Raw genomic sequence first — 72089 nt, 5'->3', positions numbered from 1 at the left:
TTTTATGTTATCTTAATGTGATCCATAACCAAATTATACTTCAAATTATTAGTCTAATCCAATTTTAATTGTATTTTTAAAGAAAGTAAAAATCTAATATTCTGAAAATTAGTATAACTTCAAAATCGAAAATATATAAATTTTATTTACTAATAAATTAGTAAACAAAATATCCAAATGTATCGGTCCAACAAATAGATGATTATATAAACAATCAAAAATTTTATACATATAAAAAAATTCAATCATATTTAAATCTTAAATTTGTCAATACAATATGTTTAATAATATAACTCAATCGGGTCTTATCCTAGTACAAACAGTAAGAGCATCTTCAATGTGTAACTTCATTTTTTCCTCTAAAATGGAGTAAAAGTAAAAATAAAATAAAATTGCTCCAACTCTACTTAATTTTCCACTCTATAATGGAGTAATGAACAAACAAAAAATAGATTACTCCATTTATGGAGTAAATTTCATGATGGAGTGAGATATGAAGTTGGGTTGTAGCATTTCTTACTCCATATTCACTTTTACTCCATTTTAGAGAAAAAAATGGAGTAGAGACGGAGATGCCCTAAACAAAGAACATAAGGCTTATTTTGAGAAGAAGAAAAAACATTATTGCAAAAGTTTTGAACAAGGAACTAGTCTCAGTATCTTGGTTTCAAGATAAGACATGAAAGTGCCAAAAAATCGAAGATTTAAGATGGTATCTGCAGGACTCTTTTTGGGAAACAAAACATAAATCAGAGAATGATGATTGTAACTCAATAATTAAGCAGGTTCTATTTGCTTACTCTGACCTATGCGTCTCATAAAAAAGAGAAAGAACCTCCAAGCAAATCTGCAATGTAAGGTTTTACTCCAACCCGTTCCTCTATTAGCCTCTTGCTCAGTTCCATTTTTACTGATTGTGAGCCGTCTCCATTTTGCTTTTCAAATATCAAAACACATCCCTGGAACTTCTCCCTTCCCTCAACATATTGATCCTTAAAGATAGACATGTCAACAATCTTTACTTTACTAGTAGGACAATCATGAACCCTACTGAATATACAAAGACTGGGATCTTTTTCAGTTTTCTGTGGTGAACATTCAAACAGAACATCAATATCAAAAGTGCCAGTATCCGCGAACGAGCGTCTTCGATCTTCAGAAACAGCTTATATGCCATTTCTGTTTTGTTCGAAGCCATGAGTTTATTGCTAAGCGTACCATAAACTAGACGGTTCGGGCTAAACCCTTTGCGCATGTAGAAACGTGCTCGAAATGCTGCAAGATGTGCATAATACGAGTGTGGTGCCGCTTCTGTACTACAATGAATGTCACTGGTGGCTGATAATTCGGTTCAAGCAACGCACAAGCCTTACGAATTGCATCCAACTCGTAGAGTAAAACTTGGTAGAACTGCCCTTCACTTACTCCATCACTGGCACTGCGCGAATAAAAAAAACACCACCAATGAGAAAAAATAATTACAGTTTTACTGAAATGAGAAGAAAGAAACTTACCGGTAAAAAAGATGATCTGAAGTTGCTTTCCTAAATGAGATCAGAAGGTCCCTACAAAGTAAAACTTGTGAAATCACCATACATAAAACTTAAACCTTGGAAATTAAATCATTGGGCCGTTTATTACCTGATCATACCATCACTAACAGAGCCGCGTACTGGATCTTGCCATGTTTTATACAAATCTTGTATAAGTTATTGTCTGTGAGCTTGAGCACAAACCAGACCCGCATATCTTGTGAAGCAACAACCTGAGCATAAAAACAAAACCGAGTCATAAAATTGGATGGAGTTGATAATATAATCTTTGCAGCAGCTATTGAAAGGCTTTGACTCTTCCCCATTCTCTGGGTGAGTCACGTCTGCGCCAAATATAATTGTCGGTATATCGCTTAATTACCAGCGGAACCCTACAGCTTACGGCATCTAACAGAACTGTTTTCCTTCCTCCCATCTGAAAACAACATACAAAGATCATATCTGAGATTCATAATCGTAACATTTTCAATTCAGCTGTTCACTCACCTTGACATTGTTTTTAAGGGATACATTTGCCAGATACTGTTTACTAATCTTGAACACATATTTTGTGAGACAACAATGAGATATCTCAAACTAAGCTCAGTTTCGCAGATTCTCTTAAGATCTCCTGAGATTACAAAAGGCATTTCTTCTTTTTTTTCTTCATTTTGTCAACATATTCAAAAAGACAAAAAGACAAAGTGTTAAGTTTTTCCAACTTGCGTAAAACTTTTCTTAGCTTTTTTTTTTTTTCCGTTTGAGTTGACAATTACAGGCTTATATGCTATTTGAGAATGATGAGGAATACTTGTATTTTTTCAAGAAGCTTATGGATCTGCAATGCATGTACCCTTCACAGGATCCTTGGTAAGCTTTCTGCAGTCTTCTTTTTTATATATTAGAAACATGCAAAACCAATTCCTCTGTTTGAACTATAGTTTCTTCTAGATTATGGAGCTATTGTCTAGTTAGTTTTTTAACAGCCTTCAAGATTTCTGGCCAGGACTTTAGGTAAATCTTAAAAGTGATTGTACGTTTTAAAAGAACTGTCAATATTCTCAGCACAGAAGATGAAACTATACTGTTTTGTATTTTCGCTCTTGAAAGGTTTTAGCTGGTGTTAGTTACCTTACAGGCTTACACGTAACTAAACTCTACATTAACTTCTTGATTTCACATTTAACTTAAACTCAGCATTTCAGTAATCTTGTTCATTTTGCCTCTACAGATAAATCATTAGCACTAAAGGGCACATATTACCATCATACCACAAATATCTAGCTGGAGAACATTGCTAATACATGTTCCGAAAATAAAGATTACGATTTTGCGTTATCAAGAAATACTGTATTAGATTACAATTTTGCTTTGGTTCTTGATGTTTCTTTAGTTCTTTTAAATTTAGATCATCTTGCATCTAAAAAATACTGCGGTATTAATTGCATTAAAAGCATGAAGCTTTGAATGTAAAACTAGTAAATTGTTAGAACACCAAGGAAAGTCTCCTCAAGAACTCGAAATTCAAAGTACCTATACCATCTTTTGAAAAAAAAACTCTGATTCCAAGTTTTGATAAATATTATCAGTTCCTTATTCATAAGTTTTAGATTATTTTAAGTGATAGTGGAGACAAAGGAGCACAGTTTAGTAGATTTACTTGTTGAAGGTGTGGGGGACCAAAGTATCAGTAGAAATCAAATTACATACAAAAGATAATATAAACATTTACAAAGTCCCAAAAATTATTCTCACTGCTCGATTAAGATTTCTGATATTTGTTTAATCTCTTTCTGCCTCTCTTTTGTGATTAAATATGTATAAATTAAGTTAAAAAGAAACTAGAATCCAAGGGCACTTGCTTACAAGTTGGCTATTTTTATATAATTTCTTCTATAATTAGCTCTGGTTTATAACTTCCTCTTTGTTGTGCTCATCTGCAAGTTAGGTTATAGCTTGATCCAATCAAAACCCATTAACAAGCTGTGGATTATTCTGATTAGGGCGTAATCCTAATATAAAATATTGGTTTTATGATCAGTGACATTTACTATGTTTGATAATGCATTTTTTCAAAAAGTTATACACAAATCTAGCAAAAAGAAGAGAACCATAACACAAAAATGGTTTCTGTTACATAAAAAAAAAAAGCAAACATAATGTTCAGATTCAGAACTTTCAAATAGCACACAATTATGCTTAACACCGTTTAAGCCTCTCACTGGTACATTTGTTACCATCAGAATCAAGAACACCACAAGAAAGTGAATACATTAACCGACAAGGTAAAGATTCACAGTTATGTTTATATGACATATCTTCCCCCGAAAACCCAAGCAAATTAGAGAAAACAGAAAAAAACTCTGTTTTTGAATCTTCTAGGGTTTTCTTAAACACCACAACCGAGACCTTTAGCTTCTGATCCTTTCATGATCCTTAGCCTCTTACAAGACGAAACAAACATCCTGTAACACAAACAAAAAACACCATTAATACATAAACACACACAAAAAAAAAACAGAAAGAACAATCTAAATGAAGAAAATGTTTACTTACTCCCAAGGAACATCTCCAACAAGCATCCAATCACCATCTTTGTCTTCATAAGTAGGCACAAACTCTGAGCCTTTATATCTTTCTCTCTCACAATATTCTCCCACAGAGAATTTAAACATGTTTTCAAGCGATTTCATCAATTCTGGATATTGCTTATACACCGTTAGATCTATCTTCCTCAGATAGGGAGCACCATCCATACTTACTTTCACATACATTCCTTGACCTTCAGATTCATTCTTCTTCGTCTGAATATTGTTCTTCCTGTAAGATCTTACAGGTGGCCATCCAACAATCTGAGCCCTGAAAATTGTAATAGATTAGATTAGATCAGATCAGATCTACAATCAGCAATACACCTTTTTCAGACAAAGTTTTCTACAACACTTACTTTGGAGGAGAGGCTGTTTCAGTTTTTCCGGTAGATTCAATATCTTTCTCAGTTTCAGGAAAGGCTCTTTTGTTGCTTTTACAGCAAGAAACCTTTTGTCTCTCCTCTTCACCTCCATCTTCTGTTCCTGGTAATCCTAGTCTCAGCTCTGTTGCCTTTAGGTTAACAAACTCATCACAAACTCCAACGTTTTCCATTTCTTAACTAGATTGGTCTTGAAAGAAAGAAACTCTGTTCTTGTGTGGTGTCTAGAGAGAGAAAGAGTTATTGTAATATAAGGGTTTGGAAGAAAGAGTGTTTTATAGTAATTGAAAGTCCTTTTGTAAATTTAGAAAAATAAAGATTATTTTTGAAAAAAAAATGAAGGAAAGAACTTAAGTTAAGGACAAAGGCAAAAGCTAAAGCTGTCGGGTAGCAAACAGTAGCATCAACTTTGATGCAAAGTGTGTCCCATCATTTTGGGGACATTCGTGGGACACTTTCATCTATAGCCAAAAGATACTTTCTTTGATCTTAATGGACGGTCTAGATACATTACCTATTTGCCTTGTTAACCCTAATTCGAGGAAGTGGGGTTAAAGTATGGTACACTCATGTGTAGAATACAAAAACCCTTTTTCGTTGGTTGAGCGTTTCGGGTTTGTAGGGTAAGCACTAGATGTTGCCTGCCACATGCATATGTCACCGCTCTCTCTCTTAAAACCAAGAACTTACTCTTTCTTCTATATGTGGTTCTTGATAAATCAAGATTAGATCATCCTAGTCAACAGAATTCAAACCCTAGCTGTCTTAAGTCAAACAAATTTGTAGTTTTTGTTGTTGTGTGTTTATTGACTTGCTTTTTTAACATTAAAGTAACTTTTGAGTTAAAATTCTGGTGATTGTTACAGTGTCTATCTCTTGTTAAAGGAACAACACATAGGTACTTATTAAAGACTCATTGATTTCTTTACAAGTCATTAAACCCCCCCAACTTCGCCTCTCTGTCTCTATGAAACTTATATGATCTTTCATAAATATGAATCTTGAAACAAACTGACAAGAAATCTACTCAAAAGGTTTTGTCTTGTGACAGTTCATCATCTATGTGGCCTTATAGTTTTTGGGTTTTGATTCTCTCTGTTCTTTGTTCATGTTACAGCAAGACAGTTGCTGTACTAGTTTTGGTTTAGTGGACCATACCAAACCAATGTAATTTTGGCAGGACCTGATCAGGACATTTTTGCATGTGCAAATGGTGCACTTAAAAGTTATCTACCTCTTAATAGTTGGAGACCGCGTTGAATATGATTCATGAATTACGATATTTTGGAGATTTTCGGTATATATCAGAAGTTATTTCAGAAAGGGGAAATTTCAACGTAGTGTACACGCTAAACAACAAAATTTTGGGTTTGATGTGAACTGTGCTTTGTGAATCCGTGGGTTTCTTGTGTGGTGTTTAAGCTTTTAAGTTTATCATCACTACCTAGAAATTAAATGCCGGAAATGAGATATATCTAGATTACACCGGTTGATGACATCCCCCCCCCCCCCCCCCCCCCCCCCCCCCCAATTGCGAACACAATGTATATGGAATCTAAATAAAATTTTCAAAGGTTAGCCTATCAATCTATGATTAATGTTTGGTTGATCCACAGTTCGATTTAATTAGTGATACAAAACATATAGACATGATCATCCGTTTATCTCATCATTATATGTTAGGTAGGGTAGGCAGTACGAAAGTTCCATAATGAAACTAATTATATTCGAACTCCATCACATGTACAATGCTCAAATGCTGTAACCGAACCCAACACTGCAACCAATTTCCATTATATATGTATCTTTTTGTGAATGTTTCAGTGATATATCTTTTTGTGAATGAACCTATAATTTATTTTAAATTTCTCAAGAATGATTTGTGCTTTGCCGGAGTGGATATGTTATATATCTTATCTGGTCGACAAATAAGTAACAAAATGATTTTTATGAAACATTAAATTAATTAATCAGATAAAAAGATATGGTTAATTAGCCCCTGTTTTTATGTCAGCGGCTAGCGACCAACTTTATAGCTGTGTTTTGTCCATGCGTGCGAAGAGTGACACCAACCGCGGTAGTTTTGCCGATGAAAAGTAATCGCAGCGATCATCCTAACCGTCGCTACTTAACGATAAGAATTATTTGATAAAAAGTAATCGCAGCGATCATCATATATATAATTCTTATTTATTCTTATATAATTCTTATAATTTTTATTATATTTATTTGATAAAAAATCGAATTATTTCATATTATTCTTTTCAAATAATCGCAGCGATCATCATATATGTAATTCTTAACTTATATATAAGAATTTTTATCAAATAATTCTTATCTTTATCAAATAGCGACCGAACAACACCGGCAAACTTAACGAAAGTAATCGCAGCGACTCCAAATTTATTTTCCACCATATTTCTGTCTGTCTTGATAGTTGGTTTTGTTAGTGCAAAGATGACATCACAATTGAGTAATGCAGAAGATAAATCAAAGAGACACAATGATACAAACAACCAATTATTGCTTTATTAGAAATCGCCTAAACAATCTATTACAAAACTTGCTTATCAGCTTTACACAGCCTGTTAACACCCTAACAGCTGCTACTGAAAGATTCCTAATCTACACAAACTTGTCTCTTTCCCGTCAGTGCTTCAGCATCTGCTTCAGCACGACCCAAGAACACCCCTAAGGGATTTTCACCCTTTTTCTATAATAATAGCCAGTGTCTTATGGAATACACACGACTCCATAGCTCTTTTATAGTGATCTCCACATTCCTGAAACCGTAGCCTCCAAAGAACATGGATATGGACAACTTCCATATCAATAAGTACACTTTTCTTTTCTTAAAATGTACTTATTCTTCAAGGCATAAACTTACTCCCCAAGTTTATCTCTTGCCTTTTCTCCACGGTATAAACTTGCTCCTCAAGTTTAATCCACGCCAGCTCAGTCTGTTGCGTCCACATGGTCTCTACCCCTCCACATGCCTCCTGGTTCACTCTCTGACACACACTGCCTCAGCAACTACTTCAACGACTACGTCAAGACATAAACCCTCAGTTTATCCTTCTCCATCTCAGCATATATTGCATCCACATGGCAACCCACCACTCCGCATGCCTTATGTAGTAACGACTAATGCATCCAGCATCAGTGACTTCGTCGGCTAGTTAGTCACGGAAGACTATTGACATCTACAAGCTCCACTTGCATCTTCAATCTCTTCCTTTTAGCTTTGTGTGCCAATCAAGCATAATACTCTTCTGGTTCAACAGCCACGTTTCCTCACCTGGAAACTTCAACACTCAATATGCCAATATCCCACACGAAAGTTGCACTATCTTCATATTCTACAATAGATATACTTTTCTCCCCCACAAGATAAGCATCATCTACTTCAGGATGTCCATCACCATACTCTTCTCCCCCACGAGATATGCACTCCTTGGACCAGAACGTCACCACTTCTCCCCCTGCTTGATTGCATACTAAGCTAAAACAAAGATGCTTAGATGTCAAGCCTTCCATCACAGACACACCCGTCTGTTCCTTCATGCGTACTGCATCAGACCCTGACGCATCCGCCGAACTACTTCTCGAACTACCTCTCAAACCACTCCTTGTCTTGGCTCTTTAGGCTTGAGCTTCTTCCCCTCTGCTGTAAATATGGTAGGCTCCTCCCACCCAGTCTTCACAGAGATCCACGCAGCATCATTGATTCCTCGAACCAACAGCTTCATGTGCACCTTCCAATGACCATACCGATCATCCTTCAACATGATTGTCTTCTGCACAGAACAACCGTGTACATCTTCACCTTCAGGATCACACCAATAACTTAGGTGACCCGCTCTGATACCACTTGTTAGTGCTAAGATGACACCACAATTGAGTAATACAGAAGATAAATCAAAGAGACAAAAGGATACAAGCAACCAACTATTTCTTTATTAGAAATCGCCTAAACAATCTATTACAAGACTTGCTTATCAGCTTTACACAACCTGTTAACACCCTAACAGCTGCTACTGAAAGATTCCTAATCTACCCAAACTTGTCTCTTTCCCGTCAGTACTTCAGCATCTGCTTCAGCACGACCCAAGAACATCCCTAAGGGATTTTCACCCTTCCTCTATAATAATAGCCAGTGTTTTATGGAATACACACGACTTCATAGCTCTTTTATAGTGATCTCCACGTTCCTGAAACCCTAGCCTCCAAGAAACATGGATATGGACAACTTCCATATCAATAAGTACATTTTCCTTTTCTTGAAATGTACTTATTCCTCAATGCATAAACTTACTCCCCAAGTTTATCTCTTGCCTTTTCTCCACGGTATAAACTTGCTCCTCAATTTTAATCCACGCCAGCTCAACCTCTTGCGTCCACATGGTCTCTACCACTCCGCATGCCTCCTGGTTCACTCTCTGACACACACTGCCTCAGCAACTACTTCAACGACTACGTCAAGACATAAACTATCAGTTTATCCTTCTCCATCTCAGCATATCTTGCATCCACATGGTAACTCACCACTCCGCATGCCTTATGTAGTAACGACTAATGCATCCAGCATCAGTGACTTCGTCGCCTAGTTAGTCACATAAGACTATTGACATCTATAAGCTCCACTTGCATCTTTAGGTTTATATTGTCGCCGGAAGTGATCGCTGTAACATAGTATACCAAATAGGGCCTAAACTAATTGGTGTATAGAGTATACAATAAAAATCCAAAGCTTGAGCAAAATAATCGTATACTAGATATTGATCCGCATTTAAAAGCGCATGATATTTTTACTATGAAAAATTTCATTAACAATTTTCAAATGTTTTGTTAATTTGTCAATTTTTTGTCTATTTAAAATATTTTTGCATCTAAATCATCGATTTTAAATTTGAACCAGACCCGCAGTCGAACTGGTAAAATTTATGATCCGATATATAACTCGGTTTGGATTTTAAAAAATATCAATTATCTAAAAACCCGATAAAACCCACAACAAATCGCTAAAGTCTTAGGCTAGCTGGTTGAACCAATGAGTAACCGATATGAATCCAATATTGTAATAATATGTTCATATGGATTTAATTAAACAAAAATCAAAATAGAATAACCGGTTATGTTTATTTTAAAAAGATTTAAAATTGAAAGGAGGTATAATTAATCTTTTTAATTTGTCTCACATTGATTATTGCTTATTTTAATATATAATAAAAATGATCAGCTATTTTTGTTCAATTTATTTTGTATGTCTCATAGAATAACCTACAAAACATTTAACATTTTAAAACATCAAGCATAATTTGTAATAATATAATCACATATTAAAAATATTAGTTAGCTTTTAGTATTTTTATTTTCGTTAAATATTTTTGTATCCGAATAAAATTATATTAATTTTATTTATTAGTTTTTAAGTAAAGATAAGAATTATTTGATAAAAAATCGCAGCATATCTTTTTATAACTGATACTTGCCATAATAATATTAACTTGAATAGTTTTAGTAATCTTAGATATAATACGAATAGATTTCTTTTCTTTTTTTTTTTTGACAAAAATACGAATACGAATAGATTTCATTGTCATGATATACTCCATAATTAAAGATCACGTTTTGTCATGTAGGTTAGATGAATTTATTGTGCTTTCAGAAAATTTTCACAACAGCAAAAAACTTCTTCGAAAGATGACATGTGCCATTATTACCATATAAATAAAAAATAATTAAAATTAAGTATACATATAAGGAAAATTAATTAATAAGTAAATACACACATATAAAAATAGAAAAACTACATTAAAATTAATCTGAAAATATATGATAAAATAAATAATAAGTAAATATACAATATGAGAAATATAAATATTACATTCAACATCTATCGTAATATTACAATTTTGATATAAAATCAAAACAATTAGAATAAGTAATTATACTACATAAAAATAATAATAATAAATATAAAATATAACAAAACAAGCATACAATATAAGAAATATCAATATTACATTAAACATATATGATAATATTATTATCTCATATAAAAGCATGGAAATATAATAAGTAATATTTTGAGACTCCATAGAGCGTCCACATCAGCGAAAAAAAAAGATGACATGTGACATTATTGCCAAAAAAATAAAAAATAATCAAAAGTAAATATACATATAAGGAAAATAAACAATAAGAAAATATACAATATAAGAAAAAGAAAAACTACATTAAAAATTTATCTGAAAATGTATAATAAAATAAATAATAAGTAAATATAAAATATGAGAAATAGAAATATTACATTAGACATCTATCATAATATTAAAATTTTGATATAAAATCAAAAAATTAGAATAAGTAATTATACTACATAAGAAAAAATAAACAATAAGTAAATATACAATATAAGAAATAGAAAAACTACATTAAACATAAATCTGAAAAATGAACAAGTTTACCTTTTTATTATTTCAAATATTTTTTTATCAAAATATACAGTATAAGGGAAACAAACATACAATATATGAAATAAAAAATATTACATTAAACATATATCATAATATTACTATCTCATTTAAAAGCAAGAAAATATAATAAGTAAATATACAATATAAGAAAAAAAAAGTAAATATAAAATTAAGAAATGAAAAAAAAATTAAACAACTCTCTGAAATATATTTAATAAAATAAATAATAATTAAATATACAATATAAGAAATATATATATTATATTAAACATTTATCGTAATATTAGAATAAATAAATATACAATATAAGAAAAGCTAAACATTAAGTAAATTTATAATATAAGAAATATAAATATTACACAAAACATCTGATATAATATTATTATTTGATATAAAAGCAAAAAAAATAGAATAAATAAATCTACAACATAAGAAAAAATAATCAATAAGTAAATATACAATATCAGAAATGGAAAAACTGAATTAGACATCTATTTGAAATTTATACTAAAACAAGTAATAAGTAAATATAGAATATAAAAAATAAACATTAAACATATATCATAATATATTAGAATAAAAATAAATAATAAGTAAATATAAAATATAAGAAATAGAAAATCTCCATTAAACATCTGTCTGAAAAATGTAAAGTAAAATAAATAATAAGTAAATATACAATATAAATAAATATACATATATATATATATATATATATATATATATATTACAGATAGGAAAATATAAATCATAAGGAAATATACAATATAAGAAATAGAAATATTACATTAAACATCTATCGTAATATTAGAATAAATAAATATACAATATAAAAAATTAACATTAATTAAATATATAACATAGGAAATATAAATATTACACTAAACATCTAATGTAATATTATCATTTGATATAAAGACAAAAAAATAGAATGTGTAAATATACAACATAAGAAAAAATAATTAATAAGTAAATATACAATATCAGAAATGGAAAAACTAAATTAGACAATAAGTAAATATACAATATAAAAAATGGAAAAACCAAATTAAACATCTATCTGAAAAATTAATAGTAAAATAAATAATAAGTAAATATACATTATAAGAAATATAAATGTTACATTAAAAATCTATCATAATATTAGATAAATAAATATAATATATATATATATATATATATATATATACAATATAAGAAATAGAAAAACTACATTAAATAATATTTAGAAATATATAGTAAAATAAATGATAAGTAAATATACAATATACAGGTTAGTAAAAATATCATTTTCACATTAAATATAATATTATTTAATAAATCCTGGTAAAATATACAGATTTTCAAAATTTAAAATATACAGGTTTTCAAAAAAATTCGGATTAGTATTTACAAATCCGTAGATTTTTCATCGGATTTGAGTCTTTTTAGTTTTAACAAAAAATTTTATACAAATCCATTCATATCCATTATGAAATCAAATCTATTAATAAATCCGTATGATTGAATAACACTTGATTTGAATTAGTATTTATATAACATAAAACCTATAACACTTGATTTCAATACGAATTTTAAAATCATAGAACCAATAACACTAGATTTTATTTAGATTTTAAAATCAATTAAAATACAAGAACCAATAACCTCCGGTAAAGGAATTCAGTATAATTTTTTAAATATGAAGACACAAGTAAAAAGCACAAACTTATAAGTTAAAATTCAAATACTTGTAGAAATATGAGATCAACATCATCCACTGGAACTAAAACACGATAGGCACCCTGGGTTGGATGAAAGAATCTTATCCATCTTCCTCCTCATTTTATCCTCATCTAGTCCTTCTCCACGGACGATAAGTATGCAATTTTCTAATGATACATCCCTAACTCCTAAAAAGGAGAAATTCGTTAGTATATATTTGTTTGGCTCAAACATACTACTAAATTGTGGTAGTGTACCTTTACACTTGTAGATATAAGCTAAAGCTTTCTTCTTGGCTTCTCCACCAGTAACTCCATATTGGAATCTCAATTCTTCCTGCAAATAATGAAATATATTAAAGTTTAGAAGAATTATATATAGAATCAATACATGTTTATGAAGGTGTACAACTTTTTCTTTTGTCAAACGAATGTGTAAAATTATATGCATATGCTTTTTACACGTGCTTCCTCACAAATTAACTAACCATTTTTGAAAACTTTGAGAGTTGGGGATCTGAATAGAGGTGATAAAGTCTAAGATATGAGTTTATACGTGTCTGTTTAATGAAGAGACTATATGATATTTATATGGATAGGAGTTAATTGTTACCCAAAAATAATATTAATCAAAAAAGAAAATTTACTTGCTTATCCCACCATGAATCAGAAATAGTCCATAAATATTATGAGAAATATTCCATATTATTTAAATGGAATCTGTATATTTATACCAAATAATATAGGAAATATTCTAAGATTATTTAGATACAACTTTAAGTTTTATTTTCGTTTCATAAGTTTTAAAGTAAACTCAAATACCCATTGTTTATTCCAGTTCATACTTGTTCATAATTTTAATCAGCTCCTTGGATTTATAAAAATATTTTTTTTAACTCTGATTTAGTTTTTACTCAATTCATTAAACTTAAAACAAATTATCTCATAAAGAACAATGTATTGTAATTTAGTAGTCGTCTTATAACATCTGTTTATATATCATTATTAAGCTAACAAATTTTGATATCAAATGCTTAATATATTTGAAATTACAAAATAAAACTTATATCTTGTTCACAAATAATTTATTATCTGAGGGTGTGACTGGTAACCATCGAAAAAATATTAAAAATGAATAGGAAAAAAATGAATAAGAATAAAAAAAATTGAATGATAAGGAACGAGGGTTCCTTATCAAAATTAATAAGGAACTAATCTGCATTATAATTCTAGAAAAAATATTTCTCATGAATGGTAATGTTTTTAAGGAACGTTAAGGAATGTAGTGTTCCTCTTCATTGCCTTGATTACCATTCAAACTCTTAATTTTTAATAACTAAATAATAAATTTTTGAATGGCTCCGATGATAAACTACTTCTTTTTAAATGGAAACACAATACTTTTAAGTTTTATCATTGAGTCATATGAAAAGTTCCACGTAGCGAACTTATTCTATAACCTAGGTTTTCCTTAGTGCAAATGCTAGCAGAAGAGTTCATTACTTCATTACACACATATATACTATCATTTATAACTACCGAATCCAGATACAAACAGCGTTTAGGTAACTGAACTATGTGTTTTCATCGTAAATAAATACTAGGATATGTCCTGCGCATTGTGAATTTATATGAAAATTATTTAAAAAATATCATATAAAAAAATAAAATTTATATTCTTGATCGAATTAATATTTTTGGTCCTTACACAATTTATTAAAAACTTTTATGTGTTTACTGATGAGTTAATCCTATTTTTAAAAATATTTTTAAGTAAAAACATTATTTATTGCATAAGAACCTAACGTTTAGGCTGAAGAATCCCAAGCATACTATATTTGGTTACAATAAAACTATGCCAACTCGGTTTTATATCATGATTTAGCAATTTCAAAATTAATTATGGTTATGAGAATTTTACGTTCACATGTCAATCCTATCTATCTTCAATATTTTATGGCAAATGTAGCAGAAGGTTGGGCACTGGTTCATGGGAAGAAGCAGGGTAAGGATTTGGTAGCAGATGAAGAACTGGTGGTTTCACCATCTCGGTTTAGTCCCTTACAGGACATTGATGAGGAAGAAGAGGAGGATAATAAAGATGAGTATGGAAAGGAGACTGAAGAGGGTGAGATTCTAGAAAGTAAAGAAGAGGGGAAGAACAGGCAACAGACGCAGGCGTCTCACAGAGGCAAGAAAATTGCAGCTGGTACAGCTCATAAACCTTCCCGTAGTAAAGTGATTCGTACTAAGGATTTGTTGTACGTGGGTAAACAAGGCACATCCAAAAAATCTTCCGTTAGGAAGATATGACGTCCTTCTACGCATGGAATATGCGTGGCTTCAACATGCCATGCAAGCATAGAGCTCTTCGATCCTGGGTTCAAGCTGAGAAGCCTTTGTTCGGGTGTTTACTGGAAACGAGGGTGCAGGAAGGTAATCATCAAAGATGTATGCTAGCGGCATTACCGCAGTGGAGTTCTCTCACGAATTATGCTTACCATCCTTTGGGGAGGATTTGGGTTTGTTGGAGTGATCAGGTTGTAGTAACGAAGCTGCATATGAGTGCTCAAGTCATCACATGTGCAATACAGATACCAAGCACAGGGGACCAGTTTATCTGCTCTGCTATATATGCTTTTAATACTGCCGCTGAGAGGGTGCAGCTGTGGGAGGAGTTGCGGGGTACACGGGCTGCATATGGTCATCTGGCACTCCCATGGATTTTACTTGGAGATTTTAATGTCACACTAGCTTCTAGTGAACATTCCCGTGCTCTGGATTATCGTACTGATCAAGTAGGTATGCGACATTTTCAGGAAGCTACAACTGATTGTTCAGTGATGGATTTGCCGTACACAGGGGCCATGTTTACTTGGTGGAATAAAAGAGAAGGGGACCCAATTGGCAAAAAACTGGATAAATGAATGGTTCATAATGGACATACTATATAATATAATATTCCCCAGCAATTTAATTTTGGACTAACAAAATTCTCAATTGATTTTCGAGTCACCACATAAGCAAAATTAGGATTCAATTACGTGACAACTCAGCAGGACACTTTTTTTAATTAGTACAAACTACATGTTATAACTTTTTAAATGTTACTCTATTAATATATAGGGGATTTTAGCAATATGTAATACAAAATAGTATATAACTAATATCATACTAGGTGTTTGGCCATAAATGTGGGGATAATGATTTTACAGATTTTTATTATTACATTCCTTATAAAGTTTAAAAAACTGACATTAAAATTATACAATATGTTCTTATTCCTTTTCATTTTCTCTAACTTTTTTTATCGTCTTATATTCTTTTTTTTTAAACACCAGTTGAGTCTACAATACTATAAGAATGTAATCACATATCAACATATCATATAATAAAATAAAATAAAATGAAATGAAAAGGTAAATCTTTGTCTGTTTTTAATCTTCTTTACCTCTTTAAACCAACATGTATGAATTAGAAAAATAATTTTGAAAACACAAAACTAAAATAACAGAAGCAGTTGCTGCCTTCTCGGATCGTCCGTTCAAGAAATTTCTTGGGCTTGTTGCAGTAAAGCCCATTCATTGATATTTAAAAAGCTAATTTATGTTTTAACTTGAGCCGTGTTACTTTGGTCTCAGAGGCTTGTAAAGCTTGGGCTATGCGAAATAGAGGTAGAAGAGTTGTTGAGGCAGCTTACGTAAAGATTGAGGACAGGACAGGACGTCTAGCTATGGAAACACAACGACTATAAGGACTTTTTCTTTTCCCAAAGAACCTGGGATCAGATTAGAACAAGAGGACCTGAAGTTAGGTGGCACTCGCTTGTCTGGTTTACTCAAGGTGTTCCACGTCAGTCATTCATAGTCTGGCTTGCTTTTAGAGATAGACTTTCAACTAGAATTCGTAAGCAGAGTTGGGGAATCACTCAAGGTTGTATGCTTTGTGGGGAGAGAGAAAAGCAGGGATCACATCTTCTTTGCATGCCCTTTCACTTTCACTATCTGGACAACACTTACTGTCAATTTATTGCGATCTTCAGCATCACCAGATTGGGTGATAACGGTAAGATCTCTGTTGAGGCAGAGACGCAATAAGCTGGATAGTATTCTTTTGAGGATGATTTTTCAAACTTCTATTTATCTTATCTGGAAGGAGCGTAACTCAAGAAGGCATCAAGGGGTTTGGTTGAGCACTGATACGATGATTAGGCGCATAGACAAATCCATTCGGAATAGGATCTCGTCTCTGAAGTACACTGGGAGTCACAAATCTGCAGGACTGTTAAGAAGATGGCTAGAAGCTTTTACAAGACAATAGTTTTTTTATTTTAACAGAAAAGAGATCCGCTGTTTTGATGATACAATAGTCCTTTAGCTACTCTAGTTCTTTCTGTAAATGTCCTCTATTCTTTGACTTGGATTAATCAATATAGAATTTAATCAAAAAAATTATGTTTTAAAATTTGGAAAATGATAACTAGCTACGTGAGTTCACGGCCACTACATGTTAGATATTTAGACTAAACTAATATATACCTAGCTACCTAGCTACATAAAGTATATGTTATATATGACAATATCTTTCAAATTAGATGTTATGTAATTAATATCATAAGCTTAATTACATTAACTAGAGATTTTTTCCACGCTTCGCACGGATTGTGTCTTATAAATTTATTTTATTTATAATATTATTTGTCAGTTTTTTCTTTTACATTAACTTCTTGTTTTTCCAATGTTAGTTTTTCTTAATTTAAATTTATATGTTTATAATTTTTCATTTTTCTTGTTGTTGATGGATAATTATATTTTTTATTGATGGTCTTTTGTATGTGACATAAACTTTTTGAAATTTTAAAATAATGTTATATATAGTACGATTAACACATTAAAGAAGAGAAACATATTCAGACACATTTTACATATGTTTTATTTGCATAATTTTAAACATTATATATGTATATATTATAAGTTTGAAACATGTACATGCTTTCTAAAGCTAAATATATGTTCTGAGTTTACATAACTTATCGAAAGTTTTATCTCTTTTTAAATTCAAATCACATAAAAAAAATATCAAAAAGTCAGTATAGATGGAGTTTTTGGGCTTTTAAATCAACACTGAAAAATTACATAAATCAGATAACAACAGTTTTATAAACAACTGGATAAAATTTGACCGAGCCAAAGATTTTCACACAATATGTTCTTTCTTCTTCAAATTGCGAAGTGCCTATAGGCACAAGAAAAAAAATCATAATTTTTGTTTTCATTTATATAACATTTCTTCTCCTTTACGCACGAAGTTTATTACACTGCTATAAGCAATGGAGAACTCTATTCATATAAGATTCACATCTATGCATTTTGATAAAAAAGAATTTTAGCCATCTTTAATTTCGGAATGGACCAACTTCAGTCATATACACTATATTTTCTGTATGATTCAAATCTTACAATTTTAATATATGTACAGATTTCCATGTGAATAAGCACGCACGCCATCTATCATTCAACCTATTACTTTTTCCAAAGTAAACACTATAATCCTCGTTTGGTTAGCTCCACAAACTAATCTCTTTGGATCAGTTTACTAATGTCAGAAAAGAATATAAACACTATCAACAATAAATATTGGCACAAGACTATTTGGTTCAAGGAACATATTCCACGTAATGCGTTTATATCATAGCTGGCTTTGCGGAGAAGACTGCCAACCAAGGATCGCTTGAGGCGTTGGGGGTTAAATGTCTCAGGAACATGCGTCTTTTGTAATCTGGAAATATAGACTCACCATCATCTCTTCTTTGAGTGCTCTTTTTCTCGCTTGATATGGGAGCCTTTTGCTGCTGAAGTTTGGATTTCTCCTCTGGCTGATCTATACTCTGTTGCAGCCTGGATCAATCAACCTCGCGTCAACGCAGATGCGCATGCTACTCTAGTCATCAAGCTCTACTTTCAGTCAGCCATCTACCTGCTGTGGAAAGAGCGTAATGCTCGTGTGTTCACAGCTGTCTCCTCACCTTCATCAGTCATCCTTGCATCTCTCGACCGTATGATGTGTGACTGTCTCTTCTCTTACTCGACAAGTTCTTCTTTCTCCTCTTCTCTACTTCTTTTTTATCTTTTTTGTATAAGATCTCCTTAAGGCTTTTTTTACCTTGAGTTGTTGTTGGTTGTTTTTGTTTCCTTGCTGTAATAAGTTGTTTAAAAACAACAGTGTAACCTTTCAGAAAATGATAATCTTAACATCTTACCCAAAAAAACAACAAATATAGACTTATTTATGTGAATATATATTTTATTTTAAATCATTTTAGTGGACGAAGAAAGCACCATAATTTGTACAACAAATTTTCTTAGATTCACCTCATCATACTCACCATTTTACCATTTTAATTACATAATTTTACATGAGCTTCTTCACCCTCCCGGTTATTTTCTCTTTATTTATAACTACAATATTAAATTATAAACTATATATATTATAAATTAATAATTTATTTACCCTTGAAGTCTAACGATTATAAATAGAACATAATTCAATATAGATATATGATTCTATTAATAAATTAGCAGCTACAAATTTAAAATTTCAAGAAATATCAAAAATCGTATGTTAGTTAATTATCTTCTAAATGATGTCTATTTCTAATTTTTTTTGGATGAGAATATTTTGGATAAGGTGGATAGTCCCAAAAGCCTTGAATTTAGTCCTTTTTATATAGTAGGATTGGAAATGACTTCGTTTGACTGGCCGTCTAGTCAATTAAAATCTGACCCACCCAACCCATTCAAAATCTAATTGACCCAATTTCTTCAACTCCATATTCTCTTTGTCTAGGTATCTTCGTGAAAAGCAGACACCAAAATCAAGCTAAATCAAAGTTGAGGTACGCCTTTGCACAACACGAAAAGGTAACAATCGTTGAGACCAGTTCACAATGTTAGACATAAAAAAGACATTAATAATTCAAAAAGAATGTGAAATACCTGAGACTTGAAACATTTTAAGACATCCAAAGATACAAAAGGCATGTTATTGAAACATAATACATGATCACTTTTGCTTCTCGATTTTGGTTAATAACACGCAATTTCGTTAACTTCCTTTCTTTCTCACAATTTTGAATCCAAACCCTAATTTCTATGTTTTCCCCTTTTCTCACGACAAAAGAGATGATCTACACTAAGGTCTGGGGTTCGAATCCCAGACTATGCAATTTCTTGCAAATTTCAGGAAATCTTGGAGAGAGCGATTTATTAATAAAGACTACAAACAAAAAGGCTTACAAGAAATCTTCAACATGGTGCAAGTAAATCTGGTCAGAAGTGGATCTTCATAGGACGGCTCAAGATGATACAGTTAGACGTAAATCTTTACAAGAAAAGTAGTATTGTCGGTTGTTGAATCATCTATGTAATATTTTTCATAAATCTAATATCATAACAAATCATCGTTAAAAAAAAGAGACGACCTCTCCACTTCTTTCTAAGTTTCTTCTTGGGCCAACATTGAAAATTTCAGGCCCATACTTTTTCTGTATATTGGAGTGGGTTGGGTCAGTTAATACTTTTATTTTGGTCGAGTGGATATGATTTTAATCGATCAAACGGTCAAAGTGAAGGAGTTAAATTCTCCGATGTCCATGTCATTGTCTTTGATTTTAAAAATTAAACTATAACATCATTAAATTGAAGGATGTTACCATACATAACATGCATTTTGTATAGTCACGATACAATAGTTTAATCTGCATGGCTAAAAATGTCTTGGCCAATACTTTAACTAGCCATCAATCATTTTCCTTATAAAGTTAACACTTCATAATTATTAAAAAAGATAGAGATCAAAATAGTGATTTAACACTATAATCCAATCAAACAACAACTATTAATATTTTAATCCAATCAAACACATAACTTAGCACAGATTTTCTTTTGTCAAAAACAAAATCTGGTTTATACAATGAAGGAATCAATCTGAATTTATAACCAGGTTTAAAATTAGATTGGTAAAAATAAACCAAAAGTAATCCAGTATATTATGTAATTTAGGTTGAAGTATATACAAGTTTCCAATAATTTCTCGGGCTTAGATATTCAAAGCAGCTTCATTAAGGAGAGATGTCAGCGATTCAAAAGCAGACTATCTTGCTTCCCTTAGCAGAATGTGAGTTTAACTTTTCATTTATTTTTGAAGAAATCATTAAGTGGGTTAATGTCACACAAGGTTATTGGTCTCATAGGTCAACATCATTAGGACTGCTCTAGGGGTGTTTGTAACCACATGCACTCAGGTTATGGTTTTCGCATCAGGACCTACAACAGGAGGCCCCATGATTGTTGTGTACTTGGACCAAAGCAACTCGATCAGAACCCACATATATTATCACTTGTTAATACTGTCTTACTACGACAAATCATGCGGATTTTACAAGAAGTTAGAAAAGAGGTTATGTGATTGGTGTACTGCTCTCGAACATGTCCTATTTACCAAATTTGAGCAGCGGAACTGAGGTATGCGGTGGAAATATTTGGTGGATTTCTCTTAGAGATACATTTGAATCCGAGCAATTTAAAAATCTTTCATATAAGAACGTGACTATGTTCTTTGCGTTTTTTTAGAAGTTGTCACCACTGAAGATATTAGAATATCTTAGAGATACATTTGAATCTGAGTAATTTAAAAAATGTTGCATATATGAGCGTGACTATGTTCTTTGCGTTTCTTTAGAAGTTGTGACCACTAAAGATATTAGAATTGTGGGGTTTTGTTCCATTGTATCGCTTAGAAGGAAGAACGATATAGAAGTGAGAATAGATTGGTGAAGGCGGAACTTATATATGGCTGTCACTAATAAAACATGTCTTTTGTTCTTCTTTCATGTCATCGATGAAAAAAAATCAAAAACCGAATGCTGGTTAGGCATTATTCATGCATTTCATTACTTGACATCAGTATGGAAAAGTGATATTAGGGGAAAAAATTACAACAGTTGCTTGAAAATCACCAAAAATCTCATATGGTTTCGATCAAGAAACTGCTTCTTCAGTTATAGCATGTCTTACAGTAAACTGAGCAAAAGAGTGTTAAACTAGAGATGTTATTAGATGGTTATATGATGGTTTGATCCGGTTCACTTCATGGTTCAGATATATAACCATGAAGATTCATCGTATTTTAGGTTGACTCCAAACTTCTCGCTTTACCCTCAGTTCATGTTCTATCTATGAAAGTCACAATTTCTTGACGTTTTTAAGAATTTCCCCGATTACACTAGTGTTTTCTGTTTAATGTTGAACCGAAACTTCTATGGTATTTAGTATGAGCGTCCAGATATCCATTCGTCTTCAAATCAAGTTTTTGGATTTTCTAATTTCGTCTCTTAGGTCCCATTTAGATTTCATGTGTAAGGCCCACGCACACTAGCAGTCCAAAGTAGCCAGTGTTCTTATTTCATCATGCAAGGCACTCATCCACTAATGTAATCTTCGAAATCTATTTCTGGCTTTTGAACTTTCTACCATTGTCATTTACTTAAGTTTAGCGACTTGGTTTAACGTAAATCTCTACACAAGAGCTTGTTGACCATAGCAGAGAACATCGTACTAGTAGGGCTATTACATAGTATGCATGAGCCATGACCTTCATATGAATCTCACTGAAATTTCAGTAGAATAGATTTGAAATATCACGGTTTGTGGCATATGATAGTGTATGTTTAAAAGTTTAAAAGAGTTGATTTGCGTATCATCCATCGCATGTGATTTACGGGTAGAATGAGCGGATGTGGAAAATTCATTAGCCGTGAACGGTTATGGTGTTACGTGATTATTAATCTTTTCCTCTTTGTCCTAAACGACGTTAAGTGCTTGATTGACACCTGTTAGAAGTAACACCAAAAACATTTTAAGAAAGAGCAAAGATGGTCATGTAACACCATAACACTTGATCGGCAGTGGGGTTATTTTTTTCTTTTTGGCTTTTTTATTGTTCTCAATTCAGTTTATTAGCACTTTCACATATCAACGATAGCCAAAGCACTCCCCTTTTTGGCGGAAAGTTGTTAGTAAGGACCATTAACCATAAATTTTTTCTATTAAAAGAGAAGTACTATTTTTATCTAATACAAAATAATCATATTAAAAATCTAGGTTCATATATTCAAATAATTTTTTTATTGTTTACATTAGTTTATTTAATGTAAAACATTTCTAAATAATTATAAAGATATTAATAACAAATCAATTTTAACTATAAATTTAAATTTTAGTTTTAGGAATAACAAAATCTGTTGATAAAAAATCTAACAAAATATTTTTAAAAATTTAAATATTCATTTAATTAATGCACTGATTAATTTCGCAATTAGTAGTATAATATTATTGTTAATTAATTTTAATTAATTTTTTTTATTATAAACAAAATAATGAAATTATATGCTAATTTTATAAATTTTATAAGTATATTCTACATTATATTAAAATAGAAGTAATTAATGAATTATGTATTAAAATTATGTTTTTTGTGCAACATATTAAAATTATGTTTTTTGTGCAAACATATTAAAATTATATTTTTTTGTGCAAAAAATATTAAAATTATGTTGAATTGATAAACCAATATATTTTGAAAAATACTTTCATTAAGATAAATAAATAAAATATCATTCACCGTTTAAAGTGACTAAAATATCATTCGTCTTTTAAAATGATTAATATTCATAAATTAAGTAATAATTTTTATAAAAAATAAAATTGTTAACATATGTGAAATTTTAATATTTAGAACTCTATATCATCTATTAAGTTATTTTTAAAATGATAGTAATATATTACTATAAATTATTATATACAAAATAATATAAAATTTTATATCTATAAATGAAATGTTATCCGCACGGGTATGCGGGTTAGAATCTAGTATTCATTAGTAGAGGTAGGGTCTGAGACATATCTATACTATTAAAAGGGAATCACTCTTAAAAAATCTACTTAAACAAAGTTGTTGGACCATTTCATTAGACTTAACTATTTATTTGGTCTTAACTTATATTTCTCTAACTATATAAATACTTTATATAATTTAAATGAATTCATTTATTATTTTCTCATAATCTATTATATAATTGCTCTAGCAATAAATCTATATGAATATATGATAAATTATTCAAATGTGATCATTACCACATATAATTCTATTAGTAGTATAAATTTTTAATGGTTTAGTTATGTTTAATAGATATATAATTTGTATTTTAAAATTTTAAGTACTCATTTGATCCTTACTTTGGTTTCTATTTTTTTATGCTCGATTATTTATGAAATTCAGCTTAATTTTGAATTTTTTTCCAGTTTGGTACGGTTTAGTGCATTCGGGTAAATGTACTCAAACATATACATTATCTCTTATATAAGAAGAATTTATTTAATTTCAAAAATAAACCCGCGCTTTCTAAGCGCGGGTCAAAATCTAGTATACAATTAAATCAGGATCCTATTTTAAAAAATTTACATTCAGCCCTTCAATTTTCATTATATTTACATCTAATGTCATTTATTTTTCACTCATAAATATAATTAATCTTAATAAATGAATTTACAAACAACATGATGAATATGAGTTTCCTTATAAATCATAGGTATTATATTAAATTACCTAATATTTAGCAAATTTAAAAGATTGCAATCTTTCAATTTAATACTTAATAAAAACGATTTTATAAATAGCATAAATATATATAATCATATATGATTTTACATTTATTGAACATTCTCAAATCTAGGTTATAAATTATTGTTTACAAAACGTGGTTTTGCAACAATATGTTAGTTTAATTTTTAAATTAATATGCACGATTTTAAAATGCTTACAAAACATTGTTTTTTGGAAAATATACAAAGAAATTCGATTACTATGGTATATTCCAACATTTTTGCTGAGTTGGTTTATAAATCGATATTATTTTTATAAAATGTGGACTATATGACCACAAAAGGAATAATAAAATTCAATACTAATTTCTAGAATATACAATTTTAGGATTGTTTCTAAACATCGTTTTGAAATTTTTTAATATTGCTTTCTATCAACTTCCTTAATGTATAGCTATGTATCCAAACACAAAAACGATCTAGCATTTTTAAAGAATAACTTGGGGAAAACATTATGTATTAACTACAAACTTGGACATCAAGGATAGGGAAAACGGCTTATCCATGCCCGAACTAGGGGTCGCTGAGAAAATACATACTTTAACTTTTACTGCATGTCAAAACATACATTCACTAATCAAAAATTTGAAATTCATGTATGAACTAGGGATCGATAAAAAAATACATACTCCAACTCTTATTGCATGCCAAAACATACTTTAACTAATCAAAAAATTGAAATTTATGCCTAGACTTTAGAAGTCAACCCTAATTCAAATCTATACTATTATTTGCGAAGTAATTTTTGGCAACAAAACTCTCACGTTAAAAATTAGAGTGGTTAAAGTCTATGTTACCCCTAATAAATTTTTATACATATTCTATTATATAATAAAATGAATTTATTTGTGAATTAATTTTTCGCAACAGAGTTCTCACGTTAAAAATTAGAGTGGGTAAAATCTATGTTACCCTTACTAAATTTATATATATATATATATTCTATTATATAATAAATTAATTTTATGTTAAAAATCTTATATATATATTTAAAATAATTATGATGATTCTTATATATTATGTTGTTATCTTAAAATAATATTTTACTATTGTAAAAGTAGAAAAATTAAGAGAAGTGAATTTTTACAATATTATATTTTTTAAAAAAATAAGATAATTCTTATATATTGTGTTGTTATCTTGATGTAAATATTATTTATTATAATATTTACTTATACAAATATATCTTAAAATCACTTCTTAGGAAATATCCTTATACAAATATATTGCTTCATTAATATTTACTTAGATATTATTTTTGTCTTAAAATTTAACTTTCGTAATGGTAAAATATTATTTCAAGATAACAACACAATATATAAAAATTATCCTATATTTTTTAAAAAAATATAATATTGAAAAAAATCACTTCTCTTAATTTTTTACTTTTATAATAATAAACTATTATTTTAAGATAGCAACACAATATATAAGAATAATCATAATTATTTTTTTAAAAATATATAAGATTTTTAATATAAAATTGTTTTATTATATAATAAAATATATATATAAATTCATTAAGGATAACATAGACTTTAGCCATTCTAATTTTTAGCGTGAGAGCTCCGTGTCGAAAAAAATATTTCGCAAATAATAGTATAGATTTAGATTAACGTTGACTTATAAGACTAGGCATAAATTTTAAATTTTTGATTAGTTAAAGTATGTTTTGGCATGCAATAAAAGTTGGGATATGTATTTTTTATCGACTCCTAGTTCAAGCATGAATTTTTGAATTTTTGATTAGTGAAGGTATGTTTTGACATGCAGTAAAAGTTGGGGTATGTATTTTCTCAACAACCCCTAGTTTGGGAATGAATAAGCCGTTTTCACCATCAAGTATATGTAATAACTACGAAAATTAATACTGGATACTATAAAAATATTATATTTCTCTATAATCGTGGATATTAAAAAATATGTAAACTGTTGCTAACTAAACTATATGTATTTTAAAAAAACAATTACTTGATCATTACTCTAGGTATTTCCTTAATAGAAATCAAATATTCCAAAAATGTTTAGGTTGCACGGTTATCGACCATCGAGTAACTTAAACCTATATATACACCCACAACATAAATTGTCATTTTAATAGATTTTGACCCACTTTTGGAAAAGCTTTATACTTGCGTGTTTTGCTAAATATTGTTAACATAATACAATTAATTAAAGGCTTCTACACCCAGGTCTGGGGTTCAAATCCCAGACTATGCAAATTATTGCAGATTACAGGATATCCAGGTTTCAAGTCTCGGAGAGAGCGGTTTATTAAACAATTATGCAAACTATAGAAGAAAGGCTTGCAAGGGATCTTCAACATGGTGCAAATAAATCTGGCCAGGCGTGGATCTTCATAGCACGGCTCAGGTGATGCAGTTAGGTATAGGTCTTCATAAGGCAGGTAGTATTGTCGGTTGTCGAATCGTCTATGTAATATTTTCTATATCATAATTGTAAGATCATAATAAATCAGCGTTAAAAAAAAATACAATTAATTAACATGTTAAAGTTGTAAATAAAATAAAAAACACTTTGTTACTTTCTTTGAATAAAAATAGAAAATAATAGCTCCTCCTGAAATAAACGAATCGAATTTTATAGTCAAGTCGTTCACACACGGGAACTTTCCTATCCTATTCAAACGTAAAGACACGTCAAAAGAAATATTGTTGCCAAGATACCTCACTTGACTTTCAATGGGCCTATGGCTATATGTTTCTCTGTTTCCTACGTCGATTGACTTTGTCTAGAATTATCCTCATACGTCACCAATATAAACAAGAAAGTTGGAACGATGCATTGACCATGTGCTGAATATGGTTCTCACGTGTGTTAAATCAACAATGGCCCAACCCCACGTGTTTAAATAATAACATATATATAAACACACACGAGACGCACAACATCAAACCACAACTCGAGATCCTTAAAGCAGTGAAAAAGTGAGAGAAAGATGGATAACTTCTTTCTAGATTCCATTTTGGAAGAAGAAGACATATTCTGGGATCTGATCGCCGGTGATGTCTCCGGCAACGCTGACAATACCGTAAGTGTAGTAAACAGAAGCGCTTTTAGGTCATACGAGAGGAACACGGAACAGACGATGGTATCGTCTTCATCGTCGGTGAACGTGAACAAGAGAATGTTGAATCTTTTGAGAAAGATTTGGGAGGAGAAGAAAAATGCGTTAGCGCCGGAGAACGAGAGATGCCGACAACATATGATGAAAGAGAGGACGAGAAGAATGAAACAAAAACAGAGTTACTTAGCTCTGCATTCTCTATTACCATTTGCCACTAAGGTACATCACATTTTGTATATTAAATTCAAATGAAGCTTATTTTTCTCAAATGGTTTTTTCTTATATTTTGATTCTCAACGACATCGAGTAACTAATTACTATAATTATTATTAATCTATATTAATTAATATATAACTATAAAAAATTGTTTCAGAATGACAAAAATTCGATTGTTGAAAAAGCGGTCGATCAAATTGGGCAATTAGACGAGTATAAGAAAGAACTGGAGAGAAGAATGAATGTGTTGGAGGCAAAATCAGCAACGGATCATGATAAAATGACTGGAACAAAGATTAGGTTTAGTCTACAAGAACCCTTGTCTGGGATCGATTCAATGGTAGAAATTCTTCAATGTCTTAAATCAATGGGGACAAAACTCAAAACGGTCCAAGCCAATTTCTCTCCTCACGAATTCTCTGCGACCATGAACATTGAGACTCAGGTATATGTCCATTTCATTTTTTTCTAGGTTTTGGACTATTATTAGAGTTTTTAGTAATTAAACCCTTCAACTAAAGATTAATCGTAAAAAAAATCTCAACTAAAAATTCTGTGAAATAAACCCTCAACTTTAATTCCATTAACATATGTTATCATCCGTCTAAAAAACCGTGACCGAGGGTGACATACATTAACGGTATATAAGTTGAGGGTTTATAATGTTGAAAACTTAGTTGATGAGTTTCTTTACGATTCAAAAATACTTGAGGGGTTTTATCAGTAAAAGTCATTAAATGGTTTAAAAAACGTTATTATCATTTATACATTGTTTTATATTGATATAAGCCTTTAAAACTAATTTATAAATTGTAAAACATTACTTTATAACTGATTTATAAAGCTTGAAAATTATTTTAATACTTTTACATATGATTTATACGGTTTCACAATAATTTTATAAGTTTTTACAATTTATGCTACTTGTTAGAATAAAATAATCTAACATTCTTCGTGATTCTACTGAAACATAAAGTAATACAATAAATCAAGAATAATATATCAAATATATTATTTTATTGATCAAGAAAACAAAAATATAACATATTTGTTCAAAAATCAATGAGAATAAAAATAATCATGCATTATTTGGGGGGCGGGGGGGGGGGATAGGGGAAAGTATGAGCCGGAAGACGGAAACCATAAAAATAGAAAAAAATGCGTCCTACTTTAAATATAAAGATTGACTTCATAGATGAATTATCCTCGACACTACTTAAAACTTAATATAAATTAAAAACTTCAAATTATTTGATATTTGACAATGATGACATGAATACACAAATTTTCTTATATCACTATTGCCAAATATCAAATTATTTAATATTTTGAAGTTATATTAAGTTGTAAGTATTACTAAAAATTATTAATTTAGGATCTATAAATTAATTTTATAATAAATTAAAGTACTAAAATTTATAAATTATTTTTAAAGGATTATATCAATATAAAACAATGTATAAATGATAATAAATTTTTAAACCATTTAATGACTTGTAGTGATAAAACCTCTCAACTATTTTTAAATCGTAAAAAAATCCCTCAACTAAGTTTTCAACATTATAAACCCTCAACTTATAAACCGTTAACATATGTCATTCTCCGTTACGGTTTTTCAAAACGGAGGGTAACATATGTTAACGGAATTAAAATTTGAGGTTTTATTTCATAGGATTTTTAGTTCAGAGTTTTTTTACGATTAATCTTTAGTAGAGGTAAAAACCCCTATTATTATTATTATTATTGAAATTAAGATTTTGGAGATCTCTACATTTTCCCTGTTATACTTTTCTAATTGAGCTAGTAGCCTTAAATAATATTTAGATTTGTATGATTACAAAACATATAGAAACCAAAAATATCCTGTGATTAGGGTAGGATTATCGGGGGAGAGAGGGTGTTTAGTGGGTTTCTTAAGCGGAGAGCCACAAAAAAAGCAAAAACCGGTTGCAGAATAGCCAGAATAAGAATCGCTATTTGATTATTTCTTGTACTGTTCATAGATCCTACTAATACATGACGATCCGCGATTGGTTGAGTTATATATAATTTTTTTTTATTCAGACAAAAAAGATAAAAAAATAAAAATAATAATAATAAAAAACCCATTTGGCAATTTGGGTTTCACCGTTAATCATGGTCTTAGGTATAATTCAGTTCACGTTTATATCGCTATGATATACATGCACACCAGCGTATATAGTGCTACACTGCTAGTATATCAATAGTTATCTGAAAATTTGCTTTGTAGGTTGAAGTGACGGTAGTCTAAGAAAATATCAGAAAAAGTATCTTCAATTAAATATATTAAGTTGGCTAATTATAAATATTATGAAGCCCATACTACTAAATTTATTAGTGGTTGATATTTTAGAACTACTAAATTCCTTCCTAAATTAAATCATAGCCTATAAATATATTTAGTACCCTTCTAATTCAAAAAGTGAAAATTAATATTCATCAAATAACGCATAATGACTCCAAGAAAACCATAAATTATTTAACCTTTATATGTGAAGTTTCAGAAAATATTCATAACATATCGCTTTATTTTCTTGTCTTTTCTTCTTTTTGATAAAACATATTGTTTTCAATACTATCTATAATAACAATCCAACAAAAGAAAAAGAAAAGCTTATGCAACGCGGATTAATACCACTATTATATAAACACATATAATGGAAGGTGTTCAGAAAAAAAAATATTTCTTCTATTCCTAAAAGAAGGATTAAAAATTCAGTTTCCACAAATATAGTTTTCAAAAAAATTAAAATAAAATTTAAAATATTTTTAATAATTAATATTAATAAGTTGTACATTTTAAAAACCATTAACTGAAAATATTAAATTAATTAGTAGCATTGGTTCATAATTATAGGAAAATATGTAGTGAATAAACAATACATTTAATTGTTATATTTTTAATATGAAAAAATAAATTTATAATTAGACAAGGATAAAATATTTTGGCAGATACGAGGAGAAGAGGTGGAAGAGAGAGTGGAGAGAAGACTCCAAGAAACTGAATGGAAGCTCCTCGTTCTCCCAGAAGCTTCGCGTATCGAAGACTACTGAGTTCCCTTTGTATTGACTTTCTGCTTTGTTGAAAAGAAAAGTAACATTATTCTTTCTTTTATAAATTCTATCGACTATCCGATCGGTCCCAAAATAAATATATTTAGTGTTACAGAATAAATTAGTCTGAAATTATACCATATTATTTGACCCAAATTTAAACACCTTAAACTATTGTCAGGGATGAATCCGTCGTTTGTTACGATCGGTTTGCTACTTTTAAATTTTGTTTTTATTATATAATTCAGTCTGAATCACTGAACCACCAATTTACAATATCAATATCTATTTAAAATGTTATAACGTAAAATTGTAAAATAATTTGGCATTACTACAAATACTAACTATTATGTGTGTCTTCAACTTAATGATATATCTAATCATCTTAATATTTACACCAAAAAATGATATATATATATATAAATATATTTTGGTAAGACATTAAAAAATGATATATCTAATTTATTAATTTAGAATCTTATTTTTTATTTACCATACAAAAATCTATGTTATTAATTAGAAACTTAACTACATATCTTAAATTTACTCATATATGATATTTTCCTAACAGAAAAAAATAAGCAATATACATCTAAACAATAACATTCCTAAGAAAAGCCAAATATATTTCCATTATGATATTTTCTTATTGTTTATCATATTTAATCTACCAAATTTTATATATATATTTCAGTAATTAATTTTAAAATTAAATAGTACACCACTATTATTTTTGAAATTATCATATTAACTTTTTTAAACAAAATAAATAATAATTTATTGGTTGTAAGTTTTTATGTTTGATTTCGTAATAAAACTAAGAACACCAAACTGAAATATAATACACTAAAATAAAAAATATTCTAAAATATAATATTAAATAATTTAATTTGGTCACATAAAAAAATTCGAGAATAAAAATTTTAAACAAAAATTAATAAATTTTTAAACAAAAATAAATAAAATTTTAAACAAAAATTAATAAAATTTTAAACAAAAATTAATAAAAAAATGTAATAATTCATGTAAAACTAATGTTACAATTAAGCTATTAATATGATGTTGCATTTTTAAATAAATTAACAAAATAAATGATTAATCTATGATTAGTACAATTTCATCAAAAAAAAAGAAATTCAAAAAATATATAAGTTTTAAAATAATATTATATATTTAAAATTAATATTAGATATTTCTTTATAACTTATTTTATTGTTTAAATATTATTTTAAAAATAAACATATATCCGCACGTACGTGTGGCTTCAAATCTAGTCTATTATATTAAAATAGAATTCATGACTTCTTTCATGTATGATTTTTTAGTTTGGACTATTCTTTTGAAATTTTATTAAATGTATTTTATTAAAACTAACAACACATAGAATCTTTGAACTATTATAATCATATGACTTCTTTCATGTATGATTTTTTAATTTGGACTATTCTTTTGAAATTTTATTAAATGTATTTTATTAAAACTAACAACACATAGAATCTTTGAACTACTATAATCATAATTTCTATTAATATTTTTCATTTTAAATAAAAAAAATATATTTTAAAAAATCTAATAAATCAGCTTGAATTTTTTTTTAACAAGATCTTAATTTTCAAAAATTATATGTAAATATTTTAACAAGACTTCGTAATTAGTTTTTAAGTATTATTATACATCAATATATTCAGTTATCATTTATAAAATGAAAAATTATTTCCTTTTATCTATTTTATAGTCATAATCAATCATGTTAAAATAAAATTATTATATTGAACTAAAATGATAAATTTATATTAAACTGCAAATTTATAATTTTTTCTTTCATATATATGTAAAATATTCATGTTAAAAATATAACACAATGACAGAACAACTTAACATTAGCAAAATTTATAATACATGTATAAAATTAAGATTTTTTTTATATATAATAATATATTATCAAAAATGAATAAAAGTAAAAAAAATCTAAAAAGAAATTAAGTTTTGTAAAGCGTGTTAAAATTTAGCATAAATTAAATACAAAATAATATTCAAATATGTTGTTTCATGCATATATTAATTTGTTTAATAACTAAATGCAAATACAGTAAAATAAATCTATAATAAATAGCAACAAATACATACGACGGTTTTAAATAATTGTGTAACTACAACATATAACTGTTAAATTATTTTATCTGAAATAGTTATATAAACATGTAAATATATGATTAATTTTTCAAAAATGTATACTACTAATTATCTAAAATAAATATCTACGTATATAAAACGGAAAACAAACACCTACGCGGTTATGAGGATCGAAATCTAGTTAATGTTCAGTCAATAATGTTGTGTTAGGCATTAGTTAATCCAATTGTGATCTAATATATAAGTATCGAGCATTACGTATTTAACTATTCATCCATGAGGGGAGTTACATAAATGTAATGTAAAAATATTTGGGAAAATTGTTTTCTAAGAGCAAAAAAAATGATAACTATGTTTTTTTAAACTAATATCTATTTTGTGTTATTTTTGTCTATAAAATTTTTAAAATAATTTTAATAAATAGTTTTACAAACAAAAAAATTGGAAAAATAATAACTATTGATAAAATACCTAAATGAACTTAATAATATTTTTTCAGCTCTAAAAATGGTTAAATCATAGTTTTCAGATTTTGTTCTAAATCAAATAGAAATGACATTCTACGAAGTAGAAAACAAAATCCACTGTTTTCATTGAATCTACAATGTTTAGAAATACGTGATTTACGTAAATAAGAGTATTCAAAAAATACTTAGAATATACATTGCACGCTTAACCTACCAATCTAAAATCTTTAGAAATCAAAATCTACACATTAATATAAATTTAAAACACGTAAAAACCGACTTCTACAGTTTTACTGTAAATTTAAAACATCTAGAAATCAAAATCTACACATTACTATAATTCTAAAAATTTGTAGAAACCGATTTCTACATTTTAGTGGTATTCTACGGATAAAAAATCAGTTCATGCGGAAGCACCATAGCCTACTGGTTAATGTTTAAAGGTTTCTACACTCAAGTCTGGGGTTTTAGTCCCAGACTATACAATTTATTGCAGATTACAAAAAATCCAGGTTTCAAGTCCCGGAGAGAACGGTTTATTAAACAATTATGCAAACAACAGAGGAAAGGCTTGCAAGGGATCTTCAACATAATGCAAGTAAATCTGGTCAGACGTAGATCTACATAGGACGGCTCAGGTGATACAGTTAGACGTAGGTCTTCATAAGGCGGGTAGTATTGTTAGTTGTCGAATCGTCTATGTAATCTTTCTCATATTATAATTGTAAGATCATAATAAATCTGCGTTAAAAAAAAGAAATCAGTTCCTAAAATTATGGAAACAAAATATTTGGGAATATTCACTTTCTTATTTTGAAAAAATTGATTTAAAAAAAAGAATAAAAAAGTGGTAACCTTCTTTTCACTCTGTATTCTATATTTCATTGATTGTTGTTCACAAAATGTTCACAAAAATTTCACATTATTTCTACCATGATTCATATCTATGCTTCCACGGATCGATCGGTCTATAATTCGAAATCGGTCGATCTGTATGAAATTAACCTTTGTCGATCGATTAAAATGGACCAGGTCGGTTACTATATGCTCCGCATTTTTTTCTGCATAATGATCATGATCGATCGATCCGTTCGACCTTGCAATTTTGGATCGATCGATCCTGCTTGATCGAATCCATTATTTATTATATTTAAAAATTACATTTTAAGGACATTATTGCCATTTTGAAAATAATTAGCTTAATAAGAGATAAAGTATATGAGATTAGTTTAAAGAGACGTAGTTATCATTTTTTGCTATAGAAAAACAATTTTCCCAAAATATTATTAGGGTAGAATAAAGTCAATTTTTAGTAATACTACAGAGGATAAGAGAAAATAATTTGAGTATAATTTTATAGCAGTGATACAACGCATAGGAATAAAAGTTTTTTGTAGTAAGAGTAAGCTGAATGTAAAAAAATCTCTTAAAATTTTGAGTATAATTTTATAGTAGACTAGGACCGGCCCGCCCTACGGGCGGGATGTAAATTTTAAAATAATTTTAACAATTAGAATAAATGTCTAATATATTTTTTTATCATTTAAATATTTTACATGTCATTGTATTTGAATATTTTTTATATCCCAATGAAAAATTTGTGATTAAAATTTTAATTTCTATAATAAAATACAAATGATTTTAAAATTATATGAAAAATATATTTTTAATATATATACATATATCTATCGTTTACATTAAATACATAATATATAAATCTAAATAAATATTTAAATATAATATATTTGATGTATATATATATATTGCTTATAATAAACTAAATTTTGATTTTCAAACAACACTTAGGAACTACTAAAACGATTTTACTTTTGAATTTTTATTTCCATATATTTTTTTCTATCAAAATATACGAATGAATATTTTTTTAAAACCTAAAGAGAACAAACTAAAACAATGGTAAAATCTTGTTATGTGAATTTTTAATAGAAATAAATATTCATATAAATTCATTTAGTTGGATTTTATATAGGTTACTCGATTTAAAAAATATATATTAAATGTGATTTTACTTAAAGATAGTAAAAATCATATTAATCCATTTATATATATATATATATATATATATATATAACAGAATATAAAATTTATTATGTTCAAACAATTTTCAAAATTTTGTTTGGTTTTCGGTGATGGTTGAATTTGACATTGGTTTTCGGATATAATACTTTAAGAACCATTCAAATATATAGGTCATGTCTATTAGAAATCTAATAGAATGTGAGACTTTGATTTTTGGATCGATTCGGATTTTTTAAGTATGAATATTATTGACTAATTATGTTAGGTAACTACTAAAAATATATAATATGTTGCAAACTTTAGAAATAATTTTTTACAAATAATTATGCAACTTGATATATTTATATAGTTACCAAAAATTATATTAGATTAAATTAATATTAAACACAAATATGGTTACAAAAAAATACATAACTATGAAAATTAAATTTTTTTAAGAAAAACAAAAAAAATATTCTCGCCCTTTTGATGCGTAGAAATATGTGTTTGTAACAAAAAAATTTAAAACCGTAATAGTCATGAGAATAAATTGGAGAATACTATATTAAAGTACAATGATTTGGTATCATTTTGTTTTGATAGCGCAGTGCATGATAAGGCAAGCTTTGAATGATGAATTTAGATTTTGAATCATATCAAATCCACTGATATTGGCCTGTACAGATTTGAATAGGATAACAGGGAAATCATGTAAGGACAATCCGCATAAAGAATCTGTGATTATTTTTCTTTCCAATACTGAATATCATGAGTTAAAACAATCTCACGAAAAGCGTAGAACTATCCTAAACCGACAAACAAACACTCGTATGTGGTCTATTATGATCAAAATAATTTTCTTTTTTAAACAAAATTATGAATAGCATACAAATATATAATATTCTTTTATTCTTCCTGTCCTTCCAAGACTAAGTGATAGCGAATGTATGTTGACATGCTAAAGCATATTTGGTGGGCGTCATAACGAAATCTGATCCAGTAACGGTGAAGAAACTCGAGCGCCACCGTAGAGAAAAGAATACACTTGCTTCAGCCGTATCAGATTAGGTTTATTGAGTACGTTTTCTTGGGCACAATATTAAACAAACGTGCATTTAACAAAGCATAGCGTTTTGTGGGCAGGGACAGGTGTCGTAACGTGAGACCTCAACTTATTGACCTGGCATCTGACGTGGAAGGCTCTGGAAAGAGGAAACCTTTCTTTAGGGCGTCAGCATCGGCGTCCTTAACCAAAGTCGTTAGGAATTAAAACAGTTAAAATAAATTGAAATTACATAAAACCGAAGCAAATGTATGTTAATTAAGAAGTTTTGATATCGCGTCCTTAAGGGCACATGTCATCGTGGGAGGGGAAGCACGTTTTAGGGTTGGGAAAGCGAAATAAACCGTGTCGAAGTCATTCTCATCCTCTCCCTTCTCTCTCTCTCGACGGCGATTTCAACCCAATCAAACACCTCTCTCGGTGTAGCTGCCTCTGTCGCTGTCTCCCTCGATATCTCCGAGGATCTCTCCGTCGCTGTCTCCCTTGATCTCTCCGTGGATCTCTCCGTCCATCTCGCCGTCTATTCTCGCCCTCGATCTCTCCGTCCATCTCTCGGCGTAGCTGTCTCCGTCGCAGTCTCCCTCGATCACTCCACCGATCTCTCCGCCGATTCGAATCTTTACCAGGTATCGCTGAATCCTCTGTCTGTCGCTTTTGGATTTAGTGTATCAACTTGTCGATCTATCTCGTGTGTATCTGGGTTTGTGACGATTTGATTGTATGCATGGTGTTTGTGATTGAATAGTTGGTGTTTGTGATTGAATGCCATGTCTGAGAATCCTTTGTTTGTGAATGTCTATCTGTTGTTTTGTTTTCTAACTTTCTGATAGAAACTAGTACTTGATGTTTGTGTGTTCCTAAGAAGAAACTCATTCGATATGAAACTTATTCGATTAGAAAAGCATGGATTTGAAACTCATATCATTAACTCGTTTTAGAAAGAAATTGATGAGTATCTGATTAAGTATTCACGAGAAGGTAAGTTAAGTTTATTACAGGGCATGGACATAGACATTTGAAACTCATAAATCGATTGCATTAAGTATGTAACCTGTTCGCGGAAAGCAAATTCATAACTGTTATAGGAGTTAAGTTAAGTTTGTTCTCAACCAAATATGAATAGTGAGACTTAGTTATAGTATCAATGTCCTGTCTTGTTGCATTGGTGAGAATTATAGGATCAATTTGTGGATATCATTGTACTCTGTTTGAAACCAAATCCTCTTTTCAATTTAATGAAATTGTTTGTTCAATTCGCTTTTCTTTTTAGTTGTGTAGTGTGCAGTAACTACTGATTAGACCTTGGTAGTTTATTGCCTACTCTTGTTGCTTCTCATCAAACTTGATAGGTTGTACTTCTCTATTTAACCCCCGTACTAGAGTTAATAGCTATGTACTTGTAGTTTTATAATAAGTGTTGATTAGACTTAGGTAGATAATGGTTAGGTGTTATGGAGTTATTACCTGGTTATATTTGTCCTATTTAATCAGATAGAATATGGTAGAGCTTAATAGCTCCATCCCAGCCTGATAACCCACCAGTGGAGACACCAGTGGAGCGGTTGGTGAGAAAGAAATGAAATCCTGTTGATGACGAGGTCCTGATAAGTGTCTGGCTAAACACATCAAAAGATGCTGTTGTCGGCACTGAACAGAAGTGCCGGAATTTCTGGAAACGCGTAGGACATTACTTTTCAGCAGCTCATCATGAGAAGAGAGATGGCGAGCATTGTAAGCAGAGATGGCATAAAATCAATGGAGATACAAACAAGTATTGTGCAGCATACGCAGCTGTGGAGAGGCTTCAAAGTAGCGGACATAATGACAACGACTTAGTGAAGAAAGCTCATGAGATATACTTTGCGGATCACGGCTCCAAGTTCACCTTGGACCATGCATGGTGTCTTCTGAGATACGAACAGAAGTGGCTGAGCCTGAACACTCCAAAGTCTGGCGGTGAGAAGAGAAAGACTGGTGAGGATGGTTCCCAACCATCAAGCAGTAACGTTGGTGAGGAAAAGCCCCGTCCTGAAGGTATCAAAGCTGCGAAAGCAAAAAGGAATTCTAGGAAGGGGATGGCTGTCGAGGACTTTAAGAGTGTCCATGAGCTCAAGATGGAGGATTTGGCGAAGAAGGAGAGGCTCTCGAAGCTGGCCATTTTAGACACTCTCCTTGCTAAGAAGGAGCCAACCGAGAGGGAAGAAAATGTGAAGAACATGCTGTTGGCCGAATTTTTCTAGTTTTTAAATCCTAAGAGTCTATGTTGTGTAATATCTATTATGTTTGTGTTATGCGTCTAGTGTTGGAGGAGAAGCTGTGACTTGTGGTCTATGTTCTGTTTTTAAATTATAATTGTTGGTGTTTAATTATAAGAATTAATTTCAGTTTAATGTGTGTTGTGACCTGTGTTCTATGTTCTGTTTTTTAAATTATATTCTCTATCTAATGTGTTCTGTTTTGATTATTCTCAGGAAATGGGATTGGATTATTCGTACACGCAGCCGTCTGAGTCGGAGGATTGCGGTTTAGGAGGTTCAGCAGACAGTGGAAACAGCTCTACAGAGATGTATATCCAGCTGGACCAAGCTCAGATCGAAGCCGCGCGCCATCAGTACCCTCCGCAGCCTGAAGTGGAGTTTGGCTTCCCCAAGGAGTGCTACTGTGGTGGAGAGCCACTTGTAGCCACTTCTTACACAAGAACTGACCCGGGGAGAAGGCTCTACACCTGCAAGAACAAACAGGACGGAGACTGCCATGTCTACAAGTGGTGGGACGTCGCGGCTACTGAGGAGATCAAAGCACTTGGTGCACAAGTGAACCTCCTCACTGATAAGGTAGATTCGCTTTCATTCGTCGGTTACGAGGAGACCGAGCTGCGGGAGTTAAAGGAAGTTCAATTTGATGTGGAGCAGAAATTGGTTAGGTTGGAGAGCATTGTCTGTGACTTAGGTAGAAAGAAATCTAGATTTGAACTAGTTGTAGGTGTTCTGGTTGTTGTGTTAGTGATAATAGCCATTGGAGTAGCTGCTCGTATGTAGGTTTATATGTCTTGTGTTTATCCATGTGTTTTGTTAAATCTTGTTCAACTCGGATTATGTAACCCTATCTAACTCGGATTAAATCTTGTTTCAAAGTCTTGATTCATTATTTTTATCAAAACTCTTACTTCATTCAAAAATTGAACTTGTTTCAACTAAAAGAAAAACGTGTGTGATCATGTACCTACTCTCCCAACTACTTTTAGTTGTAATATTGAGAAAACGTGTTTTTACATATACCTATTCAAATAACTAAAATTAGTTGTAATATGAGAAAACGTGTTTGGTTCACATATTGTATAGCTATAAATATAACATGTCTTTCAATTATAGAGTCATAACTTTCCATTGTCGATTCACTTCTAAAACAATCACAACCACTTCTCATTAATTTATAATGGCTTCTTCATCCCATTATCATTATCATAAAGATGATGATGATGAGATCGATCTTGATACTCCTTATGAAGAATTTTATAACAATTGTGCTCTCGTACAAGAACCAGAAGATAGACAACGCCGTAATGTTCATGAGAGACACCGGGAAGAAGGCCACACCTTGCTTTGGAATGATTATTTTGCCGACAATCCAACTTACTCTCCCGCTCTTTTCCGCCGACGGTTTCGAATGAACAAAAGTTTGTTCCTGCGTATTGTGAATCGTTTCTCCACAGAGATTCCGTATTTTTGACTAACAGAAGATTGTACCGGACGGACAAGTCTCACACCTCTACAAAAATGTACTGCAGCAATTCGACAATTGGCATACGGTGCTGCGGCGGACTCGGTGGACGAATATATCCGTCTAGGCGAATCAACGGCTCGAAAATGTTTGCACAAATTTACCGCCGGAATAATAACCTTGTTTGGCAAAGAATATCTACGACGTCCAACACAGGAGGATCTGCAGAGACTACTACATATCGGAGAACAACGTGGATTTCCGGGGATGCTTGGAAGCATCGACTGTATGCATTGGGAGTGGAAGAATTGTCCCACGGCTTGGAAAGGAATGTACTCACGAGGAACCGGAAAACCGACAATTGTGTTGGAGGCCGTAGCTTCGTATGACCTCTGGATATGGCATGCGTTTTTTGGAGCACCAGGTACTATGAACGATCTAAATATTCTTAATTGATCACCTGTTTTTGACGACATTATTAATGGCATCGCGCCACAAGTAAACTTCTATGTTAATGATAATCAGTACCATTTCGGATATTATCTCACTGATGGTATTTATCCGAAATGGGCGGCTTTTATTCAATCTATCCGACTACCACAAAATCAGAAGCATTCATTATTTGCTCAAACCTAAGAATCAGTTCGAAAAGATGTCGAGCGTGCCTTCGGAGTCCTTCAAGCTAGATTTGCCGTTGTCAAAAATCCGTCAAAGTTATGGGATAAAGAGAAAATAGGAAATGTTATGAGAGCATGTATCATACTCCATAATATGATTGTCGAAGATGAACGGGCATCATTCACTCAGTATAACAAATTTGAGTTTCAACCAAGAGAAGTTCCGGATACATTTACCGTCAACATGCCTTCGAATATCAGTGAAAATGTCGGCACTTCAATGGATCGTCGAACGAGGCTTCGGAATAGACAAATCCATGAAAACTTAAAAGACGATTTGATTGAAAATATATGGGTTAAATTTGGATATCTTCCGAATAATATGTAATTTTAAGTTTCTATGAATAAATTGTGTGTTTTAATTTCTCAACTTTGTATTTTTTTCCACTAATAAAATGTTTGTAATTTAAAAAACCTAAGGACTTATCAAAAGTCCCACCCATAATCAACATTTTAACAAAAGTCCTTAACCAAAGTCCTAAACTACATAAACTAATTAAATACTCTAAGGACCATTCTAAAAGTTCTATTGATGCACTTGCTCTTATATATAAAGATAGTTTATTTATCTTTTGGAATTATGAAACATTTATGTATATTAAAATATTTCATTATCGGACATGATTTTTTCTGTCTATTAGTCAAGCATTTTTCCTATGTCAATTTATAACCGATAAATATAATATTAATGTCAAACTTTGAAATCATTATTTTTTGTAATGAATATACAATCATATTTTTAAGTATATGTATGTTTCTTTCATACTTGCCATCTAACATATCTTAACATAATCGGTGAAATAATCTTTTTGCTACGTTGACAAAAGAAAATATTTTTGCTACAAAATCAAAAAGTCCGTCAAATTAAGCTTTGGTATTAATTGTTCTTATGATAGATAATTTGTATGAAAATTTACTTGCATGTCCTGAATTCACCACCATATCCTTTTAGACTGATTGTGTTGATTGATAAAGCTTGCCCTTCATTTAAAAGTTGCTTATGTTTCTGCAAAACTTTATTCTCAATAAATACATGCAATCTTGTACCCTTAATTTATTAAAAAAATAGCATGGATTAGTATTTTCTAATATCATGAAGAAACATTAACACATTATGAAAAAAGTAGACGGAACATAAAATTAGTATTTGACTGATTAACCAAAGCGTCATTAGAATAGTCTCATATATATATATATATATGTACTATACCATGTTTAAAGAAATTTTTAAAATTGATTATTTTACCTCACATAACATGTTATATTTAAATTAATGGTTAAACATATTTATGGTATATGTTTGGCATATTCTCCTTTACAAAGATATCTCGTATAGGTGCGATTATTTCGGTAATCAGAAATTATAGGAAGTGTAATTTTTAAAAACAATATAAAAATCAAATATCACATTTTACGTAGTTATCAATCAATCAAATATTATACTATTGTAAAAATATTTTAATCATACAACAAAATATATCGTGTATCATACTTTAGTTTTGAAAGCAAATTCCCTATACCCTAAAAACTAAACCTTACATGTTTTTCAATCTTAAACCCTAATATACAATATAATAGTACATTATAGTATTAAGAAATTGTTATAAATGTAAATGTATGATTTCAAAGTGATAATATAAAATTGGAAAACAACTGAATTAGTTCGAATTAAAACTGTATATCCAAACCATAAATGTAGCATAAACCCTAAATAATACCAAATACTATGAATATGTTTAGAATATACATCAAAATTTATAATATGATTTTAAACAAGAATTCGAAAGCATGATAATCTAGCAAGTTTTGATCAGGAGAACAACATGATTTAAGATGAACCGATATTGAACTTGTGATAATTAAAACTAGTCTTGTTAAGCTAATCTTGTATAAGCCATGTAAGCAAGTTTCTATTGCCGGCTGTTGTATGGAATTAAATCATATATTTGAATCATCATATATGTCATCTTAGATATGTTACATTTTAGTTAATTAAGTTATAAGTTATAATGTTTTCACCTAATCTTGTTCTCAATTAATAATATGATAAGTTTTTTGTTTAAATTTTTCCGTAGCAAAGAGTTTTATATCAAAAGACAAAAATCACTACGCTGGTATTTGTAGTAATATTTGTGACATACAATTTAAAGATTAAAGATGTAGTATATCTCAATGATTGATCACAAAACATGCATAATTAGATAACGCCCAAAACTATCTTACCTTGACATATAATGAACTCCTCATATGCTCCCTAGCTTACATATATATATCAACCCCGAAAACCATATAATAATCCAAAAAGGTATTACACAAATATTGATGTAGTGGTTGATGATCTCATAAGCCAAGACGTAGCTCCAAATCGATTTCATCTCCTTCAACGACCACGTTTTCTCTCCTTGTAACCATCGAACCGATTCGTAAGCTCAAGTTCGTGGTCGCCCTAAACACGACGGATTCAACTTGCTCGTAGCCTCCACGATCAGATGATGCCACGTGGAAACATCTTCGAGCACTGGAGAGTGCTACGTCAGCGTCATTTTGCTGCTTGGCCGCCTTGTTGAGACGGTCACGTCGATGGATATTCATGTGACCACCCAAAGCTTGTGCGTTCGTGAAACCTCTTTTGCAGAAAGTGCACTCGTACATTCGTCTCGTCACAGTGGACGATGTAGTAAGATGATGAAGAACGGCCCCGCTTTCTGATGATGTGGACGACGATGATCTATCACACTCCATATTTTGCATATGTTGCTTCAGTCGGTAGAGAGATATTTCTGAAGAAATGTTGAAACCCTAAAGCTAGGATCTTGAGGCAAGTTTAAAGATGAAAGAGCAGTCAAATGTGTTGGGTACATATAAAGATGGTTTTATATATATAGAGATAATTATACTTTTGGTGTTGTATTTTTATGTTTGGTAGACATGATTTGGCTTTTCCTATCATGGTATATTAATGTACAGTATCCAAAAATGTATATATCAGTTTTATCGATTTCTTTTCGTAACTATTACCGTATATGGTTGTTTCCCTCTCATGCAAATATTATTAGCAAGATTATATAACGTATCCTATGATAGATTATTAACTTGCCAATAATAGCAAGTTTATATAGCTAATTCCAAGAAGCAAAGTAGTGTGATATTAGCAATGTGATTAGCCAGTATTTCATCATAATTTTAAAAAATATTGCTACGAAGCTAGCTAGGAGTTTACCGCTCGAACCTTCTTTGGAGAGATCGATGAAATATGCAGCCAAAACAGATCGGACTCATCTCGAGCGAGGGTGTGTAGCCAGTTAAAAGGCAACACATTAGATTATAACACCTGGACCACATCCCAAAATCAGTTGCCTAATACAATAGAAGTGGCGGTATTCCTTGAAAATTCGAATTCAAGGGAAAACTGAGTTTATGCTTTGTTTCAAATCAAAATACCACTAGATGACCATTGCAACACTTCCAGGTGAATAAGACTATCAGTGTTCAATGAATTATGGTACTCCATATAATTCTCTAGTAAATCACTAATCACACAAAAAATATTTTGTTACTTGCGATTTAGCAATTAGCTTAAACTTGTTATCTTCTTGTTAGCAAACCAAATATTTACACCTATTTACCACAAAAAACAACATTTACTTTCGCCTCTACTAGGTTTGTTTACAATACTCGTATAAAAAAAAAATTACGAGCATGAAAGCATGGAAAGAGAGACATAACGAAAGATTTGATTAGAAATCACATAAAACCTAAATAAGTCAATCCTCAGATTAATCCAAATAGCTGAATCCAAATAAGCCTCAACTAAACTCTCCAATTAGTCCGCATAGTTACGAAAAGATGACAATTAAAAGGCAAGGGAGTGGTTTGAAATCAGTCGTATTTGTTTTTTTAATTTATAAGCATTCCTTTTGTGTTTGTCTTGTAATAGCCCAACGTTTTATAGCAATTTGATCGGTACAAGACCAAATATGAAATTAAGACTGACTACTTTTTTTACTACAAAAAAGATCACTAGGATTGATTTACAAAAAGGAAAACGTGTATAGAGATTGAAACGCGTTAGGATACTTCTAAAATATATCAAAGATATAAAAATGTTACAGAATTATGGAATACACTAGGTTAAGACCCGCACCTTGTGCGGGAAGAACATTATATATATATAAATTATTTTATATATTATATGTTTATAACATATTATAAAATAATAAATATATATTGAATAATTAAAAAGTTATTATCTACTACTTATATAACTAAATTGGTGCGAACATATAAATAAATTTTATAAATCAAAAAAATATTTTTTCTATTTGATATGAAATATAATTAAATTTAAATGATAGTAACATAAATATGGTATAATTTTAATATTAATATTTATTAGATGATGTTTTATTGCTTTTTGCTCATATTTTTTTTTATCATTTGTATCTGTTATAGCAAAAAATCTAATTTAGTAATAACAAAATTTTCACTGTGAAATTAATGGTTTAAGTAATTTATAATAATTTTAAAAATTAAGTTGTCAATATTTTTTCAAATTTTTATCAAAAGAATGTTCAAAGTAAATTTCAAAATTAAGGTATTTATGTATTTTTATAAGGCATATAGTTTAATTTAAAATGATACATATATTTATATATCTTTTATTTTTGATACTTATTCAATGAGACTTTCAACATAAATTATTTTTTAATTATTTGTATCATGTCATAACAAAAGTTTTAAATCATAGATCACAAAATTTGAATGTGAAAGTTTTAACAGTTTTAGTAATTTATACTCGTTTTTAAAAATTCAAAATATAATATATAAATATTTTTTTTAATTTTTGTTATATAGTTATTATGATTTTTTAATTTATTTTAATAGCTTAAAATTAAACAAATATAATTATAATACACACATATTTTTATCAAATCTTTATAATTCAAAATCATTAATTGTCATATATACTTTAGCTACATTAGGCAATTCCGTAATCTTATTTAAGGAAATAATGAAGCACATTAATAATGTATTTATTGTGGTTTAATAAAAAGCTTATTATATATTTAGATGGACCAACCTATTTCTCTAAGAATTCTAAGAATCATTCTAGGGATGACACATGGCTACAAAAAAATGTTGGAATGTTTCTCAAATAATATATAGGGGATAGGTACAATTAATTATATACCATATTTCTTAATTGGACAGCTAGGCAAAAAACAAGCTGGAGACGAGTCATTTGATAGCAACTCGGGTACTTTGATTCGCTTAGACCATGATTAATCCCAGTCTCTGAACTGAAGTTTTTAGCTTCGGCTAAAAGACGGTTCTTAACTTAAGAACCAAAACTAAGAAAAGTTAAGAACTGTCTATTAAATAAGAGATATAAAAGTCGTCTTTTAGCCGAAAAATGTAAAAAAAAATAAAAAAGTGTCAAATCATGGGTTAAGAACCCCGGCTAAGAGACCGGGATTAATCATATCCTTAATTACTACCCCAGACCCGGATTTAAATTCCGGCTGGTGCATACTGATTATATTTCTTACTGAGATCTTAATTTTACGTTTTTACCAGGAGTACACACGTTAAAAACGATAGAACTTGCACTTTTTTTTTTATCCTAAAGGTGGTTTCATTTACATATATATAGTTCTCGCTCATTCAGCCACTTATATCATCCATTTGAGGCTAGTGAGTTATACATCATCAACAAAATCAAAATATAGGTGGAAATTTTGGCTAAAGAGATCGAATACAAAGCACAAAGACAATAAGCATACTTTGACTTTTCTCTAAGTTTTAAGTATGGAAATTTGGATTCATGTCTATAACAGATCATCAAATTAAGCATATAACCATAAGAAAACTTAGGCTATGATATTTGTATAATAATTGCTATATTACCCTTGACATACACTTTTTTTATTCTTACAAATATGTTTTCCTCTTCTACTTTTAATTGATTTTAATTTTGGTTAGAACAATTATTAAACTTTGAATTTAACATAATAAAAACATAGATTTTTTTTCTACACATTATGTTTTAAAACTTTCAAAACAAACATATATTTTATAATTTTTTTACAATATTCCATAAACACGACTTTAAATCTATACTATCATAGAAACATATATAGTATAGTCATATTTTGTTTTCAAATAAGACACAATTTTGTTGTATTCCAAACTATTTAGAAACATAGAATAGATAAATAATATACAATATCAGTCAAATATATTATTTTATGTAATTTAATATACACTAAACATCATTCCTATCTATAAATATGTTCTTTTATATTGTTTACTACTTAAACTGCATTGAACCCTATAAATAGATAATACTAATAGATCAAATTATTATGTATTACAACATATATGGTTAAAATAATCTATTCTATATCGAGATTATAAATAGAATAGTATATGATTATAGTGTGTGATATACACACGCCCACTCATCGTAAAGGACTGTGATGTCTATTTATGTGGTATAATGACACATTTTTTAAAGTATGGCTATATTCTTTATTTTTTCTTTGCTATGGTTATACAGCAAATTGTCCCTTTTAAGTATGTCTCATCTGTCTGCCACAAGAGCTAAACCATTTTTTCTTGCCATACAACGATGTAATCATCTGTCTACCTCAACAGGTTTTAAAAGGACTACTCGTAGTTTGGATCACTGAATCTAGCAAGATAATTAGTGAAATTATCAAGAAGAGAAGGAAAATTCGGCTGCGTATAAAAACAAAGCATGAGCTAGGGCGAATGGCCATAGGAAGGACCGGGTCCATTTAGCTTACTGGGCACATAGTCTGAGCAGTAGTATAATCTGAATGGACATGTTGTCTAGTGATGGTGTTTAACCCTATGGGCACATGGCTTTAAAGGAACATAGCCTCAATGGATTTATTGTCTTTTTTTCTTTTCAGGTGAGTTTGAAGAAATTCAAGAATAGTTCTCACTTCTCAGTGTGGTGTTGTGTTTTTGGATTACTTGATTTTCATTATGTTATTTCTTTTTAAGACTTGATAACTTTGTTTAAAGAGTTTTCTATTTGTTTTAATACGATTTTATAAGATTTTTTATTCGATCTTTAGCAATTTATATTGATCTTTTAAATATTTTTCAGGTAAAGACAATATGATTAATATGTCATCTTTGTTAAGTAATAGACGGGTGTGACAGCTGTCCTCAAAACTCACTATTATGAAAAACACAAAATAAAAACTGATTCCAAATTAAGTAGACATAATATCCCAAAAAGACATTCTAAAGAGTTATACTACATAAACATTCTAAACAATACTACATGTTAAATTAACAATTATACATAAAAATATTATACATATATTGAAGTATATTACTACTTAAGTACGTATTATTAGACCGTATTATGCTTTTATAAGTCTATTTAACTTTATATTTTTTAATGATAAGCATATATGATACAAAACAAAAATTGAACTTTATTCAATTAACTCAAAATGTATTAGGTGTTTCTGCTTATAGATGCAAAAAATAATTTTAAATATTAAATTCAAAGTAATTTCAAAACCTATATAAGTTTGTCAATAGCGCTCCCAGTCAAAAATAATAATTTAACAAACCAAACGACAAAACAACACTCTCTCTCTAAAACCTCCTCCTTCTCTCTAAAAAGCCACGACAGTTCTCTTGCTCTCCGGTTCGGCGTAGGCCGGAGCCGGAGGCTCTCCTCCTTCCTCTTATATTTTTCTCTTTGCTCTTTTCCTTACCTTTCCTCCTATGTCGACATGCAAGCGGTTCTGGTTTGACGGGATCTAATCGGAGAATATTCAGATGTTTCTACGGAGCCAGTCTCAGGTCATATCTGGAGCAATGGCGAGACCTACGGAGCGACGAAGAAGAAAAGGGTTGGCTTTTAGGGTTTTGGACCGTCAGATCTAATTTTCCTTTTTCAAGATCTACGGCAGCTCCAATCTCAACAGCGGCGCGTGACGCGGTTAGGCGCCTCTTCCACCTTAGTTCTCCCACCGTAAGCGGAGGTGAGACAGTTGGAGGAGAGATCGAACGGTTCAGCGGAAAGATGTTTGTCGTCCGGTTCTCGGAGGCAACATGTACTGGAGCTCTTGCAACGAAGGAGTGGTCAACCGGAGGAGCAGACCTCGATGAGGTACATGGCGGAGCCATTCATCCCAGCATCGGAGCTGAAGCTGTGTCTTGGACCGACGGGACGTACTCCACACCTCGGGAAGCTTGAAATTGCAGAACCGATTCGAGCTTGTTGTTGAAGCCCGCCTTTTAAGTCTGGATTCAGTGTCCGGTTTTGTGGCTGAAAGATCGAGACTTTGACAGCCGGTGGATGGGGCCGATGTTGATTATGCGCCTACAGTGGTGACGCTTCTAGTATGAGCACATCAAGTTAATCTTTTGGTTGCTAGAGGCTTGAGCAAGAAACGGTTTTCAGCATTGATTTTGTTCACTGTGTCTTGATTAGTCAATTTAGGGGTTTAAGGGCATTTCCAACCTATACCTATTTTTTTCTTTATAATTTCCACAAAAATAAAGTAACTTTATTATATAGTAAGTTTTGCTCCAATGGTTTATTGTATAATAGAGTTACTCTATTATAGAGGAGCAAATAGAGGGATTTCACTTTTTCAATCCAAATATGTCGATTAAGAAGCGCTGGATTCAAGTAGTGATTCAGGGTCATTTTATATAGATCACAATATTGTAATCAATGAAAGTTGTTTATGTCAAAAATAATAATAATAATAATTTAACAATTTGTAATAAAAAGAATTGGAGGGTCGGCCGAGCGAGCCAACCCTATGGGGGTTTCCAGAAATAATGTCGGCCATATGTCTTGATTGTGCCATACAGCACTCACCCTTTTAATCTTAGGCTGAGCGTGGCATAAATAGCCATCCGACCCTTTTTAATTTTTCTTCGTCCAGGCCCATCTCATTTATATACAAGCATTTCTCTGCCTCGTCTCTCTCGTACTCACGATGTGGGACAAAACTAACATAACCACCGATATTCTAGTAGTTCTTTTTTGAAGTTCACAATTTTTTTTTAAAACGTTCGAAATGGAAATAGTCTTACTTTGATCACATTATTAACAAAAGCAAATGTGTTCTTTTTACCACAAATGCATACACAACTTCCACATGATTTCCATTTTCACATTAGTGACATACATTCTTGCCGATGTAAACGTTTGAAGAGAGCTGGATTCGATGCATAGGCTTTCAACATCATCTCAGCTTCTCTTCTCCACTCAACAGGAATATCTCTAACCAATCAAATCTACCAAGAGACTAATTCCCATGCTAGTTCTTTATATATATGCCATTACTTTGGTTGATTTGAATTTTCAAGATCTTGAAATTGTTCTTTATTGCTGCATGCAGCATGGTTCAAGTTTTGGCAAATGAAAACTCCAAGAAATCCCAATAATCAAATCAAGTAAAAGATACTAATATGATATCATGAGCCAATCTAAGAATCACACAACAAAAAGAAAACCAAAGTGCTAAGAAACGATTTTGTCCGAACAGAAGTTATATAAAAAAAAGAGATACTAAGCAGCTTTGGGCTTAGGAGTCCTCTTCAGATTCCTCTTAGTGGGTGTTGAGTTCTTCATTCCAATAAAGAAGAGTAATGCTCCAAAGAGTGCAACGCTCTGCAATAACAAAAGGAGTGTTGAATTTATATCTTAATCATTTGTCCAGATTCTTAACATTAAGACAAGTGACAAAAACAATTCAGGACAAACCTGCAAGAACTCAGTCAACAATGGAGAGAAATGACGCTCCTCAGGTCCGTAGTTGTAGAAATCATACAGAATAGGACTGACAACCACAAGGTAGAAAGCCTAAGAGAAACAGAATAAATGAGATACACAAAGGGTAGAAAGTCTTGAATCACTTATTTGTGAACATGTACGTGATGAAAGAGAGGAAACCTAACCAGAAGATAAGCACCGAAGATGTTTCCGATAACAAAGAGTAAGCCTCCAACTCCTTTCAACGCAACTATAGCAGCAACGACTTGTTTTACCTAAATACAAATCATTCTCCACGTTATAACAAAAAACACACATAGAGCAAAAGAGAAAAAAAAAACATCATAAATACCTCTACGCTAGGCAAAGTTACACCTAATCTAGAAGATAGATGTGACTTGGCCAGATGAAGCTTTGGAGCCAGCTCTGTAGCTGCAGGACCACCATCAACTCCAAAGTCATTGAACCTAACAAAAGTACACAAAGAAAACATATCAAGAAGTCACCAAGACCTGAGATTCAACTAATATTTGATAAAATGTATTCAAGCTCCATGTACAAATCAATTATAATATGAGATCCAGATCGAAACATAAGATGGTTTTATTCAGATAAGTTTTCGATTTCGAAAAAGCATACAAAGCCTTCCAATTCCAGATTAGATCTATCCAACACAGAGCAACGCGAGAACAGAGGATAAATGATAAAACTTACATTTGCCAAGCGGAGAGGATGAAGAGAGAAGCGAAAAGAACTCTTCCAAGAAACGAGAAGAAACCCATCTCTCTCTCTCTCTGTTGCTCAAGGTCAAGCTCCCTCGTAGATTTATCGACGTAGGTTAGAGAGGGAACCTTCTTCTTCGGCGAAAAGTAATAGTTCCTGGTTTTTGAGTTTATTTATTTTATTTTATATTTAAAACTGTATTTTGGATTTTATTTACGTTTTTTTTTGCTAAAAGGTAAATATCATTAACAAGATAATGAAGGTCTGATTACAAGGAATTGCAATCAAAATATGCAACTAAGCCATTCAGATGAAAAGGGCCGCAAAAAAAAAAAAAAAACCCTAAACATCTAATTAAGATCACAAGTTTGATCAAGAGAACAAGACTTTGACCTATCAGTTAAGCATCAAACATCAGCAAAGGTTCCTTACAAGCGCTTCCAGGTACCAATAATGGTGACGAGGAGAAGGCTATGCAGAGTCGGTTTACCTTAGAGGAAATCCAAAGAGTTTCTTTGCCGCGACGACGGAGGGCCAGCTACCACTCCGGTGCAGGCTTAGGAAGACTCCACAGATTCTCTCAGCCGCGACGACAGAGGGCCAGGCAATCCACTCCGGTGCAGGCTGAGGTACGCTCCGTTGAAACCAAAACCAGAAGCCTCTCGGAGAGCTCACACTCGAAAGAGGAGCAGCCGGAGCTTGTAGACGGAGTTGAAGATTGGGAGAAGCCATACGACTTCTCAAAAACAGGCAAAATCCATCAAAAGCAAGTCTCTTCCGGCGTGGTTTTTAGAGACACAATGGGTCTGTCCTCAAGGACCCTGATCATCAACCATCAAAGCACAACAGAGAGAAACAGAGCAACAACAGATATTACCATGGAAGCTGATACTTGAAGCTAAGAGAAGAGGCTCTCAGCGGAGAACCACCACTCCGCCGCTCTCAGAGGAACAAATCCTGAGGAGAGGCTCTACGCACCTTGGATCTACGCGACTGACATACCACCAGGAGGCAAGTCGGACGTGATGAGAGGAGAGGCAGCGACGCTTCCAAACTATTCACGATGGCTTGGGCTTAGATCTGACCCAGATCTAACGCTGGCGGTTTGGAGAGGCGGAAAGGCAAGGCCACCATGATTCACGAGACCGTCTCGACCTCGACTAGGTTCCAGGGAAGAGAGGCACTCACCAAACTTCCGATTAGATTTGTAGTGACAAAAATCCAGAACCTAGAGACAAGAAGGAGGAGACAGTGATTCTGAAACATGGTGGATATGGTTGAGGCAAGCTACAACTAACAAGTGGAGGAGGCCGACAGCCAAGGCTGCCGCCGGCCTCTTCGAGCAAGATTCAGATGAAAAAACTAGGGTTTATTTACGTTAACTCCAACCAAAAACTGCCTTCTCCAGATCTAATTAATCGGTGTTTTTACTTTTTCCCGACAAACAAACCAATAGGGAGACTATAATATTTATTACATTACATGTACGATTTTGTCGGTATAGTAAATGTTTTTAAGAAACCAAAAAGTTTGGTGGTTGACCCAGTTTGATATTTTCCTAATTATTTTAGATATAAAAGTCAATGTGAAATTGATTAACAATTGGGGATGTAGCTCAGATGGTAGAGCGCTCGCTTAGCATGCGAGAGGTACGGGGATCGATACCCCGCATCTCCATTATTGTTTTTGAATCTTCTTCTTTCAAGGTACACAAAACAACAACACATCACTCTCGAACCAGCTCGTTCAACATGTTACAGCTACGAGGATATCTCTTGTTTCAACGTGTTACCGTCACGACTTTTCAAACACATGAAACGGGTCCCTCAGAAACTCACCCTCACTTCTGTCTTGTCTTTAACTGATTTTCTTCTTCATCATCATCCTCTCGGTCTCGGCTCTATTTCTCCATTAACATTTAAATCCGGAAAACAAAAACTCATGACATAAAAATCAGGAAAATTTGACCTCCCAACTTCTTTCTCGACGAATGTAGGAGTGAAACATAACTGAAGTTCCACGGATCTTCTATTCCCCTTGGATACATTTGTATATAAAAGTAATACAGAAAAGTGCAAAAATAAAGTAGTGTGTACTATGATAACAACTTAGTTTTGTTTCTTCTTTTGTTTATACCTCAAGTCTGTTAGACACATCGTTATGTAATCCCAATGATTGTTACTACTGGCATTTATTTTTGTTGATTTAACTGATTTCTTGTAATGCATTAAAATTGTCAGTTTGTGAGTCTTGTTTTATTTTCATGAGTTGATTTTGAACTTGACTTTGTCAAGCTTGCTAGCTAGGTCAGTTTCCTTTTAAATTTTATTTACTAACTGTAATTAAAATTTAATTTTATAGCCTTAATTATAAGTGGATTTTTGAGGGTTTTTTTTTTGAGGATTGATGCTTTGAATCTTCTTGATTTTTTTTTCAACCTTGTTGATTTTTCCTCTTACAATACAAATACATCTTTCTCGAAGACAACTCTTTGAAGTTAAAAATCAGAGTGAAGTATATATTAAAGATATTGAAATATATTGAATATGCCCAATTTATTTGTGATTATGATTTAAAAATATATTGTGAGATATTAGCTAAATTTATCACGGTAACAATATTATAAACTAGGTTAAGATCCGCGCCTTGTGCGAGATGAACATTATATATATATATTATTTTATATATTATATGTTTATAACATATTATAAAATAATAAATATATATTGAATAATTAAAAAGTCATTATCTACTACTTATATAATTAAATTGGTGCGAACATATAAATAAATTTTATAAATCGAAAAAATATTTTTTTCTATTTGATATGATATATAATTAAATTTAAATGATAGTAACATATATATGATATATTTTAATATTAATATTTATTAGATGATGCTTTTTCCTCATATTTTTTTTTTATCATTTGTATCTGTTATAGCAAAAAGTCTAAATTAGTGATAATACAATTTTCACTATGGGACTAATGTTTAAGTAATTTATAATATTTTAAAAGTTTAAGTTGTCAGTATTTTTTCAATTTTTTTTATCAAAAAAATGTACAAAGTAAATTTCAAAATTAAGATATTTATGTATTTTTATATGGCATATAGTTTAATTTAAAATGATACATATATTTATATATGTTTTATTTTTGATACTTATTAAATGAGACTTTCAACTTATATTATTTTTTAACTATTTGTATCATGTCATAACAAAAGTTTTAAATCATAGATCACAAAATTTGAATGTGAAACTTTAACAGTTTTAGTAACTTTTATTCGTTTTTAAAAATTCAAAATATAATATATAAATATTTTTTTAATTTTTATTATATGGTTACTATGATTGTTTAATTTCTTTTAATAGCTTAAAATTAAACAAATATAATTATAAAACATACTTATTTTTATCAAATCTTTATTATTCAAAATTATTAATTGTCATATATACGTTAGCCACATTAGGCAATTCCGTAATCTTATTTAAGGAAATAATGAAGTACATTAATAATGTATTTATTGTGGTTTAATAAAAAAACTTATTATATATTTAGATGGACCAACCTATTTCTCTAAGGATTCTAAGAATCATTCTAGTGATGACACGTGGCTATAAAAAAATGTTGCAATGCTTCTCTAATAATATATAGGGGATTAGTATATTGTTTGTACATCTTGAATTAAAAGAAAAAAAAGTGAATAAGTAATCACCTATGAATGTGTTTAGCCCAAATGGTTCTGTTTTTCTTTTACTTTTTTTGTCAGAGTGTTTTGATTCTAAACAAGTGAATCTAGTTTAAAGGATGCTGTGATGGAATACTCGAAGCATGTAATGGACTTTGGAGCTTTGCTCTTCCAACTTCTCTCAGAAGCTTTAGGTTTGAACTCTGAGATCCTTAAGAAGATAGATTGTCTTAAGGGCTTGTTTATGCTTTGCCATTACTTCCCACCTTGCCCACAACCTGACCTAACATTGGGCATAAGTAAGCACACCGATAACTCTTTTCTTACACTTCTTCTTCAAGACCAAATTGGTGGTCTTCAAGTTCTTCATAAAGATTATTGGGTCGATGTAACTCCTATTCATGGAGCTCTTGTCGTTAACACCGGTGATTTCACGCAGACGAGCAAGCCCTCAATTGATGCATTATTTTTTAACTAAGAAAATCTCTTTATTGAGAAAATATGAGACGTTTTGTTTTGCAGCTGATAACTAACGACAAGTTCTCGAGTGTGGAGCATAGGGTACGGGCAACAGAGATGGTCCGAGGATTTCAGTTGCGTGCTTCTTTAGCTCGAACCTGTTTCGAAATTCCACGGTTTACGAACCGATCAAAGAGCTTCTGTCTGATGAAAACCGTGCTAAGTACGGAGATATGACCATACCAGAGTACACTGCAGGATACCTTGCGGGTGGCTTCAATGGAAAATCACATTTGTCTAAATTTAGAATATGAAATAAAGACTTGTCCGTCTTGGAGGAATGATAATAAGATATTTGTGTCATTGTGTGTATTTTTACTCCTAAAACAGTGTAACAAAGACAATAGTATGTTTTAAACAATTTATTTATTTTGTTTCACTTGATGAAACAACAATGTTTCTTTCGTAAAGAAGAAAAATAAATGATTTATGTGTGTAGCAGATTGTGATAATGAAATATAAAGTAACTTTCTTCAAACTACATGAGCTTTGTCTTTGAGATTATGTATCGTCAGCTAATCCGCTAAAGAAACAATAACTCTAGATTTCCTCTTTGGAGGCTCCCCTAACCGGAGTTCTGTTTCTTCAGATTCCTTTTGGAGGGTGTCGAGTTATTCATTCAAATAATAAATATACATTGCTCCAAAACTTGCGACGTTCTGCAATACATTATAACAAACGGAATGAGATTTTATTATCAAATCATTCGTCCATTCTCATAGACTGCATGATCTTGGCTTTGTAAGACCGAAAGATCTGAAGCTGTAAAGCAGCGTTCTTTTCATCCTAGCTAGGAACTTGAGATAATGATAACTAAAAAAGTTCTGAACAAACCTTGAAGAGCTCTATCCAGAAAGGAGAGAAATAACGATCCTCAGGTCCGTTGTTGTAGATATCATACAGAATAGGACTGGCAATCGTAAAGTAAACAGCCTAAAGAAAAAGTTGAGACTTTAAAGTTAAAACATGTGTCATCAAGCTTTGAATCCATTTCTTATAAACATGGGATGAACAAGAAGGAAGCCTAACCAGATAAGCACCAAAGATTTTTCTGATAACAAAGATTACGCCTCCGATAGCTATCAGGGAAACAATAGTAACACTGGCTTGTCTCACCTTTAAAGATTCAGTCCCAAGGTCAAAGAAAGATGCATATAGAATTATAGAGATATATCGAGAGCACAAGATAGAAGAGCATTATAACAAGGTCGTTTACCTCTATATTAGACAAAGTTACCCATAATCTAGAAGATAGATTTGCATTGGCCAGATTAAGCTTTAAAGCCAACTCTTTAGCTGCAGGACCCCCATCAACTCCAAAGCCACTGAACCTGTAATAATTCCACAAAGATGCCTAGTTTAAGTTCAGTAATATGGTCAAAACAGGTAAATAATATTTGAGTTGCTTCATAACATATGGGGCTGCTAAGTCAGCTATATAAAAACTACTAGGTGTTCTGCCCGCATATGCGGGCATAGTGTTCTTATAGATATTTATCTGTTTATAATTATTAAATCAAAATTAACATAATAAATTATTAATTATATTTTTAAAAAGATAAATCAAACATTAAACTTTATATTTTATAATAAAAAAATATTATTTTAGATAAAACACAACATATTTAAGAATTATCTTATGTTTTAAAAATATACTAGAGCTTTGACCCGCACGCCCGTGCGGATGTTTGTCTTTATTTAAATAGATATTGATATTTGTTTTACATGTTTAATAGTTAATATAATTCTGTAGTTACATTTCGACCATTTCAAAGCGCATGATAATTTATTGTTGATACAATTTTATTTAATAAAAATTATAACAATATACATAAGTTATACTCCCTTTGTTTCTTACTGTATGTAATTTTAGCAAAGAAAAATTGTCTTTTCATAATATAAGTAGTTTGTATATTTCAATGCACATTTTAATTTATTGGATATTGTGTGGGCATTTAAATGATGTTAGATTTTTTATAATTGGTTGAATTATTGATTAAATGATATTTTTTTAAAAAATAACCACTTTTTAATATTTAGTTCTGTTAATTTGAACTGCTTATATTTAAAAATAGCGTGCATATATTTTTAATTATGTATATAATTTATGTACATTGTTATTTAGCGTTAAGTGTTTTGGGTGATCAAATCACATTGGAAATTATTTTAAAATATTTTATAATCTAAATAATCGAATCAATTCATAATAAATAAATATTGTCAAACTTATCCCATTTAGTTGAATCATTTATAGCCAAAAATTTGGTTAATATCTCGTTTATTGCTAAGTAAGTGTAAGTAATAAAAATAACTATTATTATGATATCTTGTTTCTTCTTTTTTTTTTAAACACATGATATCTTGTTTATTATATCTTTGTTTTGCGGGTCAAGTTCTAGGATACATATTTATATGTTTAACTAATAAATTATTTATTTATTAATCTATATCTAGTATAATATATAGTATATATTTAATAACTGGTAATATCTGAGGAAGTATTATTGTAATTTTAAAAAATATAAAAAAAACAATTAATAAAGCAGTTACAATTATGATAATCATGTGGTTAATTTCATACCTAAAAATAGAAATTGTATTTTAAACTTCCTTGATTGTAGGTAAAAAATCAGTTGAGTATAACATTCAAAAATTCATAATTTTTAGTATGTATTTTATTCTAAAAATATTTAACAGAAAAAGAATTCATATTCCACATTTGTAGTCTACACGAACCGGGAAACACATTTGATTGTATGTATCTATGTTAGTTTTTATGTTAATATGTATGTAATCGTAAACGTAAACCATATAAACTTTTTGATTTCTAAGACCATTTGGTTTGTTATGTCTAACCGGAGTTCAATATCTAACCGAGTACAATGAGACAATTTGATTTGTTATGAATTTGAGTTGTATCGCTTCCTCATAATATTATTGTCTAGGTTTAACCTAAATTATTGCTTTGGTAATAATATAATTTACCAAAAAAATTTAACTGAGGGGATTTGGTAAAGTTGTTAAAGAAGCTTAAGTCGTGTCAATTGGTTAAAGTAAAGGATAAAATTTAGGTTGTTTGGTAAAGTTTTAAAAGATGATTTAGTCGTGAGGTTTGGTTAAATTATTAACAAAAATGGTTTGTTTTAATAATTACACATAGTTTAGAGCAGTGGCATGAGATAGTAATTTTTTAGGAAAAGTCAGGGCTATTTCTTTTTTTGTACTCTAGTTTTAATAGTTTAGATTTATTTTTGAGAATTTTATTATATCTACTTATAGGCAATTATCAAATATAACATATAAAAAAATATTATTAATATATATTCATTAGTTTTATCAATATATATATATGCTTATTGTTGTGTTAAATTTTAAAAACATTCACATATATTTTAGAAAATATCTTTATTTGTTTGATTAGCATTTAACTATAAATTGTTTTATATCTAATTATAAATTTATTTTCATGTATGGTTATAGCTAATGGTGTTTCTCACTAAAGCACTATACAATGGAATGATAAAACCATACATATTTTTAGGATGGCCAATTCCATAAGCAAATGAACAAAGAGCTACGACAAAAAAAAAACACAAAACTGAAAAAAAAGAAGTCACATTGAATTCTTGGAAACATCTGTAAAAGAAAGTCTTCTTTCACCTCAATATGTAGAACTAAGACACATTAGGACCAAAGCATGATACTCAAATGCCAAATGCAACCAAAATCAGCTTCAGACCAACTCGAAAGAGCCTACAAGGGGTTCTCAATTCCATATATTAGATCTAGTAGCACGAAGCAATTTCCTTTGAATAAACAGCAAGAGCAATAAAATTTACATTTGCCAAGCAGAGAATGTTAGATGTGATGAAGATGATGAATCGAGAGATAGTGAGAATGATGAAAAATGTATTATTCAGCTCAAACTGTAACTGTCACAGTACATCAGTATATATACATCCGGTATTAGCTAAAGGAAACTAAACCAGACTTAACCATAATACAATAACCGGTATAAACCAGTGATAACTCTAATACCCCCCCCCCCCCCCCCCCCCCCCCCTCAAGATGGAAGACACAAGTGATGAAGTGTATCAACTGATGAAACAAAGCAGGTTGCACGGCTTTGGTAAAGACGTCAGCGAGTTGGTGAGCAGACTTTACATGCATCGTCTTCAAGAAGCCGCTCTGCAACTTCTCACGCACAACATGACAATCTATTTCTATATGTTTCGTTCTCTCGTGATAGACTGGATTCGAAGCTATGTGCAATGCGGATTGATTATCGCAAAACAGAGTAGCTGGACCTGTGAGAGGACAATGCAAGTCACGGAGTATAGACGCAAGCCAAATGAGCTCACAGGTTGTATCAGCCATCGAACGATACTCAGCCTCAGAACTGCTCCGGGAAACAGTCTGTTGTTTCTTGGCACGCCAGGAGATAAGAGAGTCTCCCAAGAAAACACAATAGCCAGTAACAGATCTTCTAGAGTCAGGACAGGAACCCCAATCAGCGTCACAAAAAGCATTCAAACTGATAGTAGAAGAGGCTGAATAGAAAAGACCCTGAGCAGGATCATTCTTCAAATATCGAAGGACCCGGTGAGCAGCATGGAGATGATCCACACGAGGAGCAGACATAAACTGACTAAGTTTATGCACGGCGTAGGTGATATCAGGCCTCGTGTGTGTCAAATATAGAAGCTTTCCAACGATCTTCCTGTAGATAGATGCATCAGGTAATAGTTCACCAGAAGAATCTGAAAGTTTGGAGTTAGGTTCCATCGGAACAGAGATTGGTTTGCAACCAAGATAACCAAACTCTTGTAGTAACTCCAGAGTATATTTGCGCTGATTGATGGAAATGCCAGTCTCATTCCGCGCAATCTCAAAGCCAAGGAAGTACTTAGCAGCGCCAAGGTCTCGTAGCTTAAAAGCTTGCTTCAAATCATCTTTGAAAGCATCAATAGCACCAGTGTCATTCCCAACAATAAGGATATCATCGACGTAGACAAGAGCAGCAACAAAGACTGATCCAGAACATCGAGTAAAGAGAGAATGATCAGAAGCAGCTTGAACAAATCCAGCAGAGGCAATCACAGAAGAGAGCTTGTGATTCCATTGCCGTGAAGCTTGCTTCAATCCATACAAAGACTTATGAAGCCGACAAACAGAATTCGGAGGTATAATCTTGCCAGTCAACTCTGTATAACCTTGAGGGATAGTCATATATATCTCCTCGTCTAAGTCTTCATTGAGAAACGCATTGCTCACGTAAAGTTGCTGAATAGACCAGTTCTTTGCAGCAGCAAGACTCATCAATAACCTGAAAGTACCAAGTTTTGCTACCGGAGAAAATGTGTCCAGGTAATCCAAGCCTTCCAATTGAGTATAACCCTTGGCGACAAGACGAGATTTAGGACGCTCTACTGTACCATCAGGATTAAACTTGTAGGTATTGACCCATTTACAACCAACGGGATGTTTCCCGGGAGGTAGCGAACAAATAGACCAAGTACCAGTATCTTCTAAAGAGTTCATCTCAGATTTCATAGTACCACGAAATTCTTCCAAGAGAATAGCTTCATGGAAAGTTTTGGGTGCAGTAACAGTTGTAATGGATATAAGGAAGTTGCGATGGGTATCATCAAATCTATCATAGGAAAGAAAAGCCGAAATGGGATAAGAGGTAGTGTGAGTAGGATGAGCTGGGAAGGTTGGGGTTTGGTTGAGAAGATAACAATGATACTGATCAAGATAGGCAGGAGCTTTGGGCTGCCGTTTCGTACGTGTGTTCGAATTATCCTCATTAACTCGTGCAGAAGATGAAGAAACAGGAACAGAAACATAAGGTGGTTCTATATGATCATCAGGAATGTATGCAGAATTATGACCAAGATCAAAGAAAGCAGGAAAAGGGGAATCAGGAACAGGTAATGGTAATACATGTTGATCAAAGATGTCATCACGAAAAACCGTAAGACGTTCCGAAAACGGAAAACTACTCTCATGAAAGATAACATCACGTGAAATGAATATGCGATTAGTATGCAGGTCTAGTACTTTATACCCTTTATAACCCTGAGGATAGCCTAAGAAAACGCATGGAGTAGCACGAGGTGAGAATTTATGACGATCTTTAAGCAATGTTGATGTGAAACACAAACAACCAAACACACGAAGATGATGATATGATGGTGTTTTGGACATAAGAATCTCGAAAGGTGATTTATTTTGCAAAAGAGGAGTAGGAGTACGATTTATCAAATAAATGGCTGTCTGAATGCAATCACCCCAGTATTCAAGAGGAACATTGGATTGAAAAAGAAGAGAACGAGCCACGTTCAAGATGTGTTGGTGTTTTCGTTCCACAACAGAGTTCTGTTGTGGAGTGTAAGCACAAGAAAAATAGTGTTGAATACCTTTCGATTTTAAAAGCGAAGTGAATGAAAGTTCAGGAGCATTATCAGTACGAATAGCTTTAACAGATTTGTGAAACTGGTTTTCAATGAATGTTAAAAACTCTGGAAAAACTGTAGTAACTGAACTCTTGTCTTTTAAATGATATATCCAAGTAACCCGACTACAATCATCAACAATCGTCAAAAAGTATCTATAGCCATCAGTTGTTGGAACACGGAAAGGACCCCAAATGTCTAAGTGCAATAGATGTGATCAAATGTGGAATCTGACATATGATTTCCAGAAGAGAAAGATAAACGTTTTTGTTTTGCTAATGGACACACTTTACACAAATGATCATGATGTAAACTTGTTTTTGTGAAATCTAAACATTTTGAAAGAAGCTGAATCTTATTCGGAGATGGATGACCCAATCTTTGATGCCATATTTCAGACGAGACGTGAGCAAGATGATGCATATGAGCTACGAAATGAGAAGCAGGATCACAATCATCCAGCACATATAGATTTTGAAGAAGGTTACCCTTCCCAATCATGTAACCCGGAGTATGCTCCTGAAGAAATTCAAGGGGATTGTATGAGAGAATGTGACAGGAATGAGAGGAAAAGAGCACAGAGATAGACGTGTTCCTAGTCAGCGCACTAATGCTTAACAAATTAAACTGAAAATGTGGAACAAACATAACAGAATGCAATGTCAAATGGTCAGAAAGAATGATTGAACCAGAAATAGTAACAGCAATGCGAGTGCCATCAGGTAAAATGACATTTGTATCAGATATCAAATGCGTGTCAGAGAAAAGAGTCAAATCCGAACACACATGGCAGCTAGCTCCTGTATCTATGACCCAAGCATTATTGGAAAAAGTAAGGCGGTCTTTGATTCCAGCGGTAGAAATAAAGTTTGGGGAGTTAAGAAATGTACCCAAACTGGAAGGATGAGAAGAGGTTATGGGAATGAGATGAGGTTGTGGCTTGATGGTAGAAAGAGATCCATCAGCTAGTTGAAGAGTGCTGCCTGAAATCTGAGCTATTTTGTTCTCATTGTTCTGAGAAGAAGCATTGAGAACATTTAGAAGACGCTGTACTTGATCAGATGTCACTGTCCCCAAGGGAGTACCCTGTTGATCATGCATGGTGATACCTCCAAAATTTTGAGTAATCATGTTTGTCGCATTTGCACCTTTGCTCCAAGCTTGAGGATTCCCAGTATTGCGTTGCTGAGAAGAATATGAACCTTTAGAACCAGGAGAAGGAGTCTTGTAACCTTGGGGATAACCATGAAGTTTGTAGCAACGATTCACCGTGTGTCCAGCAAGACCACAATGAGAGCAAATAGGGCGAGAACGTTGCTTGTTATAACCTCCAGCGTAAGCAGCTACAACCGGATCAGGAGAAGTTATCTGAGACGTTTGAAAGGCAAGGTTGCTTGTAGACTTCATCGATCGCTGCCTTTCCTCCTGAGAGATCATATTGAAAACCTTAGAGAGCAGAGGCTTTGGTTCCAACATCAAGATTTGACCACGCGTAGCAGTGAAGGTGTCATTCAAACCCATAAGAAACTTAAGAACACGATCTTGTTCATCCCTCTGCTCAAGTTGTTTATGACTCGCACAATTCATCTGGCCACAACAACATGTATAAGGTTCTTCATGGTTCTTGAGCTCCTCCCAAAGCTGTTTGAGACGCGTGTAGTAGTCACTTACACTCTGAGAACCTTGAATCTCAGAATAGATTTGCTGCTTGATCTCAGCAGTACGAGGACCATCACTCTGTTTGAATTGGTCATGAAGATCTTGCCACATCTGCCGAGCCGTCGCAAGATACATTATGCTCTTGGCAATGGACTTATCAACAGCATTGACAATCCAAGTACAGACGATGTTGTTGCATCTCGACCAAGAACCGTAATCAGGATGAGTCTCAACCAATTCAGGATACACACCAGTAACAAACACATCCTTATTCCTAGCTCCCAATGCTAACAACGTCGATCTACGCCAGCTATTGAAATTCCCAATACCAGGAAGTTTTTCCGAGACGAGAGAGATACCAGCATGATCGGCGTTGTGTACGAACAGCGGATTTGAGTTCGGATCAGAGAGAGAAGGCAACGGCGGCGTATGTGTCGAAGAAAGATTCGCATCGACCGGAGGCATCGTGAAATCAAGAATCGAACCTCCAAGTCACAACGAAGGAGACGATGATGCGAATCGAGCTACTAAAGAAGAAGAAATAGAACGAACGAAGTATATGCAGAGATCGCAAGGACAATCGAAGAAACAATCGCAAGAACGGCAAAGAACGATGGATCGATGAAGACGCTCATGTTCAATCGATGAATGAATCTGAGCAGAGACGAAGATGGAGCTGAAACGGAGTAACGAAGCGGAAGAAACGAGTTCAGAATTGCTCTGATACCATGTTAGATGTGATGAAGATGATGAATCGAGAGATAGTGAGAATGATGAAAAATGTATTATTCAGCTCAAACTGTAACTGTCACAGTACATCAGTATATATACATCCGGTATTAGCTCAAGGAAACTAAACCAGACTTAATCATAATACATTAACCGGTATAAACCAGTGATAACTCTAATAGAGAAGATGATGAGAGAAGCAAAGAAAGCTCTTCCAAGAAACAAGAAGAAACCCATCTCTCTCCTATCTTTTTGTTTCTCTTGATCAAGCTCGCTCGTAGATTTGCTAACGGAGAGGAGGGAATCTTCTTCGGTGAGAGGGAATGATGGGATGCAAGAAGACCGCGTAGTGTCAAGAGGAGACCGAGCAGGAAGTCAACTCGGAATAGATGACCAAACTGTGACCAAAACCCATAATATTTTATTACAACAAGTCAATTTTTCTATGTTTTATTATTGTTAATAGTGTGATCTGTTCTTCGGTATTAATTGCATTCGTTGGTTCAAGCCCATATCAGTTTTGCAGTAATTAACATCAAAGCTGTTATAAAAAGAGTTCTTGCATCTGTCTATTCAAAGCTTTAATGCTAGTTTTCTTAGTGATTTGAGAGATCCCATAAACTGTTCAAAATAAAAATATAGTTAACAGACGAAGAAATAATCCAATTAATTATTCTATGCAATTATATATAAACATCAACACGATAGAGATCACGTAAGTGATGATAACACAATCATGAAAGTATGTACAAGTAAAGTGATCACAGGGGATAAGTCTGTGCATGCATATCCTTATCCATAACACAACCTAAACAAGAATGAGAGAACAAATTAACAAAGAAAATCATAAATGGAGATTAGAAACTAGAAACGGAACAATTTAACGTATGATCTGAAAACATTCAAGGCCAACCAAGCAAAGCTGCAACCATTTGTCATGTTTAGTTGTAGTCATCATCCATTGCCGACGCGTTAAAAGGACACAAATATGACATTAGGAAAAAATGAGCAGAAAAACTTTATCCGAACATCATGAAAAGAACACTAAGAAAATCTGAAAATTCACCAATTGTTAAAGCATGTTTTAGAAATCAAATTTAACAAGACTGCATTGCTTAGCAACACCGAATATAAAATAAACCCTACGAAATTTATAAATTTTTGAAAGCATTTTCAGTACTGACGTCCCTGAATCAAAACTATATAGGGTCTAAATTTTTTGACCTGTTAACTCTAAAGCCTAACCCTAAAACATGATGCAGAAGAAAAAAAACCCTAAACATAGTTTGCTGAAGAAGAAAACCACTACTTGCAATTTGCAAAGGAATCAATGTACCAAACTCTTGATCATTCCGTAATAGACCTTGATACAAGCACAAGACTGTCATAAAGCTTGTATGGTCTTGGATACAATGATTGGTTTAAGCAAAGATGTGGTTCAAAACGTTGAGATTTTCTAACCAAATGAGCCGGTTAATTGCGGAAAACGCATTTGTCTAATTTCCGGAGAAAAAAGGAATTCTGTGTTTTGCATCTAACGAAATTATCTAATTATTATTCTCTGTTCGATAACAACTCCTAAATAATGTAACGAAAGAATGTAATAAAAGTGAAAGAATGTAATAAAAGTGAAGATGCTTTAAGTAACTTACCAAATAAACTGTTTTGTAGATTCTTTATTTATTTACTTTCTACTTCATTCCTGAAATAGCAATGTAACTAAAGAAGAAATGACCAAGTGTGCGTGTAGCAGATTGGGATGAATACATATATAAGGTTTTGTTTCTTCAAACTACATGAGCTTCATTTTTGAGCTTATCTATCAACTCATCCACCGAAGAAACGATAACTCCAGATTTCCTCTTTGGAGGCTCCGTGACTTCCACAATCTCTATATCAGATTTAATGTCTACTTTCAGATCCTCCAACGTCATTTTCTTAATCGGCTTCGATTTCGCCTTCATTATGTTTGGGAGTGTTGCATATCTTGGTTGGTTCAGCCTCAAGTCAGTTCTGCATCACAACATCAAAGTTGTTACAATAAGAGTTGTCGCATCTAATATATTCAAACCTCAACCCCAAAGAGAGATCACCACACAATAATAATGTAAATAAAGTAGAACTTACGTGATCACAGCGGGCAAACCTACACTAAGGGTTTCAAGACCTCCATCTACTTCTCTATCCACAGTTGCAAACTGCTTATCCTTATCCAACACAACCTACTAAACAAAAAAAAACGAAATGAACAAAATAACTATAACTACTTGTATAAATCACTTATTACCACCTTAGATGCAAAAGTTGCTTGCGGCCAACCAAGCAAAGCTGCAACCATTTGTCCTGTTTGATTGCAGTCATCATCTATTGCCTAAACGTTACAAAACAATAAAAATTACAAAAAAACCCAACAATGTTGTCTCTTAAAAGATCAATGTTCATCAACCTAAACGATCAAAGTCCAAATCTTTCGGCTTCTGAAGACTGAAAAATCTCGATAAAGTTCAAAACTTTACATACGAACGAAGCAAATGGGAGAGCTAAACGAACTTGTTTCCCGAGGAAAATCAATCCAGGATTCTCGACATCAGCGAGACTCTTCAAGATCTTAGCAATCGTCAAAGGGAGGAAGCTAGAATTGGCCTCGACATGGATTGCTCGATCAGCGCCCATGGCTAGACCAGTGCGAAGCGTGTCGACGCACTGTGGAGGTCCGATGCTCACTGCGACGACCTCTTTGGCGAACCCAGCTTCTTTGATTCGAAGGGCTTCCTCGAGCGCGATCTCGCAGAATGGGTTCATCGACATCTTGACATTCTGGGTATCTACGCCGGTCTATAAAGGGATCGAATTTTAACGGTGACTCAGTGGATGGACTACGGAGATGTTTAGAGAGGGGGGTTTTTTGATTTGTACCTTGTCGGGTTTGACACGGATCTTGACGGCGTAGTCGACGACACGCTTAACGGCGACGAGAATCTTCATCGTCCGGAGATTAGTAAGAGGAGCACTTTTGTGTGTTTGGTGGATCTAATAAGGATGATGATGACTCATCAAAAGATGGCAATATCTCCGGTTTAACATTTTTCGGTTCCTTCCGGTTTAACGTTTTCGGTTTAACTGTATTGTTTTGTGTCGCCTTCAAGATTTCATACAACAAGTAATGTTTTTATCTTTTTTTTTTTGGAAAAGATGTATATTTTTATGGGCTTATTTGCGAATTAGTTATGTAAATGTCATTGATTAAGGTTTAAAGACTTTTACACCCAGGTCTGGGGTTCGAATCCCAGACTATGCAATTTATTGCAGATTACAGGAAATCCAGGTTTCAAGTCCCGGAGAGAGCGGTTTATTAAACAATTATGCAGACTACAGAGGAAAGGCTTGCAAGGGATCTTCAACATGGTGCAAGTAAATCTGGTCAGGCGTGGATCTTCATAGGACGGCTCAAGTGATGCAGTTAGGCGTAGGTCTTTATAAGGCAGGTAGTATTGTCGGTTGTCGAATCGTCTATGTAATCTTTCCTATATCATAATTGTAAGATCATAATAAATCAGCGTTAAAAAAAAAATGTCATTGATTTTGACATAATGTATTTTCTGATATCTATGCTATAAAGTATCTGATTTTATCTTTCTATTTACATGTATCAGATAAATGCAGCTAATAAAATATAAAGTTAAAAGCATCTGAAACTATTCCAAATGAAAGAATGAAAAGTTATCCACATATAACTTTATTTATCATATAAATATGTACCGAGTGTTCTATTTCATATCACCAAAATAATATATAATTATAACCCCACCTACAACTCTTAAATAATAAACATATCCCAACCACAATCCTTAGATGCTAAACTTTATCCCTATCTCATTCAAACTCCTAAATACTAAATTCTAAACTCTAATCAGTAAATCTGAAATCCAAATATAAATCATAAACCCAAATAGAAATCCAAAACTAAAATAGAATGAAGCAAAATAAATAACATAGTATATATTGATGAAATGATGAAATATCTATGATTGAATAGAAAATGTTAAGAGAAATTTGGCAAAAAAGAACAAAATAACAATGTTGTTGTCCCCTTAGAATTAGAACCAAAAACATTGTCCCTATTGTATATACATTAATGAAAATCCAGTTTAATCCTTCTTAATTAACTTTAAAATAAAATTAACAATTTATTATAAAGAAAAGTAATAAATTAATTACTGTTTTACTATTTATCGAAGAAGTAAACAAAGAGCGTAAAAAGTAAAAAAAAAACCTTATAGCTTCTTTCTCCATGAAAAAGCAATTTTGGTGGAGCCATCGACATCTTTTTTTTCTCATGCCCGTCTTAGTTCGTCGGAGAGCTTTACAATCACTTTGTAATCTCCCACGGTTACGATCGGAGTTGTTCAAGCTCGGGAGAAGCTTCTTGTCGTGGATAAAGAATGATTAGCTTCATGTTGTTCTTTGTTTGCTCTTATTTCATCTCGGTTTCCAAAACTTGGAGGTTAGGGTTTCGAAATCCCCTTTGTCATTTTTTCTTCATAATTTGTTTATTTGCATGTACTAGGAAGGGATTGAATTGTTAAAAACAAATCGATTCATGTTTATGGTTTTGAATGTAGTTTGCGGTTGAGTTGATTCTGAGTTTATTGTGCTATTTAAAATATCTAATAGTTTGATTGTGATATTAAGTTATATTTTGTTTGGAATTCGATTCATGTTAATGTATTTTCTAATTTGTGAGCTTGATATTGACCATGTTTAAACATGTCTCTTTGCAGGCCATGATTTATCTGTAGAAGCCGGAAAACCGGACTGACATAAACGATAAAATAAAAAACCGATGTTAAGGAAATATACGAATGTAAAAACAAATACAAGAACGATAAGAAATCATATTCGCTAAGAGACATGGAGTCGAGATATGATCTCTTTCCTTAACTCAAAATATTCGCTCCGTTAGTGAGATGGGACTGTACGAATATAGAGTCCCATGATACAACCATGGCAGACGAATCACGCCTCACTCCTGATCGCCCTATCAAACTATAAACTCTACGAAACACTCTCGTATTTACGACTTACGCTAAAGGATTTTCGCTGTTGGTTTGATGTGAAAAAATTAAGAAATAAAGGAAGAGGAGAGACGATATTTAAAGAGCCGGAGAAGACCCACTTCCCGCAACAGCTGCTGCACGTGAGCGAGAATCTCGCAGAGATTGAGAGAAGTTGAGTTCCGAAACTTCTTCCTCAAGACTCTCTCTTATCTCGTTTAAAATTTTCGAGAGGATAACATGCATGATGTTTTTATTTTTTAGACAAACTACTTGTCGTTTTAAATAAAATTGTATGCTGTTTTTTCCCGAAATAAATGACAAAGCGTTTAGCTTAACTTGATCCAAAAAGAATAGTTCTTATCGGGCCAGAAGCCCTCCACCCAAGCCCACGCCAAGCCGAGCCGGCCAGACGGCGGCAGCGGCGCGCGCGTGGGGAGCTCTTTCTTCCTCTGAGTCGTTTAATCTAGTGTAAGAGTGTACACTTATATATACTACTAGACTTTACTTCTCCCAAACGATGTGGGATGTTCCTTTACATCATTATTCATGATTTGGGCTTTTAAATATATAAACCCAAGTCACTTATTATTCACCCATTTGCCTTTATTAATTTAGCCAAGAGGCTTTAATAATTAGACCCAACAATCCCCCACATGAATAGAAATGACTCTTCTAAACATATGCAGACTAAATGCAGACTCGATAGACTCTAAAAACTATACTTATTCTAATCCTGACTAGACTAGACAGACTTATCGAGAGTGTTTGCGAAAAATTTACTGTGTTTGAGTTGGTGGCATTTTTAAGCCTTGAACCACTCATAGTTAATATCTGTCGGGTTTACTTTACCAGAAGGTGAACTTGATGTCTTGAACCAACCTGTGTTTTATATAAACCGAGACAACAAGCATAACGCAGCTTCATTTTCTCGTAGAACTTAGTTCTCTATTGTGTTCATTGTGGCCCTGAACTATTCCTGATTTGCATGAGTGAACTTAGAGAATATAACCTTGCATTCATTCTCCTAGAAACAGCCCCATTTCACACTCATTAGGTGATTGACCATGAAAAGTATTGAGTAATACTCCGCTTAGAAGCTCTGGAATCATTAAAGCTTATGCTTATTCTTCACACATTCGTTAGCACTTTTATCATCTTAGGAGCTGGGAAAAGACTACTTTGTCTCAAGTGCTTTGGTTAGATTCTGTTTGATTTTGTTTTCCCATTGAACCTACGTCTTGGGATCTCCAGTCATGATAGGTAGGGTTGCAATCAAGCATCCTCATTCGCTATAGGCTTTAAACCCATTCCTTTTGATGATTTAGCAACAATATCTAGTGGCAAACCTTTAGTAAATGGATCTGCTAGGTTGTCAGCCGATTTGATGTAATCTATTGTGATTACACCGATTGAGATCAGTTGTCTAATAGTTTTATGTCGTCTTCTGATGTGACGAGATTTACCATTGTAGAGATTATTCTGAGCCCGAGCTATTGCTGATTGACTATCACAATGTATGCGTATAGCTAACACATGTTTCTCCCACATAAAAATATCTTCCAAAAAATTTCTAAGCCATTCAGCTTCTTCTGCTGCTTTGTCTAAGGCTATGAATTCAGATTCCATGGTTGATCTGGCTAACACTGTTTGTTTGGTAGATTTCCATGATACTGATGCTCCTCCTAGTGTAAATACATATCCACTCGTGGATTTTTAGTTTTTAGAGTCTGATATCCAGTTAGCATCACTGTATCCTTCTAAAACTGATGGTTCTTTACCATAGTGAAGCCCAAAATCGTTGGTGTAGCGCAAGTAATTGAGTAGCATCGTTATAGCTTTCCAGTGTGTATGACCTGGATTACTTGTATATCGACTAAGTACGTTTACTGCATGCGCCAGATCTGGTCTAGTACAATTGTCAAGTACATGAGACTTCCAATCACACGTGCATACTCGTTTTGTGAAACCGCTTCACCTGAATTCTTTGTCAAGTGCATTTGGGGATCTAACGGAATTTTTGCCGTACTATTAGAATAATTTCTAAATCTCTCTTATATTGTTTGAGCATAATGAGATTGGGTTAAGATAATTGCATTTGAATTTCTTGTGACTTTAACCCCGAGAATTACATCTACTAATCCCAAGTCTTTCATCTCAAATGTCCCTTTGAGCATGTTTTTTGTTTGATTGATAATGTCTTTATTGCTTCCAATAATGAGCATATCATCTATATATAGGCATAACAAAACTACCAAAACTGCGTATGTTTTGTCACATTCATTTATTTTGAAACCATTTGACATCATTGTATTGTCAATTTTTCGTGCCATTGTTTAGGAGCTTGTTTAAGCCCATAAAGTGACTTTACAAGTCGACATACTCTGTCTTCCTGTCCGGGAATGACAAAACCTTCAGGTTGTTTTATGTAAATCTCCTCTTCTAAATCACCATTTAGAAAAGCAGTTTTTACATCCATTTGATGGATTTCTAAGTCTCTTAAGGCTGCGATTGCTATCATCAGTCTTATTGATGTTATTCTCGTCACTGGAGAATATGTATCAAAATAGTCAAAGCCTTCCTTTTGTCGGAATCCTTGAACTACTAGCCT

At 32.0% G+C, this 72089-nt stretch overlaps 8 protein-coding genes and 2 non-coding genes across 10 annotated transcripts; 4 read left to right on the top strand and 6 right to left on the bottom strand.

The window, feature by feature from the left end:
• Nucleotides 1-3625: 3625 nt before the first annotated feature.
• LOC103839230 (auxin-responsive protein IAA4) lies at nt 3626-4765 on the bottom strand. Its single transcript, XM_009115734.3, has 3 exons — nt 4480-4765; nt 4089-4391; nt 3626-3997 (listed from the first exon to the last, which is right to left on the bottom strand). The coding sequence occupies exons 1-3, from the start codon at nt 4674-4676 to the stop codon at nt 3922-3924; spliced, it is 576 nt and encodes a 191-aa protein (XP_009113982.2). The 5' UTR covers nt 4677-4765; the 3' UTR covers nt 3626-3921.
• Nucleotides 4766-23386: 18621 nt separating this feature from the next.
• Nucleotides 23387-33630, top strand: LOC103839232 (transcription factor bHLH92). The gene is made up of 3 exons (XM_009115735.3): nt 23387-27712; nt 27867-28154; nt 30683-33630. The coding sequence occupies exons 1-3, from the start codon at nt 27365-27367 to the stop codon at nt 30782-30784; spliced, it is 738 nt and encodes a 245-aa protein (XP_009113983.1). The 5' UTR covers nt 23387-27364; the 3' UTR covers nt 30785-33630.
• Nucleotides 28813-45068, bottom strand: LOC103839233 (transcriptional regulator TAC1-like). Its single transcript, XM_033280397.1, has one exon. It carries the CDS (start codon nt 43612-43614, stop codon nt 43204-43206), a length of 411 nt encoding a protein of 136 aa, XP_033136288.1. The 5' UTR covers nt 43615-45068; the 3' UTR covers nt 28813-43203.
• LOC103839332 lies at nt 39902-40642 on the top strand. Its single transcript, XM_033278310.1, has 2 exons — nt 39902-40142; nt 40254-40642. Exons 1-2 carry the CDS (start codon nt 39902-39904, stop codon nt 40640-40642), a joined length of 630 nt encoding a protein of 209 aa, XP_033134201.1.
• Nucleotides 45069-49657: 4589 nt separating the features above from the next.
• LOC117128757 lies at nt 49658-49794 on the bottom strand. Its single transcript, XR_004452147.1, has one exon. It is a non-coding gene; the product is annotated as a U11 spliceosomal RNA (small nuclear RNA).
• Nucleotides 49795-50291: 497 nt separating this feature from the next.
• Nucleotides 50292-51584, bottom strand: LOC103839234. Its single transcript, XM_009115737.3, has 5 exons — nt 51359-51584; nt 50997-51111; nt 50830-50919; nt 50636-50734; nt 50292-50542 (listed from the first exon to the last, which is right to left on the bottom strand). The coding sequence occupies exons 1-5, from the start codon at nt 51424-51426 to the stop codon at nt 50441-50443; spliced, it is 474 nt and encodes a 157-aa protein (XP_009113985.1). The 5' UTR covers nt 51427-51584; the 3' UTR covers nt 50292-50440.
• Nucleotides 51585-52971: 1387 nt separating this feature from the next.
• On the top strand, nt 52972-53044 carry TRNAA-AGC. The gene has a single exon. It is a non-coding gene; the product is annotated as a tRNA-Ala (tRNA).
• A 2091-nt stretch (nt 53045-55135) lies between these two features.
• On the top strand, nt 55136-56738 carry LOC103839333 (1-aminocyclopropane-1-carboxylate oxidase homolog 9-like). Its single transcript, XM_033279738.1, is given in 3 exon segments — nt 55136-55493; nt 55577-55624; nt 55627-56738. Coding segments are annotated over 3 exon segments (561 nt in total). The 5' UTR covers nt 55136-55186; the 3' UTR covers nt 55833-56738.
• LOC108869744 lies at nt 55928-59427 on the bottom strand. Its single transcript, XM_033279739.1, has 4 exons — nt 59418-59427; nt 56795-56909; nt 56608-56694; nt 55928-56511 (listed from the first exon to the last, which is right to left on the bottom strand). Coding segments are annotated over exons 1-4 (324 nt in total). The 5' UTR covers nt 59420-59427; the 3' UTR covers nt 55928-56391.
• Nucleotides 59428-66044: 6617 nt separating this feature from the next.
• On the bottom strand, nt 66045-67594 carry LOC103839236 (electron transfer flavoprotein subunit beta, mitochondrial). The gene is made up of 5 exons (XM_009115738.3): nt 67341-67594; nt 66975-67259; nt 66715-66795; nt 66552-66646; nt 66045-66437 (listed from the first exon to the last, which is right to left on the bottom strand). The coding sequence occupies exons 1-5, from the start codon at nt 67407-67409 to the stop codon at nt 66212-66214; spliced, it is 756 nt and encodes a 251-aa protein (XP_009113986.1). The 5' UTR covers nt 67410-67594; the 3' UTR covers nt 66045-66211.
• Between the last annotated feature and the right edge of the window lie 4495 nt (nt 67595-72089).

This window comes from Brassica rapa, chromosome A09, assembly GCF_000309985.2.
Source record: "Brassica rapa cultivar Chiifu-401-42 chromosome A09, CAAS_Brap_v3.01, whole genome shotgun sequence".
NCBI lineage: Eukaryota > Viridiplantae > Streptophyta > Magnoliopsida > Brassicales > Brassicaceae > Brassica > Brassica rapa.
Note: the sequence above shows the minus strand (reverse complement) of the source record. Positions and strands in the feature narration are given on the sequence as shown.

Bases quoted from the DNA above. Each gene is read 5' to 3' on its own strand.
- LOC103839230 (XM_009115734.3), bottom strand. From the start codon at position 4,676: ATGGAAAACGTTGGAGTTTGTGATGAGTTTGTTAACCTAAAGGCAACA. The intron at 4,392-4,479 runs GTAAGTGTTGTA...TACAATTTTCAG, and splicing joins GAAACAGCCTCTCCTCCAAA to GGCTCAGATTGTTGGATGGC. The intron at 3,998-4,088 runs GTAAGTAAACAT...TTTGTGTTACAG, and splicing joins GTTGGAGATGTTCCTTGGGA to GATGTTTGTTTCGTCTTGTA.
- LOC103839232 (XM_009115735.3), top strand. From the start codon at position 27,365: ATGGATAACTTCTTTCTAGATTCCATTTTGGAAGAAGAAGACATATTC. The intron at 27,713-27,866 runs GTACATCACATT...AAATTGTTTCAG, and splicing joins TATTACCATTTGCCACTAAG to AATGACAAAAATTCGATTGT. The intron at 28,155-30,682 runs GTATATGTCCAT...ATATTTTGGCAG, and splicing joins CCATGAACATTGAGACTCAG to ATACGAGGAGAAGAGGTGGA.
- LOC103839332 (XM_033278310.1), top strand. From the start codon at position 39,902: ATGGCTTCTTCATCCCATTATCATTATCATAAAGATGATGATGATGAG. The intron at 40,143-40,253 runs GTTTGTTCCTGC...AATGTACTGCAG, and splicing joins ACGGTTTCGAATGAACAAAA to CAATTCGACAATTGGCATAC.
- LOC103839233 (XM_033280397.1), bottom strand. From the start codon at position 43,614: ATGCAAAATATGGAGTGTGATAGATCATCGTCGTCCACATCATCAGAA.
- LOC103839234 (XM_009115737.3), bottom strand. From the start codon at position 51,426: ATGGGTTTCTTCTCGTTTCTTGGAAGAGTTCTTTTCGCTTCTCTCTTC. The intron at 51,112-51,358 runs GTAAGTTTTATC...TACTTTTGTTAG, and splicing joins ATCCTCTCCGCTTGGCAAAT to GTTCAATGACTTTGGAGTTG. The intron at 50,543-50,635 runs GTTTGTCCTGAA...TTGTTATTGCAG, and splicing joins TGTTGACTGAGTTCTTGCAG to AGCGTTGCACTCTTTGGAGC.
- LOC108869744 (XM_033279739.1), bottom strand. The intron at 56,695-56,794 runs GTAAACGACCTT...GAATCTTTAAAG, and splicing joins TAACTTTGTCTAATATAGAG to GTGAGACAAGCCAGTGTTAC. The intron at 56,512-56,607 runs GTTAGGCTTCCT...CTTTTTCTTTAG, and splicing joins AAATCTTTGGTGCTTATCTG to GCTGTTTACTTTACGATTGC.
- LOC103839236 (XM_009115738.3), bottom strand. From the start codon at position 67,409: ATGAAGATTCTCGTCGCCGTTAAGCGTGTCGTCGACTACGCCGTCAAG. The intron at 67,260-67,340 runs GTACAAATCAAA...ATCCCTTTATAG, and splicing joins TCCGTGTCAAACCCGACAAG to ACCGGCGTAGATACCCAGAA. The intron at 66,796-66,974 runs GTTCGTTTAGCT...TGTAACGTTTAG, and splicing joins TGATTTTCCTCGGGAAACAA to GCAATAGATGATGACTGCAA.